Source organism: Echeneis naucrates, chromosome 24 (assembly GCF_900963305.1).
Source record: "Echeneis naucrates chromosome 24, fEcheNa1.1, whole genome shotgun sequence".
In the NCBI taxonomy this organism is placed as follows: Eukaryota; Metazoa; Chordata; class Actinopteri; order Carangiformes; family Echeneidae; genus Echeneis; species Echeneis naucrates.
Genome location: NC_042534.1, coordinates 19,113,683 through 19,164,850, shown reverse-complemented (window position 1 = coordinate 19,164,850; position 51,168 = coordinate 19,113,683). Strand labels below are relative to the sequence as shown.

At 43.5% G+C, this 51,168-nt stretch overlaps 1 protein-coding gene across 5 annotated transcripts; it reads left to right on the top strand.

Moving 5' to 3' along the window:
• Positions 1-3,890: 3,890 nt before the first annotated feature.
• On the top strand, positions 3,891-34,975 carry cep85l (centrosomal protein 85L). Of its 5 annotated transcripts, none has more exons than XM_029496286.1 (13): positions 3,891-4,265; positions 12,946-13,110; positions 13,766-14,607; positions 16,365-16,450; positions 22,056-22,173; positions 22,266-22,433; positions 22,530-22,682; positions 28,344-28,495; positions 31,290-31,407; positions 32,001-32,051; positions 32,329-32,418; positions 32,613-32,790; positions 32,873-34,975. In XM_029496286.1, exons 1-13 carry the CDS (start codon positions 4,217-4,219, stop codon positions 33,037-33,039), a joined length of 2,337 nt encoding a protein of 778 aa, XP_029352146.1. In that variant the 5' UTR covers positions 3,891-4,216; the 3' UTR covers positions 33,040-34,975. The 5 variants fall into 5 exon arrangements, with proteins under 5 accessions (XP_029352146.1, XP_029352145.1, XP_029352147.1 ...); XM_029496285.1 differs by having other exon boundaries at positions 28,341-28,495; positions 32,616-32,790; XM_029496287.1 differs by having other exon boundaries at positions 3,892-4,265; positions 28,341-28,495; positions 32,622-32,790.
• The last annotated feature ends 16,193 nt before the right edge of the window (positions 34,976-51,168 follow it).

Here is a 51,168-nt window from a genome sequence, read left to right as displayed (position 1 = left end):
GACTTGACAAGCTGGTCAAGAAGGCCTGCTCTGTCCTGGGATGCCCCCTTGACTCAGTGGGGGTGGTGGGAGAGAGTAAGATAATAGCTATCATCCATGTTGGAGACTCCCAACCCTTCAGGACTTCTTAACAACACTGGGGAGCTCCTTCAGTGACAGACTGCTTCACCCAAAGTGTGTGAAGGAACGATATCGCATGTCCTTCCTTCCTGCAGCTGTCAGACTTCACAACCAGCAGTTGCAGAACCCACAGACCACACAGAAGACTCTGTACATATTTTACTATTGTAGAATTTTTTTTATTGTCTATAATACTTGTTTATATTGTTTATACTGTACATTATCTATTGTCTAATTCTATTTTTTCTTTTTTACTGTTGCTGCTGTAATACTGTAAATTTCCCCACTGTGGGACGAATAAAGAAATAATAAAGAAATACTGTATCTTATCACTTGCACTTCAAGCTGTTTTTCTTAGTCTCCACCTCTTTTATCTGAAGGGCAAAGCAGGGATCCTGGTCCCCACCAGTGGCATAGTGGTCATGACCAACTTCTTACTGGCACAGACCAACAGACCAGCTTCTCCCTGGCACAAAGGGCACTAAAATTACTGGTCCTGACCACCTCCTCTGTGATCTATTCTGGTGCCTGGACCAGTTGAGTGATCTGTTTGTTTGTATTTATTTTTAATAGAATCTTTGCCTTTTCTCACTGCAACACTGTCAGATGAATAAATGTGAGAAGCCATATTTGTTTGTCTAGCCAATGTTATTGATCACTATTATGAATAGAAATCACAATAATAATGTTTAAATTATTATTAGTGGTAGTTGCACTATTGATTATGCAGGTCTGAATCTTCTTGACTGGTTTAAACTTTACCAATGTCTTGCATTGTCACATTGCTCTTTATATCAAATTTTGATCTGGAAAATAATGTAACCCTAACCCTAACCCAAAATTATAAAAGTCTAATTAAAAAAATCAACTTAAGTAGCCTACAGTGCAGTAACAAATGTAACAGTGGAATCTTCTTGATTGATCCAGCACCTGATCACTCAAGGATTTTCTTGGCATAGAATATGGAAAAACCCTCAAATTCATCAGGATATCAATTGTGGCCTGCATAAATGAAACCATTTTAAGCTCAGGAACATAAACAAGGGAGAGGACACATTAGCAGCTTTATTAATATTAAATTAACAGATGTAATTAGGCTATATTTATGGGTGATAAGCTAAATTCAGTTTGAATTGCAGAACTGTGACATTTATGGATGCCTTTGGATACCTCCGGTACCATGATATCAATGATGAAGTCAGTGTTTGGGAGGAAGCTGTAATCCAATGACGACGTTGACCTTATCAAGTGAATGAGGTCATTAATTCGTTGGACATAGCTGGGTTAAATAAACATTTATTCATACACTCTTTGACAAAATTAGCTCTTTTTAAAAAAATACTCTCAGAAATATTACTTACATATTCATAATTGAATTACGTTGGCTTTCCGTTAAAGATTGTTTTCAGGGGACTGTTTCACCCAAGGTTTTGCCAAAGGAACATCCTGCTGGATCACCTCTCCCCACTGCCCAGCATTTCTTTCAGTTCCTTTAAGAATGACTTCTGTTCATGATGACTAATGATAATAATTTAAACATTATCATTATGATTTCTGGACCTGTGATGGACTGGCAATGTGTCCGGGGTGATTCCGCCGGTAACGGTAATCGTCAATAATATCAGACATATCATAGACAAAAGATAAATTTTTATTTATTTATTTTACGTTTATTCAGCACAGTGTTGCCGACACAATGAAAAAGGGAGAAGGTGTATTAAATGTACAATAACTACTCCAAAGACCACTCAGTAACTGGTCAAGACAACAGGCATATGACAAGGACCACAAGACAGACCAATGAGGAGCTGATTGGATCAGGACCAGTATCTTTAGCGCCCCTAGTGGCAGTAACAATTTGTCCGTGCTGTGGCGTTACTGTCACGAAGACACAAAGACCAACATAATTGATAATCCAACTACGACTAATAATAACAATTTAAACAGGATTAATGTTTAAATAATAATATTACGCATCGGCCATGGTCTCATATATCGATCGACTTTGTCACAGGGTTGCCTCCCTCAGAGGGTAAGACAGTGGTCCTCACAGTCATTGACCATTTTTCTAAAATGGCCCATTTTATTGCCCTGCCTAAACTGCCCTCTGCCCGGGAAACGGGGGAGGCAGTTCTGTTTCCATGGTCTTCCCCAGGATGTTGTGTTGGACAGGGGTCCCCAATTCACCTCGCGTTTCTGGAAAGAATTCTGCAGGCTAATTGGCGCATCTGTTTGTCTCTCTTCTGGCTTCCACCCACAGACCAATGGCCAGACACAGAGATACAACCAGGAGATGGAGACAGCTCTGCGGTGTATCACCTCCCAGAATCCTTCCAGTTGGTCCCGGCAGCTCCTCTGGGTGGAGTATGCCCACAACTCGCTCCCAGTGGCATCCACGGGCATGTCATCCTTCCAGTGTGTCTACGGCTACAAGTCTCCGCTGTTTCCTGATGTTGAGGGGCAGGTTTCCGTCCCGTCAGCCCAAGCTCTGGTTCGCCTCACCTGGAAGAGAGCCTGGGCAAACCTGCTGCGCACCACTGCAGGATACCAAAGAGCGGCTAACCGGCATCGTACTCCAGCTCCTCCCTATTGTGCAGGACAAAAGGCTGGCTCTCCACCCGTGACTTAACTATTCAGGGGGAGTGCTATAAACTGGGTCTCAGATTTGTGGGCCCATTCTCCAGGATCATCAGCCCAGCTGCTGTTTGTCTTCACCTCCCTTGCACTATGAAGATCCATCCCACGTTTCATGTATCCAGGGTGAAACCTGTCAGGACAATGCACGGGCAAAACTCGCTGCTACACACATAAAGGACTACTGTTTCATTTAAATTCAGTTTCAATCAAATAAATGAGTTTTATGATGCTAGCTTAGCAGCTAAATGCAGAGCATCACAACACACGTCTTACCAGTTCAGTAGTTATTGTAGTTTTGCCGGGACTTTGGACTGACGTCACAAATGCATCACTTGTGTGTCCCACTAATTAACCCCCCCCGTGCTACACAGTAAGGAGGAACCATCAAAAATATCAAAACTTCATTAACAGTATAAAACAATGTATAACAATTCTAAAATTACAATAAAGGGCAATTACACTAATAATATGGATACCACAGCATTAAAGGTTTTGAGGAAGTTCATAAAATAAAATAAACAAATATACAATAAGATAAAAAATAACTTGCCTACACAGGGGTAAGTTCATATTAAGATATGGGGGACCAGTAATTATAGAATGAAATACCCGGAACAGAACCTTATAACTGAATATGGTTAAAGAGAAGTAGCTGAATCTTGGATCATTGCCATTATGTGGGTCGGAAGCATCATATGATAACAGATTTTCTCACTTTCCATCGATGTCTGTTTTTTTTTTTTTTTTTCTGAGCTTATGGCGTGGTAATTTAGCAGCAACAATGTGATCTTTCAGCCAGGGGCAGTTGTTTGACTAAAGTTGCAGACTCTTTAGAATAGACCATCATAAAATAATGTCAATCAAATTGATTTCAGTATTGGACAGAAAGATAAGGCAATTAAAATATTCTGAAAAATCGCACATTCACTATCGGAGAAATAAATCACTGCAAGGGAATGTAAAACCATATATACATAGAGAAAGAAGATCTGGGAAAGGTTAAAGATGTGGAAAGTCAAAAGGCATCCAATTACAATAGCAAATGCGCATGCACGAATCCAACTTCCTGTGTACGCAGAGTTCTACCGTAATTGCAATAATAGACACCAACCAAGAGTATCGAAGCTTCCGTTACTCTTACGGTGAGGAGCTGCCTCTTCTGGATTCAGACTGTCCTCGGTTCGTGCGTCCTCCCGTGCCGTGCTGGCAATGCTGGTGGAGAGTCTGAAGAAGCTTGCATCCCCTTCTCAGAGGACGCTGTCTTAGAGTGCACAGGCTTGTTTGAAAAGAGATAGTGCTCAGAGATGGATTGCTTTTGAGGCCTCCTCCAGTGCTTTCTGCTGGTTTGCACCATAAGGGCCTGAATAATGCGGTCGTCGCGTTTTCAAAATCTGGCCTTGTTTTTAGCCTTTTGTCCTCCGATCGCTCTGTTTTTAATATAAAAGTTACCCAGCTCAGAATGTGGTTCAGAGGAGAGCACGAGGATGGATATGAGTCCAACAAAACAGGTAGGATAACGGTATGCATGATGCCGAGGGTGAGAGTGAACCGAATGTAGTGAGTTGTGTGTTTTAAGGCACAGAGCAGCTGCAGCGGAGGAGTTCCATAGAAGCAGATGCTTCTGACAGTGAGCTGTAAACTTGCATGAAATCGTCCTCAGAATAATTCTGGGTTCATCAGGTGATCCATCTGATCACAGACTCTTGGTAAAAAGGAGCAATTTTCTACGGTTTATCGCTAAGGATTACCGGTGGCGGGCGGTTAAATCAATACACAAATTATTAGTATTCGTATTTATTTATATAAGAGATGCTGCCAAATACGCCAATATTGCTGACTTAAACAACAGTCCAAGTGACGTATCAAAGGAACCCTAACCCAGTCTGAGACAGCAGATCAAAATGTGCTATAAGTAATCTGATACAGTAGGTAATGCACCAGTCCGAATCGCCAGTTGCTGCCTTGGTGAACACTGTCAATGCACCACACTCGAAATTATTAATTCAATGTCATATGGATGCTATGATACAGTGTTCCCACCTGCAATTAAACTTTTTCCTGCTGATCTGGTGTCTGACAGCTATTGTCCAATGTGGACACAAATTTGGTGTTTCCAGGTTAAGGGCAAAACAAAAGATAGTGTTACCAGGCTATTTCAAATATTTTGTTATATCCTTTGTGCATGCATATGGTCCACAGTGTTGTAAGACTCAAAGTACATGCAAAGGGGATCAACCAGCTTGAATATCATTAACAGAAGGAAAATGCATCATTATTTGGAGGAGAGACTTGATTGGGAGGTAAAATAAACTCTCCCATCTGATGCTGACATCCTTACAATATTATATATTGAAATTATTGATATATATATATATATATATATATATCAATTTATTGTTTCCAGTTCAATAACTTACAACATAGACAAGAAGCAAATGTAGCATTCTGGTAAGATAAACATAGCCCCCTCCTTCATGTACATGAGACTAATGCACAGATGCATAGGGGAGCTGTGGCAAAAATTGATCCAGGTTCAACTATCCTGTATGTGTTTCTCAACATTATACAGTAAGGGGATGTGTTGATGTGATTCAAGGCTTACATATGGGAACACCTGTGTACTGCCCTCGCAGTGCGTATGCTGGTGCACAACTAGACAGTCAGCTAACTAAAGGAAGTCCTTCAATAAAACAAGAGATTTCGACTTCTTCTTCCTTTAATGAAGTTTTCTTTCCTCACCGTAAAACTGAAAATTATTACAGATAAAAACAAATTGTTAAATACTGTAGGCTAAAGTTAACAGAGTACGTTAACAACATAAACGAAATCTTCATACACTGTCATACTTACAAATAATTCTTTTCCCAGGCAAGAGCGTAAAAAACACATCAACAATCTGCTGTCTGCTTGCTCCTTAGCTAACTCAAGTAAAACGGCACATGAACACAGAAAAACACACGTAGCTGGAAAATAAAGGTGAAGAGCGATCACACTGACGCGTTTTTTCCGAACCAAAAAACAGAGCACTCACTCCGACGCGGTTTTGTAACAACCAAGAATATATATACTTTTTAAACTTTTACCTGTTATTATTATTAACTTATTTAACTTGAATACATTTTAACATCCTTAACATTTTAAGGCAGCACACTCCCCGCTTGATATAATCACATTATATCACTCCAGATATAAACACATTTAAAGGGAAATGTCTTCTTACGACAATATAGAATTCTTTCACTGAGTCTCTGAAAGAAGGACTACGACCTCTGAGACTGGCCTCAAAAACACTCTGGCTGTCCCGTCCTTCACAATCCGCACCTCTACTTTGCGGACTTTGTTGTCACTGCTTGGCAAAACCTTGACAATTAGTCCCATTGGCCATTCATTCCTGTGGGCCTGGCTGTCTTTCAGCAAGACAACATCTCCTTCTTTGACATTCGGTTTGTCTGTTGTCCACTTTCTGCGGCTCTGTAGTGTAGACAGATATTCTCCCTTCCATCTTTTCCAAAATGTGTCAGCAAGACACTGGACTTGTTTCCACTGCTTGCCATACAACTGAGCTGTGCCAAAGTTTCCACAAGGGGCTGAAACTGCACTCATCTTCTGAGTAATGAGCATCGCTGGGGTTAGCACCATAGGCATATCTGGGTCAGTGGATATGGTCACAAGAGGTCTTGCGTTCATGATTGCCATGACTTCTGCCATGAAAGTGCTCAGGACTTCATGTGTGAGACGTGTTGGTCCTGTTTGAAGCAACATTGCATCCAGGATGCGTCTGGCAACTCCAATGAGCCTTTCCCAGGAGCCACCCATGTGGGAAGCATGAGGGGGATTAAAAACCCAGGAGCAGCCTTTCTCCTGGAGGTACTTCCTGACTGTTGTGTCGTCTGTATTTATGTTCAGTTCTTTACATGCTCCTACAAAATTAGTCCCTCTGTCAGACCGTAGAAGTTTAGCTGGACCACGAATGGAGAAAAACCTCCGGAGAGCGTTGATAAAACTGTCTGTTGACATGGTTTCAATCAGCTCGATATGCACTGCTCTGGTTGACATGCACGTAAACAGCACAGCCCAGCGTTTGCTGTCTGCATATCCTCCTCTTGTCCGGCGTGTCATGATGGACCACGGCCCAAAGACGTCGAGGCCAACAGTGGTGAACGGAGGCTCAGGAATAAGTCGGTCGGCAGGTAGATCGGCCATCTTCTGGTCCTCCAACCTCCCTCGCAGTCTGCGGCAGGTAACACATTTGTGAATGACAGCTGACACCAGACGCTTGCTCCCAATTATCCACCATCCAGCTGCTCTTATAGCTCCCTCTGTAATGTGTCGCCCTTGGTGAGCTACTTGTTCATGAAAGTGTCTCACAAGTAGTGTGGCAATGTGATGAATGTGTGGAATGATCAGTGGGTGTTTTTCTTCTTTTGACAGGTCAGCACAAGAAAGACGGCCTCCAACACGGAGCAGACCATCTTCATCCACGATTGGACTGAGCTTTTTGAGTGTGCTTTGTTTGGGGAATGCCTGTCCACCTTCAAGACATTTCAGTTCCTTCTTAAAGACACTGTGCTGCACAGAGCGGATAATCACAGTTTTGGCTTGTAGAAGCTCGCTCACGCTGGACTCATCTCCGAAACACTTCCATCCTTTCCTTTCAGCCTTGTCTGACTTTCTTTTGAAGGATGCTGCAACGTGAATGAGTCTGGCTATGGTGTGACAAAGTGTTCTCCAGCTTGAGCATCGCTCGAAGTGTTGTGCGCCCAACTGAGACTCTGATGCCTTGGTTGCTAGAGTAGTAGCCTCTGGACGAATCTCATCATCAGCTTCAGGCTCAATGAGGGCGAAGATACTACATTCGGATGTCTCCGCTGCCTTGTCATGATAGAGAAAAGCTGGCCCTGAGAACCAGCTGCTGTGTTGGAGTTGGCATGCCGGCATAAACCTGGTTGCATGATCAGCTGGATTCAGAGCTGTTGGCACATAGTACCACTGGTTGGGGTGAGTAGATCTCCTGATCCGAGTTACCCGGTTGGAAACATAGAGGTAAAACCTTCTTGTGGAGTTATGAATGTAGCCAAGAACGATCTTGCTGTCAGTGAAGAACTTTACAGTGTCTATCTCGATGTCCATCTCATCACTGATCAGCTCGTATAGTTCAACAGCCAGCACAGCTGCGCAGAGCTCCAGGCGTGGAACAGTGTGGGCAGGACGAGGAGCTAACTTCGATTTCCCCATGACAAATCCGACCTGATATTGTCCCTCAGTGTCTGCAGCTCTCAGGTAGGCCACCGCTCCTATGGCTATTGTGGAAGCATCTGAGAAGATGCACAGTTCCTTTGTCTGTGTTGAAGACAGTGAAGCTGGTATGTAGCACCTCTTAATATGCAAGTCTTCAAGAGCCTTTAAAGAGTCTCGCCATAAGTTCCATTCTGCCTCCTTTTGTGGGAGAAGAGGAGCATCCCACTCACTCTGATCAGATGACAACTCTCGGACGAGTGCTTTCCCTTGCATTGTTATTGGAGCTACAAAGCCCAAGGGGTCGTACAAACTATTGACTGTCGACAACACACCTCTTCGTGTGTATGGCTTTTCTTCGCTGGACACCACGTAAGTAAAGCTGTCTGTCTCTAAGTTCCAGGAGAGGCCCAGACTCCTCTGAAGAGGGAGGGGATCCATTTCGAGATCCAGATCCTTAAGATCCTTGGCACGGTCCTCTACTGGAAGTGCTTCCATGACCTGGCTACTGTTCGATGCCACCTTGTGCAGTCGCAGGTTGGATTCTGCCAACATCTCTTTGGTTCGTGTGAGGAGATCTATAGCTTCTTCAGGTGTGGCAACTGAGGTGAGTCCATCATCCACGTAAAACTGCCTTTCAACATACTGTCTTGCATCCGAACCGTGTTCTTGTTCACCTTTTTGCGCTGCTCGTCTCATGCAGTAGATGGCTACAGCAGGTGAAGGGCTGTTTCCAAAAACATGGACCTTCATCCTATACTCGACCACATTCTTGCTGATGTCATTATCTTCATACCAGAGATACCGAAGATAATCCCTGTCCTCCTCTCGAACGACGAAGCAATAAAACATTTGCTCTACATCTGCTGTAAGAGCTACAGGTTTTTTACGAAACCGCAGGAGAACTCCCAGCAGAGTATTGTTCAAGTCTGGTCCACTAAGGAGGACATCATTGAGTGAGGTTCCATCACATTCAGCGCTTGAATCAAAGACAACGCGTATCTGGTCGCGTTTTTTAGGGTGATACACACCAAAGGTTGGTAAGTACCAGTGTTCTTTCCCTTTGTCCAGAGGCAGTGCAAGCTCAGCTTGATCATTGTCCAACATCTTCTGCATGAACTTGCTATAATGCTCTCTCATTTCTGGCTTTTTCTCCAAGGTTCTCCGAAGTGAGCAGAGACGTTTCAAAGCTTGCTCCCTGTTGCTTGAAAGGCGTCGTCTTGGAGCACGGAAGGGTAGAGGAGCCACCCAGCTATTTTCCTCATTTTGGTAGACTTCTGCATCCATGATAGCTAGGAAGGCTTTATCCTCTACAGACAGTGCTAATTTGTTGTCATCTTTGGACCTGTCAAACACAGAACACCCTAGTTTGTCTGTACTCACATGGAGACTTGTGTTTATCTCACAAGCAGGGAAGGTTGTACTGTGATGTTGTGTTGTACCACCGTAGTCTTCCTTCACATGGATACTGTTAGGACATGGTCTAAGGAAGGATACACGGCCGTTGTTCATGATGTTTGCCTTGTAAACGTTCACCTCTGAAGGCTTATGAACTGTACCCAAGCACACATCTCCCACAATGACCCAACCTAGGTCTAGCCGCTGTGCATAAGGCGCGTTGTGGGGCCCGTTGATTTGGTCACGTACCTTGTGCACTCTGAGGATGTCTCTCCCTAAGAGCAGGAGGATTGGTGCATCTTGGTCCACAGGTGAAATTTTACTGGCGACTGGTCGCAGGTGGGGGTGATGGTGTGCGACCTCTGGGGAGGGGATTTCTGTCCTGTCATCTGGCACCATGTCACACTCTATTAAGGGGGGTAAGGGAAGCTTCACTTTCCCATCCATGGACTCAATGATGAAATTAGCAGCTCTCCTACCTGAAGTCTCTAATTTCCCAGCACAGGTTTTCAGGGTGTAAGGGGTCGAGCTAGTTTTCACTTCAAAAAGACTGAAAAACTCTGTCTTGGCGAGGGACTTATTACTTTGTTCGTCCAGCACTGCATACATCTTGATCGCATTTTCTTCTCTACCTTCAGGATATGTTTTCACCAAGCAGATTTTGGAGCAAGACCGTGAACCGTCTGCATTTCCACAAACCTCTGTACACTTGGAGGTGACTGACGAAGGTGGGCTTTCATTTTGCTCCCCGCTTTCATCTCTGTCATCCACCGAACTCTGTGTGGTCACAAGGGGAGGACCTGGGTGCAGAGCTGCAATGTGTTTGTCACTGTTACATTCAAGACACTTGACAGTCATTTTACAATCTTTTGCCATGTGTTGAGTAGATCCACAACATCTATAACAGATACGATTCTCCCTGAGATATGTTTTGCGTTCTTCTAGAGTTTTGTTTCGAAAGAGCTTGCATTTTTTCAATGGGTGGGGCTTCTTATGAATTGGACACTGACGATCAGGTTCTTCCATTTTCTTTGAAGCAGGACTGGCCTGGATGCCTGATGATTCTGCAGGGATGTCAGTTTTATGTACAGCCACAGACCCTTTACTGCTGTACTTTGTAGGCCTTTCAGTCCTGGAGGAGACATGACTGCTGAAGGGGGTTATAATGAAGCTCGGATCATTTTTTATCTTTGCCTGTTGTTCGACAAACCTTGAGAAGATAGAGAAGGGAGGAAAGGCCACTCTGTAATCCTCTTTGTACTTGCTTCCAAAGCTGATCCATCTTTCTTGAAGGTTATAAGGGAGCTTTTCCACTATTTGCCTCACCCCACGAGCTGTATCCAAATATGTGAGCCCTGGAAGCGCACCATCTTGCTTAGCACACTCCAGTTCGATGAGAATGTCACTCAGCTCTCTAAGTTTAACAGTGTCTCTATTGGTCAGCCTTGGGAAGTTCTCAATCTTTTTAAACAGTGCGTCTTCAATGACCTCAGGAGTCCCATAACACTCCTCGAGACGTTGCCAAACCATCGCAGCGCCTGCAGCAGGATTGAGAACGTGAACTGCACGAATCCTCTTCGCCTGTTCTGACGATTCAGCTCCCAGCCATTTGGTTAACAAGTCCAGCTCTTCCCTGGCTGAAAGATTCAAGTCCTTTGTGGAACTTAGAAAGGAGGCTTTCCATGCCCAATAGTTTTCTGGTTTGTCATCAAATTTCAGAAGACCAGCACTCACCATTTCTCTCCTGATGAGATATCTTGCAAAGTCTTGTGCCCCTGTAGGCTCAGGTAAGTACTCTCTCTCTGGGTTAGCTGTGTGATGAGTACCATGAGGGTAAGTGTCACTCGGCCCTTTGTTCCATAATGGCTCTTTTTTTTTTATATCTTGGTACAATGGCTGTGTGTTTCTTGCGATGTCATGGAAAACACCAGGCTTAATGTCAAGTGTTTCTTGTTTATCTGTTTTCCTCTCACGTGTCTCCACAACTTCAGGTTCCAAAGGCTGTCCCTGCATGAACATGTCTGAGTGTTGTTGGATGTACTCACTAGTACGTTGAACTGTACTGAGGGGTTCTTCTTCGATATCTGGAAGCTGGCTGCGCTCCCCGCCTTCAACCTCGACTTCCTCAAAGGCAGAAGCCTCAGCTTTAGCTGCAGCAGCAGCTCTTCGACACTGGAGGAGATGGAGATCAGCGTCGAAGCTAGCCTTTTGCTTCAGCAGGTTTGCTTCCAGTTCAGCTTTCTGCTTCATCATTTCAGCCTCTCTTTCGGCGAAGGCTATCTGAGCCTGTGCCGCTTTCGCCTTAGCATAGGCTTTTGTGGCTGAAGAGGACGTTGATGAATATCTAGTGGATGCTCTAGATGACTGTGACTTAGCATCATGCGCTTGGAGAATCACCTTCTTCTTGGTGGCTTGATCTCCAACCTTTGTTTGCTGTTCTTCACCAGTTGCTTCTTGCTGTGTGGTGGTATCTTCTTTAAGATAATGTTTTCCTGAGCGTAGACTCATATTTGCTGAATATTGTGTTTTGCTGCTTGAGCCCGCCGTGTAATATATTTTTTTACTGTACTGCCCTCGCAGTGCGTATGCTGGTGCACAACTAGACAGTCAGCTAACTAAAGGAAGTCCTTCAATAAAACAAGAGATTTCGACTTCTTCTTCCTTTAATGAAGTTTTCTTTCCTCACCGTAAAACTGAAAATTATTACAGATAAAAACAAATTGTTAAATACTGTAGGCTAAAGTTAACAGAGTACGTTAACAACATAAACGAAATCTTCATACACTGTCATACTTACAAATAATTCTTTTCCCAGGCAAGAGCGTAAAAAACACATCAACAATCTGCTGTCTGCTTGCTCCTTAGCTAACTCAAGTAAAACGGCACATGAACACAGAAAAACACACGTAGCTGGAAAATAAAGGTGAAGAGCGATCACACTGACGCGTTTTTTCCGAACCAAAAAACAGAGCACTCACTCCGACGCGGTTTTGTAACAACCAAGAATATATATACTTTTTAAACTTTTACCTGTTATTATTATTAACTTATTTAACTTGAATACATTTTAACATCCTTAACATTTTAAGGCAGCACAACCTGAGATCCTGTTGAAGCCAGGATCACTCTATTCATCATTATATGACACAGGGCTTGTATGTTGCAAAGTTCAACACACCAGGTGGTGCTCTTCAGGTAATATTGTGCTTATTATTAGTGCACTCAAACACTATCCAGGTGCCATTGCAATCAAGTCTCAGTCATGGGGATGACATTTTAGTAAAATGTAATACTTCCTGTTGGAGACAACTCACGCTCAGACAGTTTGAGAAACACCATGTTAAAAAATGAGATTTAATTCATTTACTCCTGGGTCACTTGTGGATCAATTGTCAATCACACTTTGAGATCTCAAGTGGTTCAGCAACCTTTTTCAGAGCATTGTAACTCACCAAAGACCTTAACACAGACTATAAAAACTATAAATTCAAATTCAGCTATGATAAGATGTCTATACCTGTAGCTGAATAATGGACTTGTAAAACTGTTGTGTAGGCTCTGGTAGTGGTGGCTCTCCAGGATGGGTCCCTGGCCTCGAATCAACCTGGCAGAGTAATCCCCCTGGCCCTGGGAATACTGTCTATGGTGCACGCCGACACAGCACTGTATCTGACAGTGGTGACACTGGCATTGGCACTTACTACTCTGACAGTGTGGAAGGTAAGATGCTGCTGCAGACTTTTCACTACAGACAGAGCTGCTGCTGTGTCTCCTGCATTTCTTACAACCAAGACTGATTTTTTTTTTTTTGGCAGTTCTGCACTGATATTTCACACAAAAAGTCCTGTTCTTATTCTCCTTGTACTCTTTGGGCTAGTTACTTACTAATTTACGTTATTTACGTTATTTACATTTATTTACAGACCCTTTCAATGTTGTCCTTCCTAAGTCAGTACTCAGTCCTCACTAGAGACAAAGTGAGAAAAGGTTGTATGCCAATGAATTTTAAAAAGTAAAAAAAAGTGAAATGTTACATTGGCAGAAGTAAAACACTTTACTCCACTTGATTGCATATGTTTTCTACTCCTGGACTACAGTCCATCTGTACTAATCTCAGCAGGTTGTCGCAGATGTGGACAGTTACACACCTGACTGTGTGAAGGTCAGTCACCTGATGGTGACTCTGAGCTCTGGAGATCCCGAGCAGATGTGGGGAAACAAGAGAAATCCCTTTCCATACCATTAGACAGTTGTCATGTTTTTCCTTGTTGCAAATGAAAAATACTGTTATTTTAACAGGTATGTTGACATTGTTCTGCTGATAATTATGATGTTTGATATTAGTCATAAATGTTGTCTATATGCCTTCTTTCAGACGACTCCAGTTCTAGTACCACACCCTTGCCTTGCCAGCCACTGTCCCAGCATCTCTTGAGTCAGGATGATGATGGCATCCCAACTGTCCATGTCATGTCGTCCCCATGTTCTTCACCCAATGCCAGTTTTAGAGGCCCATCCTCACCCAGCAGTACGGGCCATTGGAACAGGTCCTGTCAACTGGTGACACCTTCCATATCTCACCTGGGTACATCTAGTTGTCTGGACATGAAGGACCAGCAGCCCATCCGGAGGTGGTCCTCTCTGACCAAGTTGTCATCTGGAACTGATAAGAGCTCTAGCAGGACATTCGGCTATCAATACAACCCAGATTCGCATGGCTCACTGGATAGAGGTCTGCTATATGGGTACAGAAAGGATCCCCTTGGTTCAAACATGGATCTTTATCTCCCTCTGTCATCCTCCTTGCTTAGCCATTGCTTGCTGCAACGCTCACCCGGTGCTGGCCCCTGTTACCAGTATATAGGCACCAGCAGATCCACTGGTTTGGACAAAGGCTTGCCCCTTTCCTCAAGTCTGTCCTCACCAGTAAGAAAAAACTGTTTAGACATGGACTATAGTGCTACACCAAAAGCTAAACTATGTTGGGGAGGGGAACAAGTTTTTAGCCCAAAACAAGCTGACCCACCACTGGGTCTCCACACTGACAGAAGGTCCCCAATTCAGCCTGCAGTCCGTACCCAGATGTGGCTGACTCAGCAAATGGAGTGTAGACCCAAAGCAGAGCATGCAAGTGAAATTGGCATAGAAGGCTGTGGAGGGGATCTGTCTTTGCCGTGGCAAAAGGGACATCATCAGCAAGGAGCTGGTCTTAACCAGGTGAGGAGAAAAGAGAGAAAGGGAATAACATAAGAATCACTATGTTGATCAGAAAAAAATCACAAAACTCATCAAACAAAAAATAAAGTTAAAAAAATTTTAGTTTAATGTGTCTTGACTACAGTACAGGTCAAAGGTTTGGACACACCTTCTCATTCAAATGAACAGGGTTAAAAAAAGTGTGTCCTCACTTTTGGCCTGTACTGTACGTTGGGGGGTTAGGGTTAACCCTAACCCTAACCCTAACACCACAGGCATCAGTAGTGCCAGATCAGCTGATTGGAACTGGTTTGTTTCAGTTGAAGGACTACTCAGAGCATTGCACTAAAAGCTTGTCACTAATGTTTTCTCATAAATTGGCTTCATAAAGCTAACATCAACTTCAATGAGAAGAATCCAGACCAGGAGGCAGAGTGGCAGTATAACACTCTTTTCTGTGCCTCAGTCAGAGCGGTTGCCTGCCCAGAACAGAATAGAACCAATGTCTGTAGAAAGTATGTCAGTCCCCAAACCTCCTAAAAGTAAACAGAAGAGGAGCAAAAACGATAACTCAATTGCTTGGGTTTGGTCTCCGGGCCTGGGGCCTTTCTGTGTGGAGTTTACATGTTCTCCCCATGCTTGTCTTGATTGGTGACTTTAAATTGTCCATAGGTCTGGATGTGAGTGTGAGTGGTTGTTTGTCTCTGTACGTTTTTCCTGTAATGGACCCCGTCCTCGCCCAGTGTTCGTATAAAACAAGTCTCTAGGACAGCCTTCTTTCCCCTATGGAATATTGCAAAGACCGGAAACATCCTGTCACAAAAGGACGCACAAAAACTAGTCCATGCATTTGTAATCTCTAGACTAGCCTACTGTAAATTATTACGATCAGGATGCCTCAACAAATCTCTATAAAACCTTCAGCTGATTTGGAACGCTGCTGCATGAATATTAACAGGAACTAGAAAAAGAGATCACATGGCTCCTGTGCTAGCTTCTCTTCATTGGCTCCCATTAAATAGAATGTAAAATCTGTTTAAATTCTTTTCCCCAAAGCTTAAAGCTTAATGACCAAGCTCATATTTCCTTATTGTCCCAGGATGTCACTTCTCTCTCTGGATGGAGGTTTACTTGTGGTTCTTACAGTCTCCAAGAGTAAATCAGGAGGCAGATCTTTCAGATGTTTCAACTATTAGGCTCCTCTTCTATTGAATCAACTCCCAGTATTCAGACAGTCGACTCTGTTGCAGCTTTCAAGATCAGGCTTAAAATCATCCTTTATAACGAAGCTTAAGTTAAATGAAGTTGAATTACTCTTTTTCTCTTAGTTTTGCTGCTATATGCCTAGCATGCCAGGGTTGGACTGAGTACCCCTCTCTCTCCCTCCCTCCCTCTCTCCGACTCTCTGTGGCTCTCTTTCTTTTTCTCTCTCCTTCATGCATGTACATTTTAAAATTACGTTTCTAACTTTGTTTCTTCGCGCAGTCTGTGTTTTGTCCCTCCTGTCCTTTCTCTTCCTGTCCTAGCCCTACAGGTGCTGACTCATCTCTGCTCCATGTTCTCTCTCAATGCCTGCTGCTGCAAGAGTTACTTTAGTTATCATTAAACACTACTACTCACTTCCCATTGTAACCTCTTCTTCTCCCCTACTGCTAATATTTACTAGTGTACATTTAGAACTAAGACTGCAAACACGGTATGTTTTAAAGGTATCCATTTTAAATACTTCAGCAGTGTTCTATAACATTCAATCTCTCATTCTGTGTGTTTATTCCGAGATTCTGACAGAGACAGCTCTTGCTGTCAATCCTCTGGTGAAGTTAAAAGAAGGGCTTCTGAGACAGAGGGAACTGGAGATAGACAGGTACAGCAAAAACATCTACACGCAAACATAGAACAAATATATTCCTTGACAATGTTGAAGTGTATAATGCAACATCACAGATTCCCTTCTCCTAAATGACCATCCACTTGAATCAGCACATCAAAATTAGTGTTGACACAAGCAGTGTCGACTCATTTGAAACCTCTATGGAGGAGAATTTATTGCACAGTTGTGGACTGTATCTGTTGGGCCTAAATCCAGAGGGCAAACCAGGAAATGAAGATAATCGTACCAAAAGGACAAAGGACATAACATTAATTTTCACTCATGCTGTCTTGCTTCAGGGCCTTTCTCCTGCTCAATTACATTGCTAAAAAAATTAAATGCTAGCTTACCTTAACATAAAAATGTCAAACCCTAACCCTAATGAATGCAATCAGTTTCCAGCACAACACAAAAGCTGTGTTTAATTTAATCGTTTAGATAGATGTGCATGGAGAGGAGGGGCTATTCAAACCATATCAGTTGCCAGTTTGCATGTGCCAACTAGTTGCCAACTAGTTGCCAACTAGTCTTTGTTCTTCATCAGATGCAACATTTCTTTTGTCTACTATTCACTACTATTCCGGGTGTCGGATGTTGGAAAGAGAAATACCGAAGCTCAGTCCCTTGCTGTCCTCAGTCGCGATCCCTCGCCAAGTTCCTCTATCTCCGGTGATTCGATCTCCAATTGCTAATGTTCTCTTTGACATGAGTAAAGCAAATTCCCCCGAACTTCCCTAACATTATGAACAATTGTTAGGGTGTGTTTCTTGCATACAACCAAAGAAGCCATGAAACATGAAATTTCTGGCATTTTCCATTAAGAAAAATAAGTTATCTCACTTGTTGCGGTTTGTCCATCCTTGATGACAACAGTATTCACTATAGCCTCACCTTTGACCTCTGGGTCATTCATTCATTCATTCATTCATCTTCTACCGCTTATCCATTTCCTGGTCGCAGGGGGTGCTGGAGCAAATCCCAGTTTACAATAGACAAGGGTTGGGGTACGAGTGATGGGAATTCCGGCTCTCTAAAAAGAGCCGGTTCTTTTTGCTCGGCTCACTAAAAAGAGTCAGCTCCTTTGGCTCTCAAGTGGCTTCTCAGATTTTTTTCTGCTTAAATCAGTTTATTACCATAAATAATGTAAAATTATATGTAAAATGAATCACTAAATATAAGAAACATACACTATATCAAATGTTCATTCTTCATATAGCTTATTATACTCAACATGTAGCAACATGAGTGCTACAAAAAATAAATGATAAAATACAAAAACAAATACTGATCTCAATTAGACAAAAGGTCTGTTCATAAACTCATTAAAGTGGACACAAACAGCTAAGACAACCTTTCAGAACCTCAGGTTGCATCATGCAGCCAAAACTTATCATATTACATGTGATGGAGAAGCTGAAATAATAGGGATGAGATCAGCAATCTTTACTGTAACATGCAGTGGTTTTATTGCAGGCTTCAAATTTGCCGGGTTAAAACGACAGTGCGGTTAATGGAATAATTTCATAAATCAAATGAAACAGCCTTATATTAAAAATCATAAAGTCACAGCACTACCTCAAATCTGACCTAACTTTTTTGCTGGTTGGGGTGAGAGTGGCCTGCATGGCCAGTGCCAACCTGTCTCAACCCAATCTGCCGAGGGAAGGGAGGTTTCTGCTCCGGCGATTAGGCGCTTGGTGCTCAGTCATCAGGTATTGTGGATCAGGTTTCTCTTCCCTTTTTCTCTGGCAGGGAGAGTGGAGGCTCACCATGGCCAATTTTGGATTGGAGACGGCTTCTCTGATTTCTACACCACTTATTTGCTGATCTGTCGTTTGTTCTTTCTTCATCAGATGCAACTAGTCTTTGTTCTTCATCAGATGCAACATTTCTTTTGTCTACTATTCACTACTATTCCGGGTGTCGGATGTTGGAAAGAGAAATACCGAAGCTCAGTCCCTTGCTGTCCTCAGTCGCGATCCCTCGCCAAGTTCCTCTATCTCCGGTGATTCGATCTCCAATTGCTAATGTTCTCTTTGACATGAGTAAAGCAAATTCCCCCGAACTTCCCTAACATTACCTTTTTATACAGGACATCGCTCCTTCCACACCAAGCAGTATAAATCACCAACCATTTTTATCATTCCCTTGTTTGTTCACCATACTGTTTAGTCTATTCTGATCAGGCAAGTTAGGTACTTTTCTACTAGCTCAGATCTGTTCCATCAAAAGTTACCCTTTTGAGGAGGCCATCTGGTTATACTTATGCATTTATCAACCCATACTTTTCCATTAACAACATTTTTCCATTATTCATCAGCTTAGCCTAACTTGGTTACCATTTCACAATCACAGTATCAAAATTTTTCGTGCGTGCATTATTAACTTCATTACATTTTAACGTATTACGGTGATTTTTATCCTTATCATCTATTATTATTTTTGCCTTTATTTGATAACATCATTGCTATTGTTATTCACACAGACATACAATGCCGTATTTCTTCTGAACTCACAGTTCCTTAGTGGCCTTTGTGTGTTTAGAGTGTCCAGTCTCAGTAGGGGCAATCCCCTGGGGTCTCAAACTCACTGTTTTAACCCGGTGCTACTCAAAAATACAAAAAGAACAAAATAAATCCATAACAACAACACAATAACATTAACATTAAGACCCGGGGCTGGGTCCTTTCTGTTTCTGTTTGCATGTTCTCCCTGTGTCTTTGTGGGTTTCCTCTGGGTACTCTGGTTTCCTCCCACCATCTAAAGACTGGTGACTCTAAATTGTCTGCAGGAATGAGTGTGAGTGCGAGTGGTTGTTTGTCTCTGTGTGTTGGTCCTGCTATGGACTGGCGAGCTGTGAAGGGTGAAGATGAATGAATGCATGTATAAAGGTATTTATTATGACTCGTAAGCTGTTTAGGGGATGAGGGGAGGTAACAATAATAATAAACCCAGGAAGAATAATGGTGGGGGAAACAAAGGATGATTATAGAACAAAAATTAATTTATTTATTTTAAACGTCTCAACTTAAGGCGGTCAAATTGATTTAACAACAATCGAGGAAAACAAATTACAAACTAAGTTACACAGATCTCTACTGGCCACCGCCACTGGAAAATCTGACAAAAAAAAAGTCCAACACACAGGATGCGGCCATCCGCTCCGCACTGGCAACTGTTCACTCATCATCTTTGTAGTCAGACAGGGAATGAGAGAGAGAATGATCTCAAGGTAGCCAAAGGTAGACAAAGCACACATACAGAGGGATGTAACAGTATTCAACATTATAACAAAATATAAATAAAAATGTGTAAAACAAAAAGAAAAAAGCAGCATCCAGCTAACAGTTTCAGCTAGTCTTTAGAGAAGATTGGCATTGAGAAAGGCCAAGTGCGTCAGCTTTGAGGGGCTGCTTCTGTTCTCTTCTCTCTGTAATTATTTGCCCTGTTTTTGAGAAGAGTCTCTGTGTCATCAAATGTGCAAGGCATGCGTAGTTTGAAGCCTTGGTCACCCATTCTGCCTTAGTTTGATCAATGAAATTTCCTGCCACTCATTTTCAATTCCCACCTCTTCCCAGCGTCTCTGTGTGGGTGTGCTAGTCTCTCGTGTCCCTCCCTCCTCTTTCTCCGTCTCTCTCTCTGTACTGTTTGTAGCCCCCGCCCCTCCCCCTCCTGCTCAGTACAAATACACATCATGTAGTTGACCAATCACATAAGGCTTGAACAGAAAAAAAGAAAAAAAAAAACAAACAAACAAAAATGAAGTCCCAGCCAGGCAGGAGCCAGTTCCCAGGCAGGCGAGATCCAGCTACCATCAGTCATTTCAAAAAGCCAGCTCTAAGAGCCATATCATTCGTGACCGACACATCACTACGGGGTACACCCTGAACAAGACACCATCACAGGGCCAACATACAGAGACAGACAGAGATAAACAACAACTCACACTCTGACCTACGGACAATTTGGAGTCACCAATTAACCTAAATATGCATGTCTTTTGACCACTGAAATCTCTCCACCTGGGCTACAAGCAGGAGAAGGTCAGGTTCATCTTGAGCTGTAAGAGTCAGCTGACCCCTGCATGCAGAATGCAGAGGTTTCAGTTTGAACAGGGCAGAAGTGGAATGCTGAACAAGCCGTTGCACAAGCTGTCAGCAAGCTGAAACATCAAGAAAAGAGTCGCATGGTTGTAGCCAGGCAGGACCAGGCTCGGATGGGGTTCAGGCCTTTACTTGGACCTATGTATGCAAGATCCCCCAGGCAAGTTTGAGCTTCCTCATTTGTTCCGCATTTGACACCCTCCCAAGTCCAAGAAAACTCCAGCTGTGGTAAAACTCTGAAACAAAGTGCCACTTCTGCATCGCCCCAAACCCCAGCCTGAAGCACATCCTAACAGGCTTGAAAGAAGCACTAAACCGTTACCAATAGCGCCACAACCAAGTGTTATGAAAGCTGGCTGAGACCTTGGAGGCGCACAGACTTGAGACGAATAAGACCAGCCCAGAAATCTCTCAGCAATGGATCCAGTTGATCAGGAAGGGAGTCGGGGTGCAGAACACCAGCCAGAGGGAGTGGTCCATCATTGCACCTGGAGGCGAGAGGAAGATGAAGGTCAACCTCTGCCAGAATAGTCATCACGGCTTACAGTAACTTACCTTGCCATGGGAGGAAGGCATGGAAGCAGCGTACGAGAGGAAGAAAGAGAAATACAGTGAGCTGAAAACAGCATGTGCAGAGGCTGGATGGAATGCGTCTACAAACCCAGTCGAAATCAGCTGCAAAGGCTTTGCAGGAAAGTCCCTAATGGGATTCGTGAAGAGTCTCTGAATCACTGGGCGGAGGCAGGGGAAGGCACTCAAGGAACTGGCTAAGGAAGCGAAGCAAGGAAGCTTTTGGATCTAGCTCAGAAGGTTAAGATGGGAAAGAGGATCCTAAGGCCAGCTGCAGGGGGCAGTAGGGAGACTGCCTGGTATGAAAGGTGCGAAACATCTGAGATGGGTGGCTCCCAGCTGATGACCCTGCAGCTGGCCTGATGGCACCAATGGTGGTGTGCCAGGCAGATATGCAAGCAGAGGTGCTTGTGCTTCAAACTGCCATGCTGTCCTAATGTGTTTCAAGATTTTTTTTTACTTTTTACATTGGTTGAATTCAAAACTATTCTCAAGATTTTAAGGCAGAGAGACCTGCATGACGGCATCCAGTGAGTTTATGTCCTGTCACTTTTCAAAAAACTGCTTTATCATACAGTTTTCAATGATCTTACTTAATGTGGCTCCAATCTTAGTTAATGTGACACCATGCTATTTTGTGGTTGTTTTGTGGTGGTACCACCACATTGTTGCCACAAAGCAAGAGAATTCTGTGCCTTTCTATGTGGAGTTTATGTTCTCAGTGTGCCTACGTAGGTTCCTTCCAGTGTGACTAGTTCAGATTCTTTTGCAAGGGGACTTAAACATCTGGAATTAAATCAAACCACTGACCAAAGCTGCCTTTATAATTTATATCTATATATCTCAAAACATCAGAATTTTTTTTTTGCATATAATTACAGATGACCACTCTGTAAGTAAAAAGTGTTTTGTTTTTTTTTCTCTAGACAGAAGCAACAGATCTCACATCTTCATGCCCGGATAAGAGAGAATGAGCTCAGAGCACAGCAGGTCCTGCAAACCCAGAGAAGCTTGTTTGAAAAACCCCACCTCCTGAATACTAAGGTAACACTTGGCCAGAGCACATTATATTTGTAATTTGATAATCAACCAGATATTTCCTCAGTACCACATCATAAGTTCTGCTTACCCAATAGGAGTCAGCACTGAGGAAACCCTGCAGCCAACTGCCAGATCGACTGTGCTGTGATGAGGAACTAGGCAGGAAGCTAGCAGTGGCTGAACTTAAAGTACTTCACATGAATGAGTTATTCAAGCAAGTCACTCGAAAATATAATGATGAAATCAGGAAACTGGAGGAGAAGGTGAAAATCAAATAATTTAAGTGACCTACGGGAAGCACAATGTCTTATGGGCTTACTTTTAAATTTGTATTAATTGTTAGGTTTTTTTGTCCACAGATAAAGACAAGAGATCGATACATCTGTAGTCTGAAGAAGAAGTGCCAGAGAGAGAGCGAACAGAGCAAAGAAAAACAACTACGCATTGAGACACTTGAAAAATACCTCTCTGACCTGCCAACATTGGATGAGGTGCAAACCCAAGTCCAACAGGTACACACACACACACAAACACTGATAGAGCTGGCTATAATAACAATCAAGCCAAAGACATTTATGGTGTCAAAAACTTGATGGATGTTTTGATGGTTTACCAGCCTAACCTTTTTGGACGAAAAAAAGAACATTAAGCTACAATTGTTTTGATCATGTAACGTTACATTATATGGCACAACACTGAACAATCCATTGAGTTGATTCATAAACTGGAATGTATTTTGTGTTGTATGCCCAGCAGCACATAGTGGTCAGTTGCCTCACACCAAGAAGATTTTTGGTGCTCCCGATTAATCTATTGGTCCAATCCAGGCTTGCCCTTCATGTTGGTCTGAACAGAGGTTAAAGTAGCTAAGTGATCTCTCTCATCAGAAGATGAGGGTGGTCCTCTAACGAAAGGCAGAAGCAGTCTTATGACTGCCAGAGTGTAAATTTATTTAATTTAGATAAATACTTCGGCTGAAGTGTCCACTGTTAGGCTGCTGTCACATGGAGTATTGACTTCTTTGCTGTTCACAACCAGAAAGAGGGTTCAGTACAAGCATATCTGAAATATATGAATGAATGCTACTATCATACCTGCCCAACTGTGTGGTGCTCCCTGTAAATGGCATACAGAATTTTCTGTCAATATCTGTTGCAGGTGTTCAGTGCCAAGGCAAGATGGACATTTGTCATGATGGTCTTCTGACATCATAATGTCAGGCTGAAATGTTTCCTCAAAAATCAGTAAGGCTTGTCCCTACTTGACAAAAATGTACCACCAAGTCAATGCAGCATATACAAACCCCAATTCCAATGAAGTTGGGACGTTGTGTAAAATGTAAATAAAAACAGAATACAATGAGTAGCAAATCCTCTTCAACCCATATTCAATTGACTACACTACAAAGATTTTTATTGTTCAAAGTGATAAAATGTATTGCTTTTGCGAAAATATTCACTCATTTTGAATTTGATTCCTGCAACACATTTTAAAAAAGCTGGGACAGGGGCAACAAAAGACTGGGAAAGTTGATGAATGGTCAAGAACACCTGTTTGGAACATTCCACAGGTGAACAGGTTAATTGGAAACAGGTGAGTCTCATGATTGGGTATAAAAGGAGCATCCCCAAAAAGCTCAGCCGTTCACAAGCAAAGGTGGGGCGAGGATCACCACTTTGTGAACAACTGCGTGAGAAAATAGTCCAACAGTTTAAGAACAGTGTTTCTCAACGTTCAATTGGAAGATATTTAGGGATGTCATCATCTACAGTCCATAATATAATTAAAAGAATCAGAGAATCTACACGTAAGCGGCCAACATTGAATGCCCCTGACCTTCGATCCCTCAGGCTCCACTGCATTAAAAACCGACATCATTGTGTAAAGGATATTGCGTTGGAACACTTCAGAAAACCATTGTCAGTTAACACAGTTGGTTGCTTCATCTACAAGTGCAAGTTGAAAGTCTACCATGCAAAGTGAAAGCCATACATCAAAAACATCCAGAAACGCCGCGGCCTTCTCTGGGCCTGAGTTCATTTGAAACGGACAGACGCAAAGTGGAAAAGTCTGTTGTGGTCTGATGAGTCCAAAATCCAATCAAATCAAATTAGATTTATTTTACATCATAAATCATAATCATAACAAAGTTACATCAAGGCACTTTACATATAGAGCAGTTCTAGACCAAACTCTTTACAAAATGATTTAAAGAGACCCAACAGATCCCCTGATGAGCAAGCACTTGGCGACAGTGGCAAAACCTCGAGCAGAACCAGGCTCAGGGGGGGCGGCCATCTGCCTCGACCGGTTAGGTTGAGAAAGAGAGAGAGAGAGCAAAAACAAGAGAGGCACAGGGTGTGAGGGGGGGGTTAGCATAGGGTAAGAATGAGCGCAAGAAAGGGAGATACTGCAGTTCAGACCCGTCGCCCATTGAAAATGTGTGGCACATTATGAAGCGCAAAATACAACAACAGAGACGTCAAGCAAGAATGGGAAAGATTTAGTGTCCTCAGTTCCCAAACGCTTATTGGGTGTTGTTAGGAGGAAAGGTGATGTAACACAGTGGTAAACATAACCCTGTCCCAGCTTTATTGGAACGTGTTGCAGGAGTCAAATTCAAAACGAGTGCACAAAAAGAACAATAAAGTTTATCAGTTTGAACATTAAATATCTTGTCTTTGTAGTTTATTCAGTTTGAATATAGGTTGAAGAGGATTTGCAAATCATTGTATTCTGTTTTTATTTACATTTTACACAACGTCCCAACTTCATTGGAATTGGGATTTGTACAGTGCTTGGCGTAAATGAGTACACCCCCTTCAAAAAGTAACATATAAATAATATCTCAATAAATACAAAAACAATTTCCAAAATGTTGACAAGAATAAGTTCTATATAACAGCTGTTTAACTTATAACAAGAAAGTAAGGTGAATAATATGACTTAGATTACACATTTTTCAGTTTTACTCAAATTACGGTGATGCAAAAATGACTCCAACCCACTGCGAGTTTCTGGAGCAAAGCTAAATTTTAGACTGCAAATTTAAAAAGAATCAACCACAGATGAGTCTAATTATTTATTGCACAGGTGTCCATCAGACAGTTGACTATAAAAGAGTGTTACTTGAAGAAAATCCCTTCCTATTTCATGTTGTCAGCAGTGGCACCACATGGAAGACCCCAAAAATTAGTACACCCCAGAACAAGAACTGTACATCTCTGTATGGCCTCTATGATTTTTAATTTTATGACAGCACCAAGTCTTCTATGCATAGAATGAACAAGTTGGCGACATTATGCAACATCAATCTTTCTCCATTCTTCAAGAATGACCTCTTGTAGAGATTGAATGCTGGACAGAGAGTGATGCTCAACTTGTCTCTTCAGAATCCCCCATGGATGTTAAATTGGGTTCAGATCAGGAATCCAACAGTGACCTTAGATGTGTGTTTAGTATCATTGTCATGTTGGAAAAGTACACCACGACAAAGGGTACGGAATTCTGACTGAAAGTGAAACTTTGCTGATCTTCTTGTAGCCTTCAACTTTGTGGTGTAAAGAAATTATTTTCTTTCTCAGGTCTTATGACTAGTTAACTTTGACAAAAGTTTTTTCAATATCAAGTGATGTGACATGCTGATTAAATTAAGGAGCCTTCTAATGTTATTTGTAGAGTGCCGGCCTATGATCCAACCTGTTATTTTTCTAGAGCATATGTGCCAAACTCAAGGCCTGCGAGAGTTTAAAAGGTCTGATTGTCTTAAAATAAATATGTCAAAAGCGTGCATTGACCATAAACTACATTTCCCAAAATGAATGCTGATTATCTTACCCATGAAGTGACAGCATCCCGCCACTAGACTGCAGTGTATCCAGATCATTGTGATTTTCAACAGTTGGAATTGAGAAATACAAATGATCCCAAAATGTCCAGGAAGAGAGAGATTGATGCAGATGGAAGGCGGTTTCAGAGTTGACATTTTGACACCAAACATGGAGCTAAGTATGCCAACGTTAGCCTTCCAGAAAAACTAATTTTCACAGTTTCACACTCGACCATGACAAAAAGGTTTTGAACATGGTTAATGTCATAACTGGTGTTGGATGATATTTTTCATTATTCACTTGTATGGTTTGATTGTTAATTGATGGACTAATGTGGGTTTCTTAACCCTGACAAATTAAAAGGATTTATGTTATAATAACAAGCAACTAGCAAATATATTTTTTTACATCTATGTAAACGCATATTTGTAATTTGAATAAGTAATATATTCAGAGTTATTTAACAACATTTGGTTACATTTAGTTACATGTTTAATATCTTACAGTTACATGTGGCCCTTTATGAAAATGAGTTTGACACTGTCTTTCACTGTCCTGAGGAATAAGGGCGCCAGAGGCTCACGAGCCATATGCAGCTCTGTGGGCCCTCTTCCTGTGGCTGTAGCCTCAGCAGAGAGGAGCATTTCAAAGCTGAAGTTAATCAAGGCCTACCTATGGTCATCCATAGGATGGTGTTGCCACACTGGTCTTGCTATAATCAGGATCATTCATGAGAGTGACAAGGGGCTGTAATATGATGACAATTAATGATGGAAGCAGAAGTATTTAGGTGGGGTTTAAGTTAAAACAAAAGACTGTGATGATATAGGTAATCATCGCAAAGTGATATGATCATGTTATGCGGTTGTATGTAGTTTTAACTAATATAATTGATATCTTTACTGTGGGATTGTTTTCATTTCTGCACTTTAAAATATATGCTGGTTTTATGTGTGTTTATTTTGCCTCTTTAGCATAGTAGAGTAGAGTGTAGAGTATACCCCCTTGGTATATGGGATACCAGAATTTGATTCCCCAGTGAGAAACCCCAGCCATAAGGCACCCACTACAAATTGATTGATAGTGATCCTCAATCAATCATGCAGGTCACAGGAACCTGAACAGGGAAAAGCCGAGAAGAGATTGAGGAGAAAAAAAAAAGTGTGTTTTTATTTTTGGTTACGTTGATATCCGTTCATCTTGCTCAGTGGCCTAAAAAACTGCAAAAGATCTTAAATTCTCCCAAACAGCTTGTGTTACACATTAAAGGTTCCTGGCTACCGCAACAGTAGTATTATCTTTACTAGTTTTTTTGTTTTTATTATAAGAACTTTGTTTTAGAATTTAAAATAAACTTTTTTGAGGAGCACTGCATCAGTTTCGTTTATTGACATAGAGGATCCATGTTGTTAACCTTGTATTATTATTTTTTTGTCAATTCAACTTGCTTGTTTGGGTCAGTAAGGCTTGATTTTAATTTTAGAGGTTTTCATGACATAAAACCATTTTCCTCTTAAAATGTAATAAATTATTGCATCTTTGTGGGTATCATTAGGAATATATCCATCGTAGTTTGGCAAGATGGGAGCCCCCAAATAGCATCTTCCATAAGGCCCCCACAAAGCTGGAAACAGACCTGCCTATTTCTGACAAAACATCTATTGGAAATTAAGCAGTGATTATGCAGCCTCTGCAGAACAGCGACACTTAGCTTCATTTAATAGGTCTAAAAGTACTTGTATAGGCACAACAGAAAGGAAAAAATGGAAACTGCTGGTTGACAGACCTCATTATCAGGTTGGCATCACCCAGGCCCCACATTGCTAAATCAATATAATGTCTTAATCTCCTGGGCATGTGTACATCTCTCCAAGTCTGCAAAAATAAGACGGAAATTCAGACTACTTTGAAAACAACTATCTGTTTGATATCATTATTTTAAAACATTGACAGAGCTTCATTAGCAATATTTAAGACTGTTGTGAATATCTATTGCTTGCATTATTTAACTGATTAAACAGTGTCAGTCAAACCTGACATTGCAACTGAAATACAGCTCCTTCCTAGAGGCTGTAAGACTGGTTAACTGGTTTTCATACCCCAGCCACATGGTAAACAAGTTGTGGTCTTGAGCCAGTCCCAAATGGGGAGGGTTGCGGTAGGAAGGGCATCCAGCTTAAAAACTGGAGCCAAAGAAGACATGCAAGTAACAGAGCTGACTATCTGTGGCGACCCCAAATAGGGATTAAGTTATTTTTCTTTACTATTCTGAACAACTGTAGTGATCATGCTGTGTGTGTGTGTGTGTGTGTGTGTGTGTGTGCGTGCGTGCACACGCAGCAGGAGGAGGTACAGCAGAAAGCGCAGAACCTGGGGAAAAAAGTGTCTCAGCTGCAGAAGAGCCTGGAAGAAGGACTTGCTCTGATGAAGGAGAAGGACATCAAGATTGAGATTCAAAACAGGAGAGAGAAGGAGCTGATTGCATCTGTTCACAGGTACATCATCAATTCACACACCTATTACCTGTTGTTGTAGTTTTACTCTCTGTGTTCCATCTCATTAGACTTTAAAGAACACAATGGAATACAACCAGTGCATGCACTACAGTTTTGATGGCTGATCAAATCAAATCAAATCAAATCAGATTTATTTGTATAGCGCCAAATCATAACAAAGTTACATCAAGGCACTTTACATATCGAGCAGGTCTAGACCAAACTCTTTATAAATTTATTTAAAGAGACCCAACAGATCCCCCGATGAGCAAGCACTTGGCAACAGTGGCAAGGAAAAACTTCCTTTAAGAGGCAGAAACCTCAAGCAGAACCAGGCTCGGGGGGGCGGCCATCTGCCTCGACCGGTTGGGTTGAGAGTGGGAGAGAGAGAGAGAGAGAGACAGGCATTGGAGGGGGGGGGGGGGGGGGGGGGGGGGGGGGGGGATGTAGGCAGGAAGTTCATGGAGTTGGTCAGTTCATGGAGTTGAGCTGTAATACAGAATTCATGCTATATGGGACCAGCAGGTGTTGCAGGAACATGGGATGGAGATGAGTCACCACCTGCAGGATGAGGACAGGGAGAGAGAGGAGAGGAACTGGGAGAGACAGAGACTTTGGCAGAACATGGTTAGTAAATGCAGTATAAATGCTTAGAACTGGGTGAAACTGTTGTTTTTTGTTTTTTGTTTTTTTTTAAGAAGGATGGTTTTTATCAGTGCATGCAAGGAGGGAGGGAGAGAGAAAGAGGGAGAGGGGGAGAGAGGGTGACAGGGAGAGAGAGAGAGAGAGAGAAGCTCAGTCCTTCCCCCAGCAGCCTAGGCCTATAGCAGCATACCTAAATAGTAGAGGACTTTTTAACTGTACGCTCTGTCATACAGGAAAGTTTTAAGCCTGGTCTTGAAAGTTACTAAAGAGTCCGCCCCCCGGACCGATGCTGGAAGTTGGTTCCATAGAAGAGGAGCCTGATAACTGAACGATCTGCCTCCAGGCTTACTCTCGGAGACTCTAGGAACCACAAGTAAACCTCCATCTAGAGAGCGGAGTGGCCTGCTAGGACAGTAAGGAACTATGAGCTCTCTGAGATATGATGGAACTTGGCCATTAAGAGCTTTATACGTTAAAAGAAGGATTTTGAATTCTACTCTATATTTTACTGGCAGCCAATGAAGAGCAGCTAACACGGGAGAGATGTGATCTCTCTTCCTAGTTCCTGTTAATATTCGTGCAGCAGCGTTCTGAATTAACTGAAGGCCTTTTAGAGATTTGTTTGGACATCCAGATAGTAATGAGTTACAGTAGTCCAGCCTAGAAGTTACAAATGCATGGACTTGCAACACCTGCTGGTCCCATATAGCATGAATTCTGTATTACAGCTCAACTCCATGAACTTCATGCAACAACATGTTCCTGCCTACATCCCCCCCCCCCCACCCAATGCCTCTCTCTCTCTCTCTCTCTCTCTCTCTCTACCCAACCGGTCGAGGCAGATGGCCGCCCCCCCTGAGCCTGGTTCTGCTCGAGGTTTCTGCCTCTTAAAGGAAGTTTTTCCTTGCCACTGTTGCCAAGTGCTTGCTCATCGGGGGATCTGTTGGGTCTCTTTAAATAAATTTATAAAGAGTTTGGTCTAGACCTGCTCTATATGTAAAGTGCCTTGATGTAACTTTGTTATGATTTGGCGCTATACAAATAAATCTGATTTGATTTGACTAGTTTTTCTGCATCATCCTGCGAAAGGATGTTTCTGATTTTCCTAATGTTTCTCAGGTGGAAGAAAGCTGCCCGACTAACTTGTTTTATGTGAGGGACAAAGGACATGTCCTGGTCAAAAATTACTCCAAGGTTTCTTACAGTGGAGCTGGAAGCCAAAGTAATGCCATCCAGACTGATGAGATGATTCGATAGTATTTTTCTGAGGTGCTTAGGACCGAGTACAATAACTTCTGTTTTGTCAGAGTTGAGACTGCAGTCTGACTATCTGAGTGACTTCATTTGTCTTCATTGATAGGTACAGCTGAGTATTGTCTGCGTAGCAGTGGAAATTGATGCTGTGTTTCCTGATAATGTTGCCTAGAGGAAGCACATAAAGCGTAAAGAGGAAGGGATAGAGGAAGCAGTCATGGTAGTGTTAATGATGAAAGTAGTAACAGTAACTAGAAAATTCCAGGGAAATTTTGAAGTGCCACGGGGCCCATCGCCCGTCACCCGTCACCCTGACGAGCAACCCACGTACCGTCCTGCTTTCGAAAGCCTTCCCGACCGAATTTCAGTTGGGAGAACCAATTGAGCTTGATTCACTGAGTGCGTCTGTATGTCTGTGTGTGACTGTGTACTTGTGTGAGTGCGTCTGTATATTATCTGGTCAGATATGAATGAGATCTGGGATCTATCTTATAAACATGATTTCAACCACCTTAGTGTGGTTCTTATAAACACAATTTCACATTCCACTCTCTAATAAAATCTTAGCCACCGTCGTCACACAGCACCAAGCTTTAACAGGACAGTATAAACGACACTCTGGTGTCTGATCATTGGTAATTTTTACCAGTGGCGTTTCTGTACTGTGCTGACTTAGAATCTTCGAACAAGTCATTTCTATGCAGATGTTCACTGCTTTCGCAAGGATTTTGGAAAAATGTATGCAACTAACCAAAACATCTCAGTCAAGATCTTTTTAATAGATTTAGAGGTTTAATAACTGCAGTCTTTAAAGTCACTAGCCTATTGATAATGAAAAATTTACATCAGTTTAGACTAACAAAAGGTCTTACAATGTCTTGTCATGCCAATACAGCTTGCAGCAGAAGGTACAGCAGTGTCTTGACGATGGGGTGAGGCTGCCAATGCAGGACCTAAAGCGGCTTGAAGAGGAAAACACTGACCTTCTGGAGCAGCAAAACCACAGCGGAAGGGTAGCATCCTAAATACAAACACACACATAAATATTAGGGATGAGCGAGTACAACACTATCCGTTTCTGTATCTGCTAAACCACCTACATTATCTGTAACCATGAAGTGGGCATGGTTTATACTGACAGTTTTATTTTTAAGCCTGAAATTTATATAGGTTGATCAGAAGTTGTTATATTTATTGTCAGCCTCAATATATTTTTATTAAAGCTTAATTTGTATTACATCAAGGTAAGAAAAGCGAGCTGATCTAAAAAACCTGACCCGGTGAAGAAACAGTGAGAATGAGAAATGCAACACCCTGTCTCGTCACACAAGCACTGCTTCTGTTACGAATCAAATGGGTTGGGTGGAGGGGGGGGGGGGGGGGTTGTGATGAGCCAGTCACAGGATGCAGACACACATAGCACCCATTTTCCTTCCGCCCCAGCATGGATATTGACTCGTATTACTCGTTTGGTACTCGTCGAAATTGTTATATCCGTCCCGGATACTTGTTTCAGCCAAGTACTGAGCTCAACCCTAATAAATATATGTATGCATAAACAAATAAAAATAAAACACCAATAAAACTTTGTCTGTTCCACCGCCAGCTGATTGAGCATCAGAAAGAGCAGCTTGAGAGATTGACCCTGCAACTAACGGTATTGTATTAATACACATTGACAATACACATGGTTCATGGTCTTGAAAACAGCAATTAAATGTGTCTTATTCAAATTTACCCAAAGTGCTAATTAAAAAAAATGGTTTCAGTGTTTATTTATGAGAATATAAGACAAACAATAGGGTAACATGATGGGTCCATTTGACAGTGTATTTTGTAGAATATTTAGCAGAATAACACTCAGTCATTTCAGCTTTTGAAAACAGAAACAGAAAAACAGTATTCAAAAGCTGTAAGAATACTGTTTTTTTTAGGCCACCAGTACAAGACTGCAGAAGAAAAGAGGCCTTTCTCACCAACAGCAGGATGGGAACCTGCTCCCCCCAACCAGAGCCATACCACAGGTATCATTTCACCCATCCGTTCCTCACATAAGAGGAGACCTGTTAAAATACTTTTCCATGGGTCTCCTCTGGTCCATACACTCAAAAGTAGCCAAAGATAGCATTTTTTTTTTTTTTGATCAGAAAAGTGCATTAGTCAACATAGAATTCCTACCTGGAGGAAACTAAAACATGTATCTTTGTTTTCTATTGAGGAGCCTCAGCAGTTAGATGAAGGCTTGTATCCTTTGCCCCACCTGGAAATGCCAGAGGTCAGTCGCCTGCTGAAAGAGATGTCCCTGTGTCTGCTGGACCTTCAGGCTCTCTGCAATATCCTGGCTCAGAGAGCACAAGGGAAAGAGCCCAACCTGTCTCTGCTGCTAGGCATGAAATGTATGTGGATAACACACACACACACCATGGTATTATTTCTGTATACAATGACAGGGTTTGGTACTTCTCTGTCCCTGTCCAGCACTGAGTGTCTCGACAGAAGAGAGCAGCTGTAGAGCGGCAGTGGAAGAGGAGCTGAGGTTCAAGCTGCTTGAGGTGGGCCAGTTGAGGAGAGACATAGATGAACTGAGGAGGAACATCTCAACCCGCTACGCTCAGTATAAGGGTGACACCTGTGTCTCCCAGTGACACCAGGACCTTACCCAGAGTGTGCTTTAACTTCAGCACTTCATAGATATAAGCACATAAAGAATGAAGTACATGGTTCATACCATTGCAGACACTCATCCTATCAGCGCTTTGTGTCACTGATGAGTTTTTCCCCTACTGAGTACATTCAAAGTGAGTCAGCCTGCACCTCTGCGTTCAGCGGAAGACTAGCTGGCTGGATCACACCACTGCACAGAAGAAGTTAAATGAAGATGAATGAATAATGAATGAATGTTTAATTCATTCATTATTCATTCATCTTCTAGCGCTTATCCATTTCTGGCTCGCACGTGGTGCTGGAACAAATCCTACTCGAAGAAAAGCTACACAAGCATGGGGAGAACATGCAAACTCTGCACAGAAAGGCCCCAGGCGCAGGCACTGACCCCGCAACCTTTATGTTGTGAGGCAACAACCCTAACCACTATGTGCTGCCCTGCACATAAACACATACTTTACATTTAATTCATGGCTCAGCAGTTCCCATAAAAAAGAAAAACTTCTACGGGCAAAGGTTGCATTCGAGAGAAATGAGTGAAGGAGTTGTCTGATAGAACCTCAGCCAACCAGAAAGGGATGTGTCTTACCAAAGGACTGAATTTCACAGTAACACCAAAGCAGATAATAGTGGAGGACATCACCGCAGCTTCAAAGTCGAGCATCAGAAACAATAACCCTTGCTGCCTGCCAACATCAGGCACCAGAAAGGAAGGCACTGGCATAATCTCAAATAGACTGGCAGATGAGGGAAAATGCCCAGTGGAGGTTACTGCTCCAGTCTACCCAAAAGACTCCCAACTGCTGCAGGTTTAAGCAGATGTAAATATGGAAGTGTAAAACACTTCAGAACCTTTGATTTGCCAGAGTCAGCCAATCAGAAGAATCCCAATCAGAGCCTCTGCTCTGGCTGTTTTTTGAGTAATATAAATAAAAAAATATAGCAATTTTCAGGTCAACACTCATTGACCCAAATCACGTGAAATTGGATGGTGTGTCCAGGCTTGGACCAGGTCTGAGATCAGTGACTGCTCTGTTCCAGAAATCCTGAGGCCAGTTTTCTCCTCTGAATACAGGCAGAATGCATAACTCAATTGCCTGAGCACTTTGATACCTTCAACTCATTAAAATTGAACCTAGAACTGCTTAAATGTCTATAACTACATGGAGGTTTTAGATTGTATAGATTTTTTTAAAGTATTGAGAGCTTGCATTATGCTTATGTCTGTATACTAATAGCAAAGAAAGGTCTCATTCAAAGATTTAAACGTGTAATTATAAATATGCATAACAATGGTGGAAAAAAAATGCAAAGTAAGCTGTGTAAGAACATGTTACATGCTCATCATGCTCAACTATGTGGACTTCACCCATTACATAATGAGAAAAAACAGCTGACTTCTAGATGATAGAGATAGCTGTGCAAATTAAAATCTTTAAGAAGCAATATCAACTGGGCCATTAACCATCTAAGTGAAGTCTCTTCGGTGATAATGTTCAGTTGTTTGTCACAAGTAGCAGTTATTCGCAATTTGTCATATTTTTCACATTTTAAAAATGTATTGTGTGCATTAGTTTAAAAAGAGTGAACCAGGCAGTCAGAGCAAATTGAAAAAGCACAAGCACTTTTTGGTATATTTTATATCATAAGACAAATGTAAGAATAAATAAATTCTACTTGCATGATAGACATAACAGGTTTGTAAAGTATGTATGTTTTCTGAGTTCCCTGTGGATGGTTGAAGAAGCCACTGGATGGTTTCTGTTAGAAGAAATTATTCTTTGATATTCTTTCAGTTTTACTGCCTGTGTTTGAATACCAAAGGTATGTTTATTTACAGCATTGTTACAAAACAAAGCTATTGTCAATGTGGTGGTTTGTTCAGTTAGCAAATAAAATTATTTTTCTAAGGAGATACATATGTGTTTTATGTATGAGTTCTTACAAATCTTTCACTGAATATCTGCACATTTTCTCAGTAAAAAGTTAATAAAGCGTTTGACAAATGTGCCAGAAAGTTTAATAAACTCTATTTCATCCCCATAGTGTTGTCTAAAATAATATTAAGGTCAAGATATGACTCTGAATATGCTATGTAACAGAGTCTCTCAAAAATACTTATGAGTCAAAAAGATGCTCAAAAAGAACCTGGAGGTCTTTAGGGTCTGATGAAGTAGAGTTTATTTCCTGAATCAAGTCATAAGTACAGGAAGATCAGTCTACTAGAGAATGGCTTCAGCTTTTTCATATGTGCTATATTTGTGTGTGTGCCTTTAAGAGAGAGTTGACGACAGTGCCGTAAAGTAGGTGTGTTCCAGGTGAGTCGCACGTGGTGACCGGCATTATTAACCGGCTCCAAGTTAATCTCAAAGTAAATCTCTATTTTTGGATCGTACCGTTTTGTATGGACATTGAATAACTTTGCCTTGTATCAGAAGCACTTGACGGACGCATCGGTTCAGAAAGATGGCCAAGTTTAATCCTCTGGATAGTTTTGTGTTTGATCGCCCAAATGAATGGGAAGACTTGAAGCAGCGTTTCCAATGCTATAGTCCGGCGACAAAACTAACTTCGGAGCAATAAGAGATGAGCACATAGGCGACCGCATAGTTGTGGGCATTTTGGACAAAGAGCTGTCGCACAAACTACAGCTAGAGGCAGCCCTTACTTTGACCCAAACTATTCAAACCGTTCGCCAGTCTGAAGAGGTGACTTCCGAAGTGCACCAAAAGCAAGGACGGGCGTGCGCCGCTGTGCAGGAGGTCGCTCGCGGTAAATCCGCATACAGAGGAAAACCACACTGGAAAAATAAAAGAGAAAGTGGCGGAGAACAAGGACGACCAAAATGTGTCAGGTGTGGAAAAATGCAACAGAAAGACCAGGAAAAGTGCCCAGCCCTGAAATCGACATGCAACAAATGCAAAAAGGTGGGTCACTGGGAGAGAAAATGTCACACTAAATCAATAAGAGACGTGACAGAGACCGTTGCACAGACACCATACTTCCTAGGTTCAGTCGCAAACACAAACAGGGCTAATGATCAGTGGACTGGATAGATTGTCATTAGGGAAACACCAGTTAAATTCAAAATTGATACTGGGGTAGATCTAAATATCATGGAGGAAGAGACATTCAACGTGTTATGCCCTAAGCAAACACTGGTTCAGTCGAATATCCCACCAATGAGCAGTCACAGTGTTATGAAGGTGGTTAACTTGTAGAGGTATCTGCCAAAATCCTGAGGCAGCATCTAGTGACGTGAACATTGTAGTTCCACTCAGCTTTGCAGTTGGGTCTGAAAAAAATGCAGAGAGCGGGCTAACACATCAGTGTGGTGACATCACATCTCACCTGAAATCAAATAGAAAGTTCTGCCCTGTCAGGTTTCCCACAAGATGAGACACCCACAGCGAAAAGAGCCCCTCATCTCGACCCCTCTACCTGACAGGCCCTGGAAAATAATTGCTATTGACCTGTGTTATCATAACAAGCACACTTACCTCATTGTATCAGACTACTTCTCCAGGTTCCTTGAGATACTCCACATGTCTACAACCACTGCCTTGCAGGTGGTGCTAAATCTAAAAGCAGTCATTGCCAAATTGCACGGATCAGGCTGTAAGTGACAATGGTCCCGAATTTGCATGTGAGGAGTTCTGAGAGTTCGCTAGAGAATACAACTTTAAGCATGCAACATCTAGTGCCCATAATCCGCAAGGAAATGGACATGCAGAGAGAGAAGTTCAAATCGCATGGACAATTCTTCAACAGAAAGACCCTCCACTCGCCCTCATGTGCTACCGCTCTACACCATGCTTCACTACTTATGGGCTGGAAGATTAAGACAACACTTGAGAGAAACATTTTTCCTTATTGGTCAAACCTGAAAACTGTCAGGAACAAGGATGCTCAGGAGAATGAGAAACAAGCTTTCTACTGCCCCTGCCTTTGCTGAAGTGTGGTGTCCCTGTGCCAGCTGGAGATACACCAGCTCTAGCACCTGATAGACTGCAACATTAAGCTGCTGCTCCGCAGCCAGACCCAGACATTCCCACTGACACTGCCTCACCGACACCCATGGGCCACATCCAATCATATCTTGCCCACAAGATTGTTTAATTTGTTGAATTTTTGAGGTGTCAGTAACACTACAAATCCCATAATGCAGTGCAACAGCTGCCGTGCCAAACCATAGGCTACCTGCAAGAACCCTAATTTCAGCTTCTACCAATCAGACATCTGTGGATGTTTTCAATTGTATACAAAACATGTCTTGTTTGTGGAGTTAATGTAGCTGCAGTTTAAGAATTTAAAAACTTTTTATTTTTTTATTTATTTTTATTTATGCTTTCAAGTTTTAACTAGAGATTTCTATGGAGAACAAAATATATTTATTTTTGGGGGCAACCTACTGTATTCTGTCTGTTTCATATCATATTTTTATTCAAAACCTGGTTAGTTTTAGTCTGTTGAATAATTTTTTCCCTATTTGTCCTACGCCCTAATGTGTCCTATGAGTTTTGACCACTTGTGAGTTTAAAACCCCTACCCTTAGATACCTCTGGAAGCTGATGAAGGTAGCTTGGCAGAAAGGAGTGATACCGAAGGCATGGCAAAGAGCAGGAGGCATCCTGGTCCCCAAGAGAAGATTTCGCCAGATCAGCCCAAAGGCTCTCTATATTCTTGCAAAGAAACAACTTAGTTGATACATTGGTGCAGAAGGCTGGGATCCTGGGTTTTTTCCAGGATGTATGGAGCATGCTGATCATCTGTCCTGTGGATGGCCTTCAACTACTTCGGCATACCAAACCAGACCACAGAAGTGGTCAAGAGCTAATTTCAGGATCTCTAGTTTTGTGTAACTACACGTTTCCCCTCCATCAGCTCTCTTCACCTGCCACCCAGCATCAGGACCTCAGCTCACCGCTTCCTCCATTCCCCCCGGACTCCATTCCTCTCCATCTCATCAAAACTCCAATAAATTTAGAGAAAACACAAGAAACTTGTGCGACAAATGGACCAGACTCAGTGATCACCTTCCTAGCAACAAACTTTCACCCCCTAATGCCAGCCATCACTACTCCTCACACAAAGACAACCATCTCAAACAGCACCACTGTCAACTACTCTAACCTCTCACCAATTGCACCAGTGAAAGCGGGGTGGGGATACAGACCCTGGTTCGGGTAGGGGGGAGAAATAGAAGAGGTGGAGATAAAAGTAGGGATGGGATACAGACCCTGGTTCGGGTAGGGGGCATGAAAGTATAGAGGGTGCAGGAGGTGGAGGCAATACAAGCTACACTAGCAGATTCAGCAACCAAACCCAAGCAGTCCTATAATCAAACCAAATCAAACCAATACAGACCAGCTCACCTGGACTAACCGCATGGTCTCAAAGAGGCTCAAACAGGTCACACCCTCCACTTAAACACACTTCCTCTTCCTGGATTTCTTCCTCTGCTTCTCCCTAGAGTATGTCTATCTTAAGAGCTCCCCCTGCTGGGCCCCCAGCTACTATTACCTCTTCTAACCCAATTCCACTGACTAGATCTTACTGCCTCATCTGACATTTCCTTCACTATTTTCCTCACCCTCTGGCCGCTTCCTCCTAACTCCCTCAACTCCATCCTGGTCCCCAAGAGAAGATTTCGCCAGATCAGCCCAAAGGCTCTCTATATTCTTGCAAAGAAACAACTTAGTTGATACATTGTTGCAGAAGGCTGGGATCCTGGGTTTTTCAGGATGTATGGAGCATGCTGATCATCTGTCCTGTGGATGGCCTTCAACTACTTCGGCATACCAAACCAGACCACAGAAGTGGTCAAGAGCTAATTTCAGGATCTCTAGTTTTGTGTAACTACACGTTTCCCCTCCATCAGCTCTCTTCACCTGCCACCAACCATCAGGACCTCAGCTCACCGTTTCCTCCATTCTCCCCAAACTCCATTCCTCTCCATCTCATCAAAACTCCAATAAATTATTGTTGTTTTTTCACCACCAATTGCATCCACATTTTTGGTCCAGCTCGCATCCGTTCTCACATGGAGCCCTCTCACTGCCAATTTCTAGCCTGATTGGGTTAGATTTTAAATGTGCCAAGATGAGGCTGGATATGTCCCTTGCCGATTCCTGGGCCACTGTAGTGAGAGGTGCCTGTTACGTGAGGAACAGAGCCTGGACCCAAGAGCAGACACGGAAAGCTCAGGAGATGGTTAGTCTGACTTTTTTTTTTTTTTGACAAAGTAACAAAAAAATGAGGAAACAAACAATAATAAACAAAGCAGCAAACAAACCGGAGGGCTGGATGGGGCGGTGGTTGAGCCTTTAGGAAAGGAGAGAAGAGAAAAATATGGCGAAACAAAAACGTTGGAAACTCCAGGGACAAAACACTATAAGTTTTTAACGAAAAATCACTAGAAATACTCGGCAAAACAGGAACACAGAAACTTTGAAGGTCATAGAAAACAATACATGGAGCTGACAAGAAGAAGCAGGGCGTGGAACAAGACATTCTGGCAATGAGGAGAGTAGAGACTGGGACTTAAATACTGGGGTAATTAGGCTCAGCATACCGGCACCACATCCAGCCCTGAAACAGAAACGAAAAGATGAAAACACAACATGGGAAACAGAATGTAACAGAACTTCAAAATAAAAGCTAGAACCAGAACCATGACAGTGCCACTCTTACCCCAGTGAAAGGGAAGAAGTGGGTCCCAGCCACAGCTATGCTACAGGCCAAATCTGCTCTCCTCCATCATGACGTAGTGGGCCATGTCCAACAAAGCAGAGGAAGCCTTGGCCTTGGAACGGTAACACCTCTCGGGGAAAAGGCATCTGCAACCAAACGTGGAGCCATGGTGGCAGAAGAGGTGAGAGAGAGGAGAGGAACTGGGAGAGACAGACTTTGGCAAAACATGGTTAGTAAATGCAGTATAAATGCTTAGAACTGGGTGAAACTGTGTTTTTTAAGAAGGATGGTTTTTATCAGCGCGTGCAAGGAGGGAGGGAGAGAGAAAGAGGGAGAGGGGGAGAGAGGGTGACAGGGAGAGACAGAGAGAGAGAAGCTCAGTCCTTCCCCCAGCAGCCTAGGCCTATAGCAGCATACCTAAATAGTTAAAAATAGTATTTTTAACTGTACGCTCTGTCATACAGGAAAGTTTTAAGCCTGGTCTTGAAAGTTACTAAAGAGTCCGCCCCCCGGACTGATGCTGGAAGTTGGTTCCATAGAAGAGGAGCCTGATAACTGAACGATCTGCCTCCAGATTTACTCTTGGAGACTCTAGGAACCAGTAAACCTCCATCTAGAGAGCGGAGTGGCCTACTAGGACAGTAAGGAACTATCAGCTCTCTGAGATATGATGGAGCTTGGTCATTAAGAGCTTTATATATTAACTGAAGGATTTTAAATTCTACTTCTGTCTACTTCTGGTTCAACTGAGCTATGGCTCTCTGTCAGCCTGGCTACAGTGCTGAAGAGAAACCTGGGGTTGTTCTTGTTTTCTTCTATGAGTGCTGAGTAATATGAACTTCTAGCACTGCGGAGAGCTTTTTTATACGTTTTTAGGCTGTCTTTCCAGGCTCTGTGAGACTCTTCTGACTTACTGGAACGCCAGTTTCTTTCTAATTTCCTTGATGTCTGCTTCAAGGTACGGATTTGGTAACTATACCAGGGAGCCATCCTCCTCAGATTGAATACTTTCTTTTTGAGAGGGGCGGCATTATCAAGATTCGAACGCAGTGTGGCCATAGTGCTAGTCACAAGGTCATCAACCTGCGTATGGGAGAAATCCTCATTTAAATTTAGATATGGCATTGTTGGGAATGATGACCAAATGTTCTCTTTAAATTTAGCCTCAGCAGCTTCAGATAAACATCTTCTATAGCTGAATTTATTCCTCAATGCTGTGGAGCCCATTAAAGTAAACTCAAATGTAATAAGGCAATGGTCAGACAGGAGAGAATTTTGGGGAAGAATTGTTAGCTTGTCAATTTCAATGCCATAAGTTAGAACAAGATCAACAGCTCTTACAGTGGAGCTGGAAGCCAAACTAATACCGTCCAGACTGATTCGATGATTAGATAACATTTATCTGAGGTGCTCAGGGCCGAGTACAATAACTTTGGTTTGGTCAGAGTTAAGGAGTAAAAACTTTGGGTCATTCAGACTTTTATGTCTTCAAGACATGTCTGCAGTCTGACTGAGTGACTTAATTTGGCTTCATTGATAGGTACAGCTGAGTGTTGTCTGCATAGCATTGGAAGTTGATGCTGTGTTTCCTGATAATGTTACCTAGAGGAAGCACATAAAGCGTAAAGAGGATTGGTCCAAGTACTGAACCCTGCGGGACTCCACAACTGATGTCTATCTGATAAATACTATTTGAACCACCTTAGTGCAGTTCCTTTAATTCCAATTTCATGTTCCAGTCTCTGTAGTAAAATATTCTGATCTATGGTGTCGAATGCAGCACTGAGATCTAGAAGGAGAAGTAAGGAGGGTGACCCATTGTCTGAAGCCATTAGAATATCATTGGAGACTTTAACCAGTGCTGTTCCTGTGCTATGATGGGCTCTAAATCCTGACTGAAACTCTTCAGGTTCCTATCGTTCCTAATTGCTTTGCTATGGCTTTCTCAATGATTTTAGAAATGAATGGACAGTTTGATACAGTCATGTTTTGGGTTCTGTCTGGTGTTTAGTGTTCGGTCTGTGTCACTTCCTATTTTATTTTAAAGTCCTGGTTCTGTCGTGTTTCCCGTTACTTTACTTCCTGGTTGTATCCCCTGTTGATTGCTTTCCCTGCCCTAAGGATCACCTGTGTCTTGTCTAGTCACTGTGTATTTAAGTCCTGTTTTCTGTTTAGTCCACGTGAGATCCTTGTCACTTGGTTGCTGTTCCCTTGTATTCTTGGTGGTGTTTGGCCTGCTTTCCCTCCCTCCTGACCTCTCCCTGTGTCTCTGCCCATGTCTCTCTGCTTGTGTCTGTCCATTTCTCTCTGACTGTTGTCCCTGTCTGTTGTTTCTTTCTGTACCCCAGCCTGTTCATTCGTGTTTATTTTTGTAGTTTTGGTATTTCTTATTTTTCTTATTAAGTTCACCTATATCCAGTCTGGCTCCTGCATTTGGGTCTTCACTCCCACACCACCACCCGCAACTCTGCACCTACCGTGACAGACATGGGTCTACAGTTGGCCAAAACATCTGGATCAAGATTCAGCTTTTTAAGCTGGGGTTTGATGACTGCGGTCTTAAGAGTCTGAGGTACATAACCCAAAGATAAGGTTGAATTAATCACATCTAAAATGAATGGGTCAATTAATACTGGGTCTAATAGACAGGTTGATGATCTGGATGTTGAGACGATAGAAGCGAGCTCTGAGACATTCAGAGGTGAGAATGAGCCCAGATATAAAATAGGCATTGCAGTCGATTCAGGAGTTGCTGTATTCAGTAGAAGATTATTGTCTAATGTAGGTAAGAGCTGATGAATTCTTTCTCTGACTGTGAGAGTTTTAAGACGCCCCTCATTCTCAGGTTCCCCTGGCTAAAATTACATAACCCTGACTTGAATTGGTCAAGTGGTAACATCCTGAGTTGGAGCACATTTTGTTGTGAGAACTGCTTAAGATTGATCGTCCTTCTGTCCACCAGTATGAGTGGACCCCTCTCCTGAACCCTCTGACCTTAATGGTGTCCTTGAGGTCTACCATGACCTACAGCAGGTGTTTAGCAAACACAAAGCTCTCTTCCAGCTGTCTTTACAATCTCTCCAGACCCGAGTATGAAGTGGTGGAGAAATACATCAGTGACTCCCTGGCTGCAAGGATTATCCAGCCTTCCTTGTCCCTGCTAGGAGCTGGATTCTTTTTTGTGTCTAAGAAAGACTCTACACTCAGACCCTGCATAGCTTTCAGGCCATTAAACAACATAACCATCAAGAACAAAAACCCCTGGCAGTAATTGATTATGCTCTTACCCCACTCCATGGGGCTACCATATTCTCTAAGCTAGACCTCCGTAACGCCTATCATTTGGTACGCATCAAGGAGGGAGATGAGTGGGAGACCGGGTTTAACACCCCTTGGGCCACTTTGAGTACCTTGTAATGCCCTTTGAATTCACAAATGCCCCTGCAGTTTTCCAAGCACAAATTAACGATGTACTTCGGGATTTCTTGAACCGATTTGTTTTTGTATATCCTGATCTTTCTCGATCCCTAGACGAACACCAAGAGCATGTGCCAGCTGTTTTCATGGTCCATCCTGACATGACCTTGTCATTCATTGTGTCCTCTCTCAGCGCTGAGGTCCCCAGAACAAACTCCTTCCCTGCGCCTTTTTCTCCAAACAACTGTCTCCAGCTGAACTTAACTATGCTAGCAGTGAAGATGGCCTTAGATGAGGCATTGGCTGGAGGGCGCTGAACAGCCATTTGTGGTTGGGCGGACCACAAGAATTTGGCATATATCCAGTCTGCCAAGAGATTAAATCCCCAACAAGCCAGGTGGGCCCTTCAGCTGATTCAACTTTATACTCACCTATCGCCCTGGGGTGTGTAACACGAAACCAGACGCCTTGTCTCACTGATTCAGCCAGGAGGAGTGCTACATTGGATCCAATGTAGTAAATTCTCCTGCCATCCCGGAATCAACAGGACACTGCTAAAACAAAACTTCTGGTGGCCCACTATGGACCAAGACATGCTCTATTACGTTCTGTCTGTGCTAGAGGGAAGTTCTCGAGCTTGCCGCCTTCTGGTCTTCTTCAGCCCCTGCCCACCCGTGGTCCTACATAGCTCTAGATACATATAGACCTTTTAGTATATCAGTCTGTGTGTGTCCTGCAGTCTAACACAAACGTCAGTATTAACAGCTGATCAGCAGTCTGATGACATCACTGACTGCAGCTGTGTGTCTGAGCTTGGATTGCCTTCTCATCCTTCTCATTAGAAAACAGGTTCATTTCTGTCGGCGAGCCTCTAACTCAGGGGCAATTTGTGACAAAACGGTAACTCCTATCAGAAAACGGAGCAGATGCTGAGCGCCACAGCAAGTGTCTGAAGCTATGTGTGTATTTTTGTGTGCAATACACACACATGGGAAACTAAAATTGTCAGCAGAAATGTGGTGAGACGAGCATCACACTTGAACAATCGCTGATCAAAAAGTATAACAGATATGAGAAAGATGAAAACACGACTGGAAAGACACATTTTCCTCTGTTTTAAAGGTAAAATGGACTGTGTAGCTGGAAGTATGCAGAAGTATCAGAGGTTTGAAAAAGCATAAGATTTTTGAGGATTTTCACCGACTCTCATAGGAAATGAATGGACGGCTGGTCCTGACAGGTTTCACCCTGGATACATGAAACGTGGGATGGATCTTCATAGTGCGAGGGAGGCGAAGATGAACAGCAGCTGGGCTGATGATCTTGGAGATCGGGAATGGGCCCACAAATCTGGGACCCAGTTTATGGCACTCCCCCCAAATAGGTATGTCACGGGTGGAGAGCCAGACCTTTTGTCCCACACGATAGGGAGGAGCTGGAGTACGATGCCAGTCAGCTGCTCTTTGGTATCCTGCAATGGTGCGCAGCAGGGTTGCCCGGGGTCTCTTCCAGGTGAGGTGGCAACGGCGAACCAGAGCTTGGGTTGATGGGACGGAAACCTGTCCTTCAACATCAGGAAACAGCGGAGGCTGGTAGCCGTAGACACACTGGAAGGGTGACATGCCCGTGGATGCCACTGGGAGCGAGTTGTGGGCATACTCCACCCAGAGGAGCTGCTGGGACCAACTGGAAGGATTCTGGGAGGTGATACACTGCAGAGCTGTCTCCATCTCCTGGTTTTATCTCTCTGTCTGGCCATTGGTCTGTGGGTGGAAGCCAGAAGAGAGACAAACAGATGCGCCGATTAGCCTGCAGAATTCTTTCCAGAAATGCGAGGTGAACGGGGGACCCCTGTGCGACACAACATCCTGGGGAAGACCATGGAGCCGAAAAACGTGAAACAGAACTGCCTCCGCCGTTTCCCGGGCAGAGGGCAGTTTAGGCAGGGCAATGAAATGGGCCATTTTAGAAAAACGGTCAATGACTGTGAGGACCACTGTCTTACCCTCTGAGGGAGGCAACCCTGTGACAAAGTCCATCGATATATGAGACCATGGCCGATGTGGAACAGGCAGGGGTCTCAGAAGTCCAGCTGGAGGGCTGCGGGTGACCTTGCTGCGGGCACAGACAGGACAAGCAGAGACAAATTCTCAGGCATCCACCCGTAGGGAGGGCCACCAGAACCGCTGTGTGATCAAGCTCAGAGTTCTACTCACCCCGGGATGACAGCTCAGTAGGGAAGAGTGTCCCCACAACTCGGGAACGGAGTGGGCCTGGGACAAAGAACTGACCAGGGGGACAGCCATCAGGAATCTGGGTACCTGGGAGCGCACTCTGGACATCCTTCTCAATGTCCCAGGTCACCGCTCCGACCACGCAGTTGGGGAGTAAGATGTTAGCTGCATCCCGGGGGTGGTCTTCGGCCTCGAATTGCCAGGAGAGGGTGTCAGGCTTGATGTTGCGGGAACCTGGGCGATAAGACAAGGTGAAGTTAAAGCGTCTGAGGCATCCACCTCGACAATGAACTGGAGCTTGGGGTCTGGGATCTGGAGAACAGGAGAGGAAGAGAATCTGGACAGGAGAGTCCGGAAGGCAGACTCAGCCTCTCGGGACCAAGAAAACCTGGAAGTGGCAGAGGTGAGTGAGTGCAAAGGGGCAGCAATCTGACTGTAGTTTCTGATGAACTGTCGATAGAAGTTTGCAAAGCCAAGGAAGCACCGGAGCTGCTTATGGTCGGTGGGTACAGGCCAGTTGAGGACAGCATCGACTTTCTCTGGGTCCATCTTGATCGATCCTGGTGAGATGATATATCCCAGAAAGGACACAGTGGACCTGTGAAATTCACATTTTTCCGCTTTGACAAACAATTGGTGCTGGAGCAACCGTTGCAGCACCTGGCGGACATGCCCCACGTGCTCCACTTCAGACGGAGAAAATATCAGGATATCGTCCAGGTACACAAAGACAAACCTGTTCAACATGTCACGGAGGATGTCGTTGACCAGGGATTGGAAGACAGCGGGGGCATTAGTGAGTCTGAATGGCATAACAAGGTACTCATAATGGCCACTTGGGGTATTGAATGCAGTTTTCCACTCATCGCTTTTCCATATACGGACCAGGTGGTCGGCATTACGGAGGTCCAACTTAGTGAAGATTTGAACACCTTGAAGGAGCTCAAAGGCAGAGGAGATGAGTGGTAAGGGGTAGCGATTCTTCACTGTAATGTCATTAAGGCCTCGATAATCAATAAGAGGCCGCAGGGTCTTTTCTCAGTGAAGAAAAATCCAGCTCCTACAGGAGAGGAGGATGGATGAATGATCCCTGCAGACAGTGCCCCCTGGATGTATTCATCTATGGCTTTTCTTTCTGGACCAGAGAGGGAGTAGAGGCGACCCTTACGCAAAACTTCTCCAGGGAGGAGTTCGATGGAACAGTCATATGGCCGATGGGGTGGTAAGGACATGACTCGAGCTTTGTTGAAGACCTCCTTCAAGTCTAGGTACTCCGCAGGTATACTTGACAAGTCTGGGAATTCAGAAGTGACTTCAGACTTGGAAGCCACAGAGAGAGGAAGCAGACAGGATGAGTGATAGGCTTGACTCCACCCCAAAACTCTCCCCGTAGTCTAGTTTATGTGAGGGTTATGTTTGCACAGCCAGGGATACCCCAAAATGACAGGGTACACAGGAGAATCAATAATAAAAAAGGAAATAGTCTCCGTATGGTTACCTAACAAGCACAATGACAGAGGAGCATTCTGGTGAGTGACTCTGCTCATCAGGTGCCCATCGAGTGCACTGGTCTGGCGGGGCTTGGCCAACAGCTGTAGCTGGAGATGAAGTCAGCGGGCCAGGTTTTTATCCATCAAACTCTCATCAGCTCCTGAATTGATGAGGGCAGATCCATCCAGGAGGGACTGTGAGTGAATAGATAGCAGGATTGGTGTCAGTGAGCGTGCTGGGTTGGGGCCATCAGATGAGTAGCTCAGCAGTAGGCCTCCTGTTACCGGTGAGCGTGGGGCTTTTGCTGGGCACTGGGCGAGGAAGTGACCAGAACCCCCACAATAGAGGCATAAGCCATCATGTTGACGTCGTAGCTGTTCCTCAGGACACGTCCGGCCGAGCTGCATGGGCTCCTGTCGGGATGCAGCAGAACCAGTCCCTGGGTTAGGCAGATTGAGTCGTGCTGGGGTGCTGGCCACAGGGGGCATAGCAGTGCCATATTGCCTCCAGTGATGATGATCCTCATAGGCCGCTCACGGTCATGTTGCCGGTTGTGGATTCTGATAGCGAATTCCACTAGAGTTTCAAAGTCTGCAGGTAAATCCACAGTGGTGAGACGGTCTTTGATATCCTCTGAAAGGCTGAGGTAAAACATATCTGCCAGTGCCTCATTATTCCAACGACTCTCAGCTGCTAGGGTGCGAAGACGAATGGTGTGGTCGATGACACAGCTCCTGCCTTGCCTGAGGTTACCAAGAGCTTGGGCTGCCTCTCGGCCTGTGGTAGATTGGCCAAATACACGGGTCAATGCAGCAGTCACAGATTCACAGGTGGGGGACTGCTTGGCCCACTCAGCCGTAGCTCATTCACGAGCTCTGCCAGTGAGGTTCGTTATTATATATGCCACCCGGGAGCGTTGGCAAAGGTAATAGGTTGCAGTTCGAAAGTCAATGAGCATAGGATCAAAAAGGAGCAGTATGTCTTGGGAGAGCCATCGTACCTCTCAATGGGTGGTGCTTTGGGTTCCAAATGTGGAGATGCTCGAAGTTGAGAAGAGTCAACAGGATCATGTGCTGCTGGGGTCATAGAACCAAGGCGGGCCATAATTTGGTTAGTCTGGGCAGCCAAGGCTTGAAGGTGCTCCGAGAGTGATTGAACACCGGGCCCCAGGCTGGAGAGGGACTGCTCCAAAGCTGTAAGGCGAACTCCCTGAGCTCCGAGGGCACGGTGGATAGCATCCCTTTCTGCTGGGTCTGTCATGGCCAGATTATACTGTCCGAGCTGATGAGAGTGAACCCAGGTGCAAAAAGGGGAAGCAAGGCAGAGGTAGTGAGTCCAGTAGGGCAAGAGCGTTTAATCCAAATGGTGGCAGGGGTCATACACAAAAAGGCTGGCAGGATCAGGCAGACAAAACAGGCAAGGAGTAGGCAGGAGAATCAAACACCAAAAAACAGTCCGGTCATACACTGGGAGCAAACAACTGGGAACGCGAGAGAGCTTAGCACACGGGAGGTAACAAAGACAATCTGGCAGAGACATGGGGAATGAGGCGGGGTTTAAATATACAGGAACTAACACAGGTGAAACAAATTAGGAGTCAACTCATGGCGGGAAAAAGAACAAAGAGGGGAAGTAAATTTCAAACAACAACATGGAACACAAGATTTTCAAAATAAAACAGGAAGTGTACACAGCAATGAAAAAACTGAGTCTGACAGTGAGATTGTTTTGTGGAAAACCTTGATTTACATTACATTCAATTGGGGCAGAAACAGGGGTTGTTGACGTTCGGGGGCCCCCCCGTTTGAATTTGATGAGGGGCTCACCTCTCAAAATCACATTTTATGAATCCCAACACCTGTGTCTACGTTCTACCAAAAAATTATTGGTACGGTTTGGTCGTGAGCTCAAGTTTAAAATGAAAATAATGGTTACTTTTTCACGCTTCTCTCACTCTAGTTAACGAGCAGCTTCATGCTAACTTTGAAGTAAAAGTGATGTGGACTGCTCCTTTGAGCGCTCATAGTTTGAAAAGTGTACTGTTTAGGAGAAAATAGTATGGGAAACGGGAAAAGCACAAGATTTCCTCCGTTTTAAAGTTTGAATGACATTTCTACGTGCAGGTATGAGAGAGCTAGGTGACTGAGAAAATAGGTGAATTTTTGTGGTGATTTTTCGTTGGCTCCAATTCATTTCCTATGGAAAATGTCGGCCGGTTTTTTGGGAATAACTTTGGGAAAAACTGGAATCTGAACACGTGAGAACTTAGCACACTATTCCCGATCGATCCGCACATTTTGATATATATATATTGTTGGTCTTTGCTCAACGCTGTGGGCCGCATTAATTGCAGAAAAAGTGATGGAATAATAATAATAAGTATGGAGAAGATTAAATAGTGCCTCGTGCTGTGCACCGACAGTGTCCAAAGACATGCATGTCTTTGGATGGTGGGAGGAAACCAGAGACCTTGGAGGAAACCCACGCAGACACAGAGAGAACATGCAAACTCCGCACAGAAAGGACCCAGGCCAGGAACCAAACCCAAGACCTTCTTTTTGTGACAGCGCTAACCACTACGACGCCGTGCTACCCAAAAAAAGGGATGTCTTGTATGAAAAGGCGATGTTAAGGGATGTTTGGGGGAATTTGATTTAGTCACGTCGGAGTGAACACAGGCAAGCAAGGGTGCATCAGAAATCGAATCACAGGAGAAAGAGGAACTCAGCAAGATACCATGTTGGAGGACAGCAAGGGACTGAGCTTCAGCAGTTCTCTTTCCAACACCTGACACCTGGAGGCACCGTTGGATAGTTGACAAGGGAAATGTTACATCTGATGAAGAACAAAGGCTAGTTACATCTGATGAAGAAATAAGAAATGAAAGATCATCGAAAATGGTGTAGAAACCACAGACGCCGTCTCCAAACCAAAATTGGCACATGGTGAGCCTCCGTTCTCCCTGCCAGAGAAAAAGGGGACGTGAGACCTGATCTGCCACAACCGATGAGCACTGAGCACCAAGCGCCTCATCACCAGAGCAGAGACTTCCCCTCCCTTGGCGGATTGAGTTTAGACAGGCTGGCACTGGCCAAGCAAGCCTCTCTCATCCCACCTAGCAAAATAGAGTTAGTTCAGATTTGAGTTAGTGTTGTGATTTTATGATTTTTACTATGAGGTTGTTTGATTTGATTTATGAAGTTATTCCATTAACTGCACTGCTGCATTGAAGCCTGCAATAAAATCACTGCAAGTTGCAGTAAAGATTGCTATCTCATCCCTATTACTTTAGCTTCTCCAACACAAGTGTAAAATGATAAGTTTTGGCTGCATGATACAACCTAAGGTTCTGAAAGGTTTATCTTCACTATGTGTTCACTTTAATGAGTTTATGAACAAACCCTTAGAGCTATTGTATCCAAACTTTTAAACATTTCCTAGCGAATCACCAAGAGATCATCAATGACCAAGATCATTGAGAGGAAAGCTGCCATTAACAGGCGTGTCCAGCAGTCAACACAGCTACTCTACTGTGCATTAACCACTGGAGGAAGCAGGGTAGACGCCCGGATGTAGGCAGGTAGAAGCTAGTCGAGTTTCCTCATTACCAGCTTAAACAAACCTGTAGAGATTCTACTCAGGATAATGCCTGTTAGAACTAGAGATTCAGGCCCTTGAAATGGAGAGCTGGTCCAGTTGAGTCCGGTAATAGGGGCTTACACCAGAGATCTGACAATATCATTCATTTACTCGGCATCCCGATGGACATTGTATCTTACAGGGGACCTCAGTTTGTGTCACAGGTTTGGCAAGCCTTTTGTCTGGGCGTTGGGGCCACACAAGCCTTTTCTCTGGACACCATCCCAAGTCTAACGGCCAGAAGGAGAGAGTGAACCAAATTTGTTTCCCCGTCTGGAGAAGGACTTGGCAGTACCATCTGTCCAGCAGCATCGTCTGCGCTGTGTTGCAACTGAACTTGCTATGCTCCTATCATGGTTGCCGTCCCAAAGTCTGAATTAATGCGAAGACAAGTAGACCGGGTGAGGATAAACACTTCTTTATGGCTCAGCCTCCCTCAGTCTTCCTGCACCTTTTGATCAAACCTGCTACCTTTGTCTTGGCAATAAACTGGTTTAATCACCACTACCTCTGTTTGGGTCCTGTGTCTGTGCCCGTGTCCAGTCTTGCCTCATGACAGTTCCTGGTGCACTGGGTGATGGAAACAGCAGTGAAGATTGCAGAGAGAGGGATGTGGATACATGCCAGTCACTGCTT

Coding starts and splice junctions, on each gene's coding strand:
- cep85l (XM_029496284.1), top strand. CDS start 4,217: ATGTGGTTCAGAGGAGAGCACGAGGATGGATATGAGTCCAACAAAACA. Junction 28,496..31,289: donor CTGATTGCATCTGTTCACAG/GTACATCATCAA, acceptor ATGCCAATACAG/CTTGCAGCAGAAGGTACAGC. Junction 32,052..32,328: donor GATTGACCCTGCAACTAACG/GTATTGTATTAA, acceptor TGTTTTTTTTAG/GCCACCAGTACAAGACTGCA.